Source organism: Humulus lupulus, chromosome 3 (genome assembly GCF_963169125.1).
Source record: "Humulus lupulus chromosome 3, drHumLupu1.1, whole genome shotgun sequence".
Taxonomy (NCBI): Eukaryota; Viridiplantae; Streptophyta; class Magnoliopsida; order Rosales; family Cannabaceae; genus Humulus; species Humulus lupulus.
In genome coordinates, this window is record NC_084795.1 from 248,187,603 (window position 1) to 248,259,691 (window position 72,089).

Below are 72,089 nucleotides of genomic sequence, written 5' to 3' on the forward strand. Positions count from 1 at the left end.
GTACATGTCCAGCCAGTCTTCAAGAACCCTTAAACCTAGACCACTCTGATACCAAGTTGTAACACCCTGGATAACCAAGACTGTTACACTGTGTGTTTATAAAGGTGCAAGACTTGCTAATCAAGTTATTTAGCTAAAAATGTGATACTAAGACCATAATCGAACTAGGGTTAAAATATTTTGGTCATAAAAGATAAATTTCATTTAAATAAGCGTTTGATACACGAGATCCCAAAAATAGGGTTAAATAACAATTTACAAAATTTTCATAGGTTACGTACAACCACAAGCCACTCTAATGGAAAAATAGGCATTTTAGGGTCTCATGTCCCTGTATCATCCCTCGGCCATGGCGACCGAGCAGCCGACTATGTACATTCCGCCCCTAGAGCTCTCCAATTCAGGGTTGGTCTAGCTTACCCTTGCCTTTACCTGCACCACGTAGCACCTGTGAGCCAAGATCCAACAAGAAAACCATATGACAGAGCATAACCAATAATAGTAATCAAACAATTCACAAATCATTAATCAGATACTCAGCAGATCACAACGTTCACATAATCAGTGATATCAATTAACAAACCCACAATCTATCATTCAGGTAATCAATATGTCATAATCATCAGATTAACAAGAGTAAATATATCACACAACATCCAGGGTCGGTGCCCTTAGGCCGCACCCTCTGTTTATCCCACTGACTCCGACTCACATAGGCCGAGCTCAGTGTTACATAGTTAACCTCAGCTACCAGTGGCCGAGCTGCGTCCTATGTGCAAATATCAATTCCAGCACTCTTAGGCTGTTTATTTCATGCTCACATGGCATAATACAATCATACAACATTGCATACAAGTATAGGGAACCCTTAGTCCCAACATAGCCACACAAACGGGCGCAGTTTTCTTACCTTTGATTCCGAGCTGAGAAGATGAATTGGTTCTGAGCACAATCCCTAGCCTCGAGCCTCGATGACAAACCTAGTCACAAGGGTCATTGATATCTATCAACTTCCAAACAGAAATAAAATACCTAGGGAACAAAACTAGCCTCTAGGACCTCAATTTCTACTAAATCGGGTAGTAGAAATTGTCCCGAGCCCCTAGGTTCGAACCCCCAAGCCCTAACAATACATAGAACACTTCTAAGCTCAAAACTCCTAGGAGGGTCGTGACTTAGCTCAGCAAGTCGCGACTTGCCCCAAGTCAGAGAGCAACCTCCCAAGCCAAAGGGAGGCGGGTCGTGACTTGGCCAAGCAAGTCGCGACGCGCCCCCAAGTCAGAGAGCTCCCACAACCAGAAGGGCCACGTGCATCGCGGTGCCCCCTGTGAACCCAGAGAAAACCTGGGTTTTTCTCCTTCTTCTCCCAATTATGAACACCTAAATTCTACCCAGAATTTTCCCTCGAAACCTCCCTAAATTCAACACCATACAACAACAAACTCAGAATTAAACTAAACATTAAAATCACCCAACAATTCAGCAGTTATACTTCAATTACCCACTCAATTTAACCAGAATACAGCACTCCAAACTCAGGTCTAATTCTTCTGAAACCCCATACTAACTCAGTCCAAGTTCTTACACAAATTAAACTACAATCTCAGCAAACTAACAGACTGTAATGCCCCAAAATCCCTAATGAGGTTTAATGGTTGGATTAGTAAGTCAGGAGGGCCATAATTGATTTATTATGCCATTACATGATTATATGCATGTTTATGTGAATTATATTATTATATGATGATAAATGCATGCATGTGGGTCCACATTTCATTATAAGGGCATTTTGGTAATTTGGCCCGTTGAGGGCATATTTGTATATTTTCATGCATGTTGATAATTATCGATGAGGCCACATTATAATTTGGATTTGTTCGAGCCATTCGGCATGAGACGATCTTTGAATGCAAATTAGCGGTTTGGTCATAACAGGGTTAATTTCGAGGCTCGGGGTAAGTCTCGGGGTAATTTGATGATTAGTACATTACCAGGAATTAAAGGGTAATGGGATATGATTTATTAGCATTTGAGAATATTGGGAATAACGGGAATTGGAGGATGTTAATTATAATTAACGAGATAGGCAGGAAATGATGGTTTTGTTGGGGTTTTATGCCCTAATTAAAACCCAAATTCTTTGTAATCTCATTTTATTATCAATAAAAGAATAGAAATCATTTTTTGACTTGGTCAATCACTTTGCTCACATGTTTTATTTTCATGATTATTTGTTTAATATAAACTTCTATTAAATCCCGAGCATATAGCTAATCTTATTTATAGTGACGTAATAACAATGGAATATAAATATGATTATATGTTCAAAATAAGTTAGTCCTAAGATTAGTCAGTGCACCGGATTTACACTGACTTGCCAATCTACGATATGACCTACTTACACAGTACAGTGTTATGTTCTTTCCAGAACATTAGCAAAGTAGATAAGATCGGATGTATTTGTTACATCGGACAGGACCGATATTGACAGTTGATAAGATAAGTAAACATACCGTTATTATCTATTCTAGTCATATCATATAGTTGACAATAGGTCAATTCAATCTCAATTCTGAGTGGTTAGTATTCCAACTGATTGTATTATTTGAGTTCTTTGACTTGTTCGTTATCAGCTTACCCTACGGACTAGCCCATACTTACATCTTGGGAACTCGGTAGTATAATTGAGTGGGAGGGTTAATCATAGATATGAACATCTATAGCTTCTGATGAAGAAGTGAAACGATGGTTTCCTTTTAGTTTGGTTCAAGGTGTTAAATGATAGAGATCTCATTTCAATAATTAAATTAGTTTACTGAAATATCATTTACAAGGAACTAAGTGTTTTAAGGATAAAATACAATGAGGGGTAAAACGGTATTTTAGTCCTGTCTCATTGTAGACCGTCTATAGAGGATTGAGTGACAATTATGGTTGTAACAATGGATAATTAATAGCGTATCTATATTTGTTATAGAGCGTTCTATGAATTCAAGAGTGCAATTCCGAGTCTATAGTGGAGTCACGAGGAATTAATAAGTTAGTAAATTTATTTGTTAGATTATGATAACTTATTGGAGCTTGATTTCATAGGCCCATGGTCCCCATTGTACCTTGGATAAAATCATCTAGATAGTCTCAATTAATTGATTTAATTATCAATTAGAATTATCAAAGTTGACCAGGTCAATTTTGGATAGTTTCACAGAGTTGTGTAATTTTGAGAAGAAAAGAGAATTTATAGCAGATTTATTAATTAAGATAAATTGGTATCTAAATTAATAAATAAATTTAAATCAAGGTTCAAATTATAAATAATTAATTTGATAAGGGATTTAAATAATTATATAATTAATTAAATCAATAGAAAATAGTACAGGCATTGATTTTAAGTCCAATGGGCTTATAATCAAATGGGAAATTTCACGGGCCTATATCCCATGATAATTTTGACCTAGGACTTCAAAATGGCTATTATTTTATTTATTTTTTAATTAAATTAAATGGCCTAATTGTGTCTATAAAAGGAGTGCTTAGAGAGAAGTCAAAAAAGAAGTTTGACAAGTCACAAGTCAGATTTTCTGATAGTTTTAGATTCTCTCTAAACACAAGTCCTTTTCTAAGCCACTTTGTTATTTTCTCTTCTTCTCTCTATATCTATCTCATGTGTTGAGAATTTCTCACACTAGTCTAGGTGGTTCTAAGGATACATTGGAAGATTATGAAGAAAATAGAAGATCGGTTCAGTTTCTTGATAATACTCTGCGACAGAGAGGATACAAGAGTTAGAGAAACTGAAGGAATGACTCTTAATTCCGCTGCGTATACTGTAAGTATTATATTATTTGTTTCTCTTTGAATTCAATTTTAGAAACATGTTTTAGGCTATATTGTATTAATTTGTTTAATATTAGATATACATGAAAATAAATAAAGATCATGTATAAGCTTAATCCAACAACTGGCCTCAGAGCCTTTGGTAATCTTTATTTTCATGCATGAACATGTTTAAAATTGGATTATTTGATATGTTTGAATAATTGGATGGTTTTCATGTTTTTATGAAGCATATTGATTTTATGTGAATTTTAGCAATTTTTAGGTTATTTTGTTGTGTTTTCTATGCTATTAATTTTTATATATGCTTTATTTTGTGTAAAACATGGTAAAAGTTAATGAGAAAATGGTTTTGGTTTGAAAAATTGCTCAAAAAAAAAAGTTTGGAAAAAATTTGGCCTGGCTGCCCATGCGCGTGCGCACGCACCCACGCCACTCGCGCGCGCACCCGCGCGCGCACACCAGCCACCAGCGTGAACAGTACCACAGGTACTAGTCATTTTTTTTTTTCAAAAATATTTTTTTTAAATTAAAATTGGTAGAAATAAATTATTTATAATCAAAACCAAAAATATCTTTTTTGTTTTATCATTTAATTTTTTTTTAAAATAAGATATTTTTGTTAGTTGAGATTTAAATAATTAGATATTTTCTACAAACATTCAAATTCAAATTTAAAAATGACTAACAACTTAATTTTAAATCTTTTAATATATTAAAATATTAGAATTAAGATATCACATATTTAAGATATTTTCATTTAAATTCTTAATTTTTTTATTAAATCTTTATTTGAAAATATAAATATCTTTTTATTCTATAGTTTTTAATATTTAAATTATTTGAAATTTGAATATTGTTAGTTAGATATTTTTATGGATATTTGAATTTGTTTAACTATTTTGAGATATTTTAGGATTGTTATAACTATTTTATTTTATTTTTTAATTGTTAAAATATTAGCTAATAGTTATAACAACACAAGATATTTTGGAAAATAGTTAAGATATTGTTTTTAAAATTTAAAATTGGTTAAATTTTGAAAAATATCATTTTTTTTCAGCCAATTAATAATATATATTTTTTTAATGGGATTTAAATTAACTTTGGTTAATTGTTGATTAATCTTATTTAAATTAAATTAATATTTTTTTATCAAATTAACCTAAAACCAAGTTGATTATTGATAAATGAAATTTAAATTAACTATTGTTAATTGTTGATAAATTTCATTTAAATTGACTTATTTTTTGTAAAAATTTAATTAATTTGAATTTTTTTTGATAAATTCTAGATAATTAATTGTGGTATTTTTGCAAATGAAATAAATTGTAGTATTTTTGCATAAATTCATAGAATTGCTCATATAGTAACATGATTAGGCCCATCCAATTATAACATGTCTGTCGGCACTATATGTGGTATTTTTGCAATTGGGCTTAGATGCATATAGTGGCCCATATGTTTGTTAGATATATGGTATTTTGCCAAATAAAATATTCATAAAAATGATAGGTTTTATTTGGGCCCATTAGAAAATGTAAAGTTTAAATTCCTCTCTTGTGAGTGATTCCACTTGTGAAGGCCCATTTGCTTTGCATGACTATAGTGGGCCTAATCAATTAATAACAATTAATAAAACGAAGGTTTAAATTCCTGTCTTTTGGACCTTGTATGGAAGATAGGGGGCCTTTGTAGTGGGAACGACATACTGGACCCAGCCCTCCTCCATACAAGCCCAATTGTTAAGGCCCATTTACCTGAGTTGGACTTAATTGTATAGGTTCATTATATTAGTTAAACCTAAATATTGATTAGCAACAAATTAATTCTAAATTAATTGAATTTGTTTCAATGTGACACTTTAGAATTAATAAGAAATTATAGGACTTTGGTTTTAAAAATTTTAATGTGTTTAATTTTTTTTGGAAAACCATAGTCATTCTAAAAATAAATAATAAAAATACTAATTTTAATTTTATAATGAGCTTATTTTAAGAATTTTATTCGATCTCCACCGTTGGTTTAACATAGTCAATAGCTTAATGGGGCCTAGAGGTGCTTTGATTCGTCCCCCTACGGAAGGTGTTCATTAGTTATTTTGACAAGGTTAGATTTCGAAAGATAGATAATTATAGGTCAAATTCTACTAGACTCACCCCTACGGTGACTACTAGGACTAAATCTATGATTATTGAAACCGTGGGTCTAGCTCATAAAATAAGAGATTTTGTTTTCTTATTTTGATCGAATAGTAGGTTGTTAATAGTGGTGTCCATTATTAAATGAGTTTACAACTCTATTTAACTAGTGGTATTTTTTACTCTCGCTAACCGGGACAAGGATATCATAGATTAGTTAAAAACCTAAAGAAATAGAGATATGATTGTTTTTGGTATTTTTTCTCATATCTTACATATTTTTGGTATATGTTGTGCTATTTCCTTAAATTTGTTGAATAGAAGTTTTATTGAGAAAATGTGATTGATTTCTATTTTATTGATAATTTGTAGTTTTAAGCTAAGTAGTGTCTGTGTCTATTGCCATCCTTTCTCAACTTTCGATGGAGAAACTCACTAAAAAAAAAACTTCCTTAATTGGAAGCAGAACATCAACATTGTGTTGATAGGTGACAACTCTGAATTCGTCATGATTGAGGAATCCCCAGAACGAGCATCGTGTCCGCATATTAGTGATGGCACCGTCAATGCTCGTGATGGTACCATAAATTCTTGGATAGCACCGTCTCTGCACGTTCATGCTCAACTCAACTATGGTCTGACGCAGCTCATGAACGAGCTTCAGATTATTGAACCTGTCATGGGTGGACCTAGTAAAGGAGGTGAAAATAAGACTACTGATGTTGCTGCACATCTAGCTAAGGCTGAAGCTAACCAAGCTTCGTCTTCAAAAGCTGGAAACAAGAGGAAAGGTTGGCAAAACAACAACCCCAAGGCTGCAAAGGTGAGTGCACAACCAAGTGCACAGACGCCTAAAGGGAAAAACAAGAAAAATAAGAAAGGTAAAGATAAGTGCTTTCACTGCAAAGAGAAGGGGCATTGGAAATGAGATTGCCCTAAGTTTCTAGCAGGGAAAAACAAAGATAATGATTATAGTTCATTTATCTTGGAAACATGTGTTTTAGAGAATGATAAATTCGTTTGGATTAATGATTCTGGAACTACTAACCATGTTTGTAACTCTTTATAGCTTCTTGAATAGTGGGAGGAAGTGAACGAAGGCGGCTTAAAGCTTAGAGTTGGGAACGGAGCGTTCGTTAAGGTCCAAGATAGAGGAATAGCTCGTCTGAAGTTCGGAAATAAATACTTTATTTTAAAAGTTGTATTTTTTATTCCGGATTTTAGTAGAAATTTAATTTCAGTTTCCATGTTGCAATTAGAACGATTTGTTATGACTTTCACAAGTTTTAATATATCTATTTCTTTCAATGGATCACAATTGTGTATTGCATGTTTGGAAAACGGGATTTATATTCTGCGACCTAACGAACCCCTCGCTCTTAATAATGATTTATTCAAAGTAGTTAAACCTAGGACCAATAAACGTCAAAAGACCGATAACAATAAAATGACGTATTTATGGCACTTGAGACTAGGTCACATTGGCTATGATAGGATTCAAAGACTTACAAAGGACGGACCTTTGAGGGAACTCACCTTAGGTGAATTACCTGTCCGTGAATCTTGTCTGGAAGGCAAACTAACCAAGCGTCCATTCTCTGCAAAGGGTGATAGGGCCAAAGAACCACTTGGTCTTGTGCATTCAGATGTTTGTGGACCTTTGAATATACAAGCTAGGGGTGGTTTTAAGTATTTCATCACTTTCATTGACGATTACTCTAGATACTCTTGTCTTTACCTAATGCATAGGAAATCAGAAACATTTTCAAAGTTTCAGGAATTCCTAGCAATGGCTCAGAACCAATTAGGTAAAAGGTTAAAGATCTTGCGATCTGATAGGGGTGGAGAATATTTGGATATGCAGTTCCAAGATCATTTAACTGAACTTGGGATTTTATCACAACTTACTGCCCCAGGTACTCCGCAACAAAATGGTGTAGCGGAACGCCGAAACAGAACTTTATTGGAAATGGTTAGATGCATGCTTAGTTACTCAACTCTACCAACTTCGTTCTGGGGACATGCAATTGAAACCGCAAATGACATTCTCAATGTCGTGCCGTCAAAATCAATCCCCAAAACACCTTTATAACGCTGGAATGGTCGTGAACCTAGTTTACGCCATTATAGAATCTGGGGGTGTCGCGCTCACGTCCTGAGGAAAAAGGAGGGAAAGCTAGAACCGCAAACTGAAGTTTGCATGTTTGTTGGCTATCCTAAAGGTACTCGGGGTGGACTTTTCTATAGTCATTCAGAAAAGAAAGTGTTTACTTCTACAAATGCTACTTTTATGGAAAATGGTTATGTCAAAAACTTTAAACCTCGCAGCAAAGTAGTTTTAGAGGAGATGGTTAAAGAATTGACTACAACCAATGTTCCATCGTCATCAACGCAAGTTGATGATGAAATTCCCACTCTTCATGTATAACCGACGCAAGTCGATTTAAATGAAGAAAGTACCACTGTTCCTGAGCAAACAGTCACGAAGCCTCGTTGTAGTGGGAGGGTTTCTAGGAACCCAGTTTGCTATGGTTTGGATGGTGAAACCAATATGGTTGTTGGTGACACTAGTGATGATGATCCGTTGTCTTTCAAACAGGCAATGGCAAGCCCTGAAAAGGAACTATGGCTCGAAGCCATGAAACAGGAAATGGAGTCCATGTACTCAAATTCCGTCTGGGATCTTGTGGAAGCACCTAGTGACTTTAGGGCCATTGGGTGCAAGTGGATCTACAAGAAGAAATGAGGTGTTGATGGAAATATCGAGACTTATAAAGCTCGATTAGTGGCAAAGGGTTATACCCAAAGAAAAGGCGTGGACTATGAGGAAACTTTTAGTCCGGTAGCCATGCTCAAATCCATTCGCATCCTCTTATCCATAGCAGCCGCTCTCGACTATGAGATTTGTCAAATGGACGTCAAGACAGCTTTTCTTAATGGAAAGCTTGACAAGGTCATTTATATGGATCAGCCAGAAGGATTTAAAGTATCTGGACATGAAGGAAAAGTTTGTAAGTTAAATAGGTCCATCTATGGACTTAAGCAAGCCTCTCGTTCCTGGAATCTTAGGTTTGATGAAATAATCAAAACCTATGGCTTTGAACAAAATATTGATGAGCCCTGTGTTTACCAACTGAAGGCAAATCAAATAGTGGTATTCTTGGTTCTTTATGTAGATGATATCTTACTCATTGGAAACAATGTTAAGAAATTATCAGATGTGAAGAACTGGCTAAGCACTCAATTCCAGATGAAGGATTTGGGTGAAGCAAGTTATGTTCTAGGTATCCAGATCATCAGGGATAGAAAGAACAAATTTTTAGCTCTATCTCAAGCAGCTTACATTGATAAAGTGCTTGAACGTTTCTCAATGACAAATTCCAAGAAAGGACGTCTACCGTCCCGCCATGGAATTCATCTTTCAAAGAAGCAGTCTCCCCAGACTCCTGGAGAGGAAGATGCAATGAGAAAAGTTCCTTACGCATCTGCAGTTGGAAGTCTGATGTATGCCATGTTGTGTACTAGACCAGACATCTGCTATGCAGTGGGAGTAGTGAGCAGGTATCAGTCAAACCCAGGACCGGAACATTGGATAGCAGTTAAGCATATCCTGAAGTATTTGAGACGGACTAGGGATTATATGTTAGTCTACAAGGGTGGTGTTCTGAACCCTGTAGGCTACACTGATTCAGATTTTCAGACTGATGTCGATGACAGAAAGTCTACTTCTGGAATGGTGTTTACTCTTGGGGGTGGAGCTGTGATTTGGAGAAGCGTAAAGCAGTCTGCAATCTCAGATTCCACCATGGAGGCTGAGTACATAGCCGCGTCAGAAGCAGCTAAGGAAATAGTCTGGCTAAAGAAGTTCTATTCGGATCTTGGTGCTATTCCAGATATGGATAAATCGCTTGTGTTGTTTTGTGACAATACAGGAGCGATAGCCAACTCAAAAGAACCTCGAAGTCACAAGAGGAGTAAGCATATAGAAAGGAAGTATCACATTATTCGAGAATATGTGGCCAGGGAGATGTGAAGGTTATGAAGATTGCAACTGAAGACAATCTTGCGGATCCGTTTACAAAGACACTACCAGAAGCTACATTTGATAAGCATATCAAGGAGATGGGATTAGTAGAATTAAGGCATTAGTTTCAATTAGTGCAAGTGGGAGTTTGTTGGGGTTTTATGCCCTAATTAAAACCCAAATTCTTTGTAATCTCATTTTATTATCAATAAAAGAAAAGAAATCATTTTTTGACTTGGTCAATCACTTTGCTCACATGTGTTTATTTTCATGATTATTTGTTTAATATAAACTTCTATTAAATCCCGAGCATATAGCTAATCTTATTTATAGTGACGTAATCACAGTGGAATATAAATATGATTATATGTTCAAAATAAGTTAGTCCTAAGATTAGTCAGTGCACCGGATTTACACTGACTTGCCAATCTACGATATGATCTACTTACACATTACAGTGTTATGTTCTTTCCAGAACATTAGCAAAGTAGATAAGATCGGATGTATTTGTTACATCGGACAGGACCGATATTGACAGTTGATAAGATAAGTAAACATACCGTTATTATCTATTCTAGTCATATCATATAGTTGACCATAGGTCAATTCAATCTCAATTCTGAGTGGTTAGTATTCCAACTGATTGTATTATTTGAGTTCTTTGACTTGTTCGTTACCAGCTTACCCTACGGACTAGCCCATACTTACATCTTGGGAACTCGGTAGTATAATTGAGTGGGAGGGTTAATCATAGATATGAACATCTATAGCTTCTGATGAAGAAGTGAAACGATGGTTTCCTTTTAGTTTGGTTCAATGTGTTAAATGATAGAGATCTCATTTCAGTAATTAAATTAGTTTACTGAAATATCATTTACAAGGAACTAAGTGTTTTAAGGATAAAATACAATGAGGGGTAAAACGGTATTTTAGTCCTGTCTCATTGTAGACCGTCTATAGAGGATTGAGTGACAATTATGGTTGTAACAATGGATAATTAATAGTATATCTATATTTGTTATAGATCGTTCTATGAATTTAAGAGTGCAATTCCGAGTCTATAGTGGAGTCTTGAGGAATTAATAAGTTAGTAAATTTATTTGTTAGATTTATGATAACTTATTGGAGCTTGATTTCATAGGCCCATGGTCCCCATTGTACCTTGGATAAAATCATCTAGATAGTCTCAATTAATTGATTTAATTATCAATTAGAATTATCAAAGTTGACCAAGTCAATTTTGGATAGTTTCACAGAGTTGTGTAATTTTGAGAAGAAAAGAGAATTTATAGTAGATTTATTAATTAAGATAAATTGGTATCTAAATTAATAAATAAATTTAAATCAAGGTTCAAATTATAAATAATTAATTTGATAAAGAATTTAAATAATTATTTAATTAATTAAATCAATAGAAAATAATACAGGCCTTGATTTTAAGTCCGATGGGCTTATAATCAAATGGGAAATTTCATGGGCCTATATCCCATGATAATTTTGACCTAGGACTTCAAAATGGCTATTATTTTATTGATTTTTTAATTAAATTAAATGGCCTAATTGAGTCTATAAAAGGAGTGCTTAGAGAGAAGTCAAAAAAGAAGTTTGACAAGTCACAAGTCAGATTTTCTGATAGTTTTAGATTCTCTCTAAACACAAGTCCTTTTCTAAGCCACTTTGTTATTTTCTCTTCTTCTCTCTATATCTATCTCATGTGTTGAGAATTGCCCACACTAGTCTAGGTGGTTCTAAGGATACATTGGAAGATTGTGAAGAAAATAGAAGATCGGTTCAGTTTCTTGATAATACTCTGCGACAGAGAGGATACAAGAGTTAGAGAAACTGAAGGAAGGACTCTTAATTCCGCTGCGTATACTGTAAGTATTATATTATTTTTTTCTCTTTGAATTCAATTTTAGAAACATGTTTTAGGCTATATTGTATTAATTTGTTTAATATTAGATATACATGAAAATAAATAAAGATCGTGTATAAGCTTTTTCGAACAGGTTTTACCCTTGCTAGCCTTAAGAGGGAATTTAATGACCTAGGGGCATTTTGGTCATTTGACCAAGGGATATGTTTAAATCAAGTGGATGGATGTACAATAAATAAGCACCAAAAAAGACAGTGTCCTTCTCCTCTCTCACGATCATCTTTCTCCTCTCTTCTTCCTTTGAATTTTTAAGGCTTAGTTTGAGGATTCAAGCTAGGAAATTAGAGCTTGAGGTTCTAGGCTTATGTTTAGCCATTGAAAAGGATTCAATCTTGAGTTAAGGTAAGAATTTAGCCTTGTTTTCTAGTTTTTGCACTGTTTTAAAGTCAGTTTTTAAGCTTAAGGTTTTGATTATAGAAGTGGGAATTTGATGAGGTTCTAAATGGTTTAAAGCTTGGGTTTTGTGGTTAAACTAGTGGATATGATGTGTTGATGCTCAATTTTGATTTTGGGTTGGTTTATTGGAGGTTTGGTGAAGGTTTTTGGCTGGTTTTAATGGAGAAAATGGCAGGGGTACTGGGTTCGTGGGGTCAAGTCGCAACTCACTAGGCCAAGTCGCAACTTGGATCCAAGTCAGAGGCTCCCTTGGCTTAGTGGGGGAGGCGCGCCGCGACCCAGCATGGGTCAAGTCGCAGCTCGCCCCTAGCACTTCTTGGTGGTGCTCTCTGTTTGAGGGCAAGTCGCGACCCACTAAGCCAAGTTGTGACTCGTTTGAACTAAGAAGGGTTTTTCAAGGGTTTTAAGCTTGGGATTTTAATTCTTAAGGCTCGGGATCGAATTTACTAACCGTGTTAGTAGGATTCGAGGTCCCGGGAGCGAGGTTTTAGATTATAAACCTTTTATTATTGATTTTATTGATGGAATCCCATATTTGGTTATGAATAGGTGGCCGCTAAGGGACCTAAGGATCTATCATTCTCAAGGGTCATTCTTTTATTATTTCACGCTCGAACCAGAGGTAAGAAAACTGCACCCAGCATGTGACATGCATGGTTTTTGATGTAGCATGTTGAATGCCCTATTTGTATATCTGGAATGCATATTAAATGCTTAGCAGGTTGCTTATCTGTGTATGGCACTGACCTATGAGTCAGAATCGGCAATGGTGTCAATATTGACTGTGAAGCTGTGACTCACTAGTCAAGTTTGGCGGTAGTACTGAACACTGGTCGTATGATATTGGCTTATGATTCAAGAACAATATTAGCATGTTTAATGCAAGCTGAAAAGATTAGATCTAATCGACATAAGCATGAAATGCTTGACCGACCTTAAGTTCAATGAAAACAAAAGTGCTTGTCTAGTCTAAAGGCTAGTTACTTAGAGTCGGGGCCAGAAGGCCCAGGTGACTGCATCATCACACGGCTATGGGTATAGAGCCCAAGTTCATGACTTACTCATCAATCACTTATCTAATTCAAGCTCGTGACTCCATAGTCACTCATCTGGTTTAAGTTCGTGACTTACTCATCAGTCACTTATTTAATTAGGGCTACACGCCCCAGCATGATTATTAGAATCTCGATACCATCTAATTAGGGCTACACGGCCCAGCATGATTATTAGAATCTCAATATTATCTTATTAAGGCTACAAGCCCAGTATGATTACCATAATCATCAATTGATATTGTATACATGCAGTAATAAGTTTTATTGCTGAGCCTTGGCTCACGGGTGCTATGTGGTGCAGGTAAAGGGAAAGAAAAACTCACCCAGCCTTGAGTGGAGAGCTTAGGTGGCGATGTGTACATATGCGGCCGCTTGACCACCACGGCCAAAATGTTTCTCAGAGGAACTAAGGGTTAACCCTATATTTTGCCGCTTAGGTCGGCGGGTTGTAATTTTTACACTGTAATGACAATTGTTTATTGTAAATAACTTGAAAACACTATTATGGGCCCATGTACAATTTTATGCTTTAAATAAAATATATCATTTCCTTTTGATCGAGATTTTTCACTTTAGCCTATTAATAACACCTAGAAGCACGTTTATAACCAAATGACTCGTTTAAAGAGTTAAGCACGGTTTAAAGTTCACAGTAATGGTCTTGGAGTAACCAGGGCGTTACACAGACCAACACTAACCTAAATTATAGCTCAATTTCCTAGCTGAATTTCCTTAACCTTCTGTCTAAATCCCCCAAGCTTCAAGCCTCATCAACAACCAAGAAAATAAACACCAAGGGTGAGAGGGAGAAGGGAAATCGTGAGGGGATGGGAGAGAGAGAGCTGAGACCTTTTTTTTCTCTTTTCCTTTCTTAATTCTTCTATACTCTTCTGCCCTAACATAAAGGCTGAACATATCCTTAAACTTAGGAAATACCATATTGCCCTCCCAGACAAAATAACTCTTTAACTTAATCTAGGGGTATAAAAGTCATTTGTTTCCAATTCCCACTAATTCCTCAAGTGTTCCTAATATTTACCACTTAAATCCCATCATCAAATTATTCACCAATTATTTACCCAATGTCTAATAATCTCCAATATACCCCCTAAGTTCCCGAAAATACCCCAAGGCTCCCCCAAGCCGGGTATAAATCCTCGCCATGACTATTTCGCCAAACCGCTCACTAGGACCGTCTTGAGCCATATGCTGCAAATATATCCACATAATAATGTAGTATCAACAATTTATCATATATAATCACATTCATGCCCTCAACGGGCCAAAATTATAAATATGCCCATATAATCTAAACAGGACCCACATGCATATTAATACTCATAAACATGCATTTCATATATCCATATAATCATATAAGCATGCTTATCACATAATCATGCATTAAATCATTTAAATCGCACATAAACCAATTATGTCATCCCGGCATACTAATCAAAGTCCTTAAACTTTATTAGTGATTTTGGGTCGTTACAGATATAGTGGTGGTGGTATCGCCATAGTAGAGAGAGGAATGGGGAGTGTGAGAGAGAAAGAGAAAAGTTAATGAAAGGGGCATTATAGTAAAAAAAAAAAAAAATTTAAACCTATTTTCAAGATGCCACATAATTTTATCATAGTTTTGAATTAGTGTGTGTTATCATGCATAAAACATCAAATTTCCCAATGAATATGAGTAAGATCGATCATGTGTATTATGTGGGAGTTAGCCCCTAGCAAAATTTGCACACTCACACTAAATTTGCTAGTGAAGCGACACTATTTTGATAGCATGCATGTCCATAAGTCGTAGTAGCTTAATTTTCATATATTTTGAAGATTCATATATTTTCACTCAAATGTCTACTTCCGATTATTATTTTTTAAAATCTTTGTATTTTTTCGAGATCTACGAGATTAGACCATGTAAAATCTTTAAATTTGTATGTAAAACACACAATTTTGACGAGTCCTTCAATGGTGGTGTTAAAAGGGGTAGGTGCTTCGATCCAAAAGATGGTATGGGTAGAGATCCAAAGGAGAAATGATAGAGAGAAACTATTTTTGAGTGAAAAAAAGAGCTTCAATGGCGAGATAGTGGTGGTGGTGTCGCCATAGTAGAGAGAGGAATGGAGAGTGTGAGAGAGAATTAGAAAAGTTAATGAAAAGGGCATTATAGTAAAAAAAAAAAATTTAAAAACTATTTTCAGGATGATACATTGTTTTATCATAGTTTTGAATTAGTGTGTGTTATTGTGCATAAAAGATGAAATTTCCCAATGAATATGAGTAAGACTAATCATGTGTATTATGTAGGAGTTAGCCCCTTGCAAGATTTGCACACTCACACTAAATTTGCTAGTGAAACGACGTCATTTTGATAGCATGCATGTCCATAAGTCGTAGCAGCTTAATTCGAAGATTTTAAAAAAAAGGGAAAAAGAAAGCACACGCTCGGTGGGACTCGAACCCACAATCGTTTGATTAGAAGTCAAACGCCTTATCCATTAGGCCACGAGCGCTTAGCATGTTATTTGTGCTGCAAGTATTTTCATATACAATAGTGTGTTCGGGTTCTTTATTATGCCTCGTGTTCAAGTTCTCCATGGAAGAAAACTAAAAGCTCGCCATGAGTGTCTCACGCAGACTCCACTCCTTGTATTCCAAGCTCTATCGTTTCGGCTTCTCAAGCTTGTTTCGAGTTGATCCGCTTTCAAGCCTAGCTAGATCATCTAAGTCTAAGAAACTCCGGGAGACCAACGTGAAAAAACAATCGGAAAGCAGTACCATTGCGCCGCTCTTCAATGAGATTACTGAGATTTTAAGCGCCGAGACCTTCATTGCGGATCGGAACTCATCTGGGTTTTTCAAGTCCGGTGAAAACCATGGGAGGGATGATGTAGTTAGTGGAAAGAGCTGGCCTTGCGCTCCAAATGTTTGTGGAAATGGTGAGGAGAGTTTATTGCAAGAAAAGGATGATACATTGATTTTGGGAGATACCCAGTTGGGTGTAATTGATGTTAGTCCGGTTGTTCATGAGGTTACACATATTATTCGTGCCGAAAATGGTTTGGTTTCAATGGAAGATCGGTTAGAAAAGTTGGGTTTTGAGTTAAATCCGGAGATTGTTGAGAAAGTGTTGAAAAGGTGCTTCAAAGTGCCACATTTAGCTCTGAGGTTCTTTAACTGGATGAAGCTTAAAGATGGTTTTGATCATACTCGTGAAACTTACAATACCATGCTGTATATAGCTGGGGAAGCTAAAGAGTTTGAACTGATGGAGACATTAGTGGCGGAAATGGGGAAGGCTTCTTGTCATATGGATCTCAAGACTTGGACTATTCTTATCTCACATTACGGGAAGGCCAAGATGATTGGTAAAGCATTGTTGGTTTATAATAAAATAATAAAAATAGGTCACGAACCAGATGAGGTGGTTTGCAAGATGATGATACGATCACTTTGTGCTGCTGGAAAGGCAGATGTTGCAATAGAATTTTACAAGGAAATTGCTAAGAAGGAAATAGAACTGGACGTGGGCTTGTATAAGATGCTTTTGAGTTGCTTGGCAAGGTCAGGAGATACTGCTGGTGTTTATTTAGTTGCAGAAGACATGATGAAAATTTCCCAGATTCCAGATCAAATTGTTTATGGCTGTGTTCTTAAGAGTTTCTGCTTATCAGGGAGGATAAGAGATGCTTTGGAATATATAAGAGACCTCAAAGATAAAGACGTCGCATTTTGCCGTGAATACTTTGAGACTTTAGTTAAAGGATTGTGTAAGGCTAATAGGATTGGAGACGCTTTGGAAATTCTTGAAATTATGAAAATAAAACAATTTGTTGATGAAAAGGTTTATGGAGTTATTGTTAATGGATACTTAAGAGTTAATGATATTTCTAAAGCTCTTGATGTATTCCAAAGCATGAAAGAATTGGGGTATTGTCCGACAACTTCCACCTACACAGAGTTGATGCAACACCTCTTCAGATTGAATCAGTATGAGGAGGGTTGCAGGTTGTATGATGAGATGCTGAATATAGGACTACTGCCTGATAGTGTAGCAATAACAGCAATGGTTGCAGGTCATGTTCGTGAGAATCATATTTCTGAAGCATGGAAAGTTTTCAGGAGCATGGAAGACAAAGGAATCAGTCCCACTTGGAAATCATACTCAATATTTATCAAGGAGCTGTGTAGAATTTCTAGCACAGATGAAATTCTTAAGGTTTTGAACAAAATGCAAGCTTCTGAGATAGTCATTGGGGATGAAATATTCCATTGTGTAATATCTCATATGGAGAAAAAGGGAGAGACAAATAATATTGAGAAAGTAAAACAGATTCAGAGAACCTGTAAACTTGATGCTGGAGGCAAGAAATCTACCCACGGTGCATCTGTGGAATGGGAAGCCAATATGGATTTGATTCACGAGTCAGAGCCAAAGATGACAGATTCGTATCGATTGGAGCCACTTTTAAAAGTTTATAATGAGAGGGATTTGGAGAAAATTTGTAGAATTTTGTCACTGTCATTAGATTGGTGCTTAATTCAAGAAACTTTGGAGACGTGCACTGTAAAATTCACGCCAGAACTTGTTGTGGAGGTGTTGAGGAATTGTAACACGAATGGTTATGCTGCATTTCAGTTCTTCTCATGGGTAGGGAAGCAAGCAGACTACAACCACACTGCAGAAACTTACAACATGGCCATCAAACTTGCAGGACGTGGGAAAGATTTTAAGCACATGAAGACCCTTTTCTATGAGATGAGAAGAAAAAGTTATGCAATAACACCAGATACATGGACAATCATGATCATGCTATATGGTCGAATAGGCTTAACTGAGATTGCTTTGAACACTTTTGCAGAGATGAAAGCCAGCAATTGTAACCCAACGGCCAATACCTACAAATACTTGATCATATCTCTTTGTGGAAGGAAAGGTAGGAAGGTAACTGAAGCCATACAAATATTTCACGCGATGATTCGCGATGGGCACATCCCAGACAAGGAATTGGTTGAAAGTTATTTTGCTTGTTTGTGTGAAGTTGACAAACTTTTGGAAGCTAGGAAATGTGCGGACTCTCTTCACAAAGCTGGTTTCACGGTTGCCCTCAGTTACTCCTTGTACATCAGGGCTCTTTGCCGAGCTGGAAGGATAGAAGAAGCTTTGGCCATGGTGGATGAGATGGGAACAGAGAGAGCTACACTAGGTCAGTTTACTTATGGAAGTGTCTTTCATGGACTATTGAGGAAGGGTCGAGTTGAAGAAGCACTCGAAAAGATGGATTCGATGAAGCTAGCTGGTGTAAATCCGACCGTTCATGTTTACACGTCCTTGATCGTTCATTTCTTGAAAGAGAAACTGATAGAAAAAGCTTTGGAAACTCTTGGAAAGATGAGAGAAGAGGGTTGTGAACCAACTATTGTTACTTATTCAGCATTCATTCGAGGATATGTCACCATGGGGAATGTTTGTGAGGCTTGGAATGTGTTCTATCTTTTGAAACTTAAAGGACCTTCGCCTGACTTCAAAACATATTCAATGTTCATCGATTGTCTTTGTAAAGTGGGAAAATCTGAAGAAGCTCTAAAGCTTTTAGATGAAATGTTGAGTAGTGGGATTATTCCTAGTACTGTTAATTTTAGAACAATTTTTTATGGTCTGAACAGGGAAGGAAAGCAGAGTTTGGCGCAGACTGTTGTGCAACAAAAGCAAGCTTTAATAAGAAAACGTAAATTAATAACATAATTTTATTTTTGTTCTTGTTAAATGTTTATGACATCAATTTTTGTAATATATATTTACTTTGTAATTTTGTATGCGCATCAGTTTATCAAATATACTGTTACCCCCACCCCAAAAAAGAAGAAGAAGAAGAAGAATCTAAAGTTAAACCATCATTCGTAATGTGTAGCTAGAGGTAAATTGCAACACATGCAGCTTTGAACTTCCAGAATAATAAAATTATTGTTTTTTTTTCTTTTTAATAATCAAGTTTTATTCTTACAAGCTTTGATATATGATAAATGATCATAATGATAATTTTGTTATTTTTTGTTTTAAAAAAAGAAAAAAAAATCTCTGCCTTTGTAAGAGGAACATAAATTACAGTGTACGACAATGAACATGCAATTGGCTAGGCTAGAATTCCTGTTCTTTCTTTCTTTTGGAACCTCAGATGGATCATATGATTTGAAATCTACCTGAAACAAAAAGACCATATCAGATCAAAGAGAAATACAGCTTATATTTATCATAACAGGAACGAAAAGAATGTTCAGAAGCTGCCATCACCACATTGAATCAAATATGAAATTAATGCCTTGGTAAGCAGCAAAATGATCAACCATCCTAGACACCTATTTGAACAAATCAATGACACCTTCCAAATTTTTTTCCAAAAGAGGAATGGATAATTTTGCAATCATGAAAAGTAAACTAGAATTAATGAGGAGAAAACGGGACAAAAAATAAACTTACATAGTGATCAACTGGTGAATCTGGCATTATCGGCATGAGAAACAACAAAGCTGACTGATGAAAAAATGAGCACTAGGCCAGCAAGAGTCTGAAAATGATTTGGTAATTTCTTGGTTAGAAATATGTGAACTTAAGATTCGTCTCCATAGAAACAAGAAGGTGAGACTTAAATTGTACTTACAAGTATTGATAGAGTAAGACAAAAAAGCAGCAAAACCACTATTCCTAAACTTATGCGTTCAATACTTGGTGATAAAGATCAGTCAGAAGAACATTATCCAGAGTAGTGTAGTGCAACAATGTAAACCAAAGATTAGTCAACAGTAAACAATATCTGAGTACCTTAATTTAAAGCCTTCTCACGATTTCTTCAATAACACGCTCATAATATCTCATTCTCCGTATAGTGTTCACAGCTTCTCCAAAGTTCCGATTATGATATGCATTTGCAAACAAGATGGATAAGTGTTTTAGCTTCTCTTGCATCTGGACAAGCAAAAACTCGTTAAAGAAATGACAAGGGAAAATGATTTCACAAATGTAGTGAAGTTACATATTTTGGCCAATGAAACGGTTTTAAAAATAATATGCAGGGATTTCTACTTCTAAACTTGACCAAACAGATTGGTAGAAAAAGGCTTAGTTATATATTTGTACACATATATGTGTAGGTAAATAGAAATAAATAAATATATATATGTGTCTGTGCATATATACAGCCTGCGAATCATTCACTTAATATAAATGAGACACTACTTCCCAATTACTCAATGCCTAGTAACTGAAAGTAGTCATATTCAAATTTAAAAAAAGTAATAAGATGCACTTTAGAGAGTGCCCCGGAATCTAGCATATGAGAAATTAATTATATACTCAAACAAAAACATTCTACTCCTTCCTGCTACTTTCAGAGCGGCAAGAATTCTAGAAGGAAGGACCACTGTACCTCAGATCGAATTTTATTTAAAGCCTGAGAGTCAGCCGCCTCCTCAACAGATTCCCTGATTTCCATTATCTGCATTTATATCGGTAAAGTTCTGGTAAATAAGAGTACATCAAAATTTTCATCCATACTATAATCTTAGTAAATACCAAACATAGAAAAGCCCGATTCCACAATAGTACATAAATAACAATTTTTTTTCACAAGCTTCTCCTTTCCTTTATTGTCTTACACTAAACACAATGCTGGACGAGAGCACTACTGGAAGGAACAACAGCTTCACTTTGTTTTGTAGATGTATTTCTTAAAATAAAATTCAAATACGAATTAAATTCCATTACATTGAGCAAACATGCCATCCCAACTTACCTCAGCAAGCAAATCAAGTTCTGAAATAGTTTCTTCTTCATCAACATTTACACCTTCAAGCTTTAGCTGTCACAAAAGTAGCCAACTTTAGTTTCATGAACTTGTATATGTGTTGGTTCACAAAAACAGAGCAAATGAGGCAAACAAACACACTATAAAGGTCCTTCTAAATGTAAATCACGAGATCTCCTCCAACCCCTCAATTTGGTTTTTTATTAGAAGCTTTTACACAAGAAAAAGAGGACACGAAAGTACATATTTTCATATAAACTCGTATGGCCTAATAAAACGCATAAAAATTGGAAAGACAGAACACTTACTACATAGATTGCCCTTGACAAAGGCTTGCTTAGAGTGCGGTATGCATCAATCACCCGAGCAGACTGGTCAGCAGCATATTCTTTTTCTTTCTAACAAAATACCAGAAAGCTCAACGCAAAGCAATATTTGTCAAATTAACAGTCTCAAAGTGTATCATTATAGAAGACAGACCTCAGATTTAGAATGCACTAAATCAGGGTGCAATTGTTTTTGCCAGTCTTTGTACTTCCTCTCCAAATTGTGATCTTCAATATCATACTTTTTCTCCCTAATCACCAAAAATAACCAAAACTCGAAAATGATTACAGAAACTTATAACTATATAGTATCTAATGAAAGTGACTAAATTTATTAGCATTAATCTCTACTCATTGATCAACCTAATATAAAAGTTTGAGCTTGAAAAAATTATATAATCCTTGCAATCTTCTTCTTCCTTTATATATATATATATATATATATTATTCAGAAACCAAACAAGAAATAGCTAAGAAAATTTCCAAAAAAAAAAACTTACTGCTTACTACGAAACTAAATCCCAATCCAACTTCAAAACATTCATTCAAAAAAGCTGATTGACTTACAATCCATATATTTGAAAGTAATCCACCGAGTGATCCATGGGTTGAATGCACCGACAAGACTGACACACAAGAAACGGCGCCGCTTCAGCCTTGGCATTACAGTTCCAGCATTTAGCATGGACATCCGGGACCGATTGGGAAGAAATAAATATTTTCCCGGAAATTCTGCGCCCAAGAAAATCGAGTCCAGGACTAGGGAAGAGCCTGTGATTCTCCAAAAAAGTGGGCGGTGAGGGTGGGCAGAAGGAAGATGAAGATGGACATTTGGCTGCCAGGTATAATTGGAAATTAGGGTTGGGAGAAAGGGTTCGCCGGAGAACGGCTGTGGAGGAGAGTAGGTTCCGCAGATTCTGTCTCGTCATCGCCGGAAATCTATGGTTTTGTTTTCCGTAAACTTCCCGTAACTATAATAACGCTAGAGAAACCGTTGGTATAAACGACTAGTCCTTTTTTTCTTTTCTGTTTTGTTTTAAGGCAAATTATTCAATCCCTCACTATGATTTGTGATTTGAGGGATTTCATACCTCATATATGAGAAAATGAAATGAAATGACCTACTGGTTCATTTGACATTGATTGCGGATCATTGTAGCTCCCATTACCCAACCAGTTTTCATAATAAAATAAATATATATACATTGTAAAAGTAAAAATCTCTAACATTTTTTTAGCGAATCAATTGAAAAACAGCAAGATATTGGTGAAATATTTTAGTACACGTATCATTATTTTTTTTATTTTTTTCTATTTGCTAATTTAGCTAGACAATCTGGTAAATGAATATGAGATCTTTTATTAACTTCTCAAAATTGGATTAAGACACTTTAATTTTATTAAAAATTAATATAAATATATCTTTTTTATTAACTTATGCTCTTTTTTTTTTTTTATCTTTTTCATATTCTAAAAAATAAATATAAATAAAATAATTTAAATATTTAGACATAAAAATTAAAACAAAAAATATATGAATTAAAGTAAAAGTTTTAAAAAAAAAATTATATATAATTGTTTTTTAAAATTATGAAAATAAGATAAAACAAAATGATTGAAATTAAAACAAAAAAAGAAATTAAAAATTAAAGAATATAAAAAAATTGAGAAAAATGTTAACAATAAATAAAAAATAATAATTCTTTTTAATAAATGAGTTGCCGATATATATTATTAGGCTGTAAATATTATCCGAATATTTTCTCTTTTTCTAAAATAATATGAGTGTACTTGTGTTTAAAGGGGTTGTATTAATTTAGGGGAAGATTGTTACAAGACCAGATATTGAAAGATAGTCTTTTTTTAAATAAAGTATTATTGTTAATTAGGTAGATAAAACTTGTTTTATGTAATACATGAATGTAGTTGAAATTAGAGCTATAAATGTGGGTTGGCCCGGTCCGACACAACCCACATTTTTCGTGCCTTCAAAAAAAGTGGGACGGGACAGGCCAGCCCGCATTTGAATATACAAGCTCAGCTGGGCCCAGATCGTGCCAGCCCACTTTTCTAAAGTAGGTTAGCCCATTTTTTAAAATGGGCTATTTTCGTGCCCTAAAAACAGGCCTTAAGCCTGCCAAAATATGGACCCAATTTGGGCTCAATTCAAGCCCAAATTATTTCAAACATTTTTTTCCCTGTTTTACTTTTACATATATTATGTATATTTACTTAATTATTACAACAAAAATTCCCAATTTAAAAATAAAAATAAAATAAGCATTACCTCTTTTATGTATGTCTAAAGTAAGAGACACAACTCTTTTAGAGATCTCAAAATCATCAATGACAAAAGTGACAACATTATATATGTTCTTGGCATTATGCTCATGATGCATTAATTTAAATCCAGTGATTCTTTTCTCTGATCTCCAGTCTGAATCAATGTAATAAGAAGTAACACATACATAATCTTGTTTAGAACGAGCAATCCAAATATCAGATGTGCAAGCAACATAATCATTCAAAGTACTAAATTCATCAATCAAATGTGCACGCATAGCTATAACCTTTTATGAAATCATTTATAGTGGTTGTTCTAGACACCGACTTAAAATGTGGACAAAATGCTTTTTGAATGAACTCTTCAAACCACACACTTTCTCCAATTTAGTTGGTGAATCCGCTTGTGCTATGTATCTAGCCAGACACTCCCTAGCAACAAGATAATCATAACTCCAAGAATGTAGAGTCCAAGAACTTTACTTAGCTAGTTAGATAGCAGTAGTAATAGTAATAGCTAGTAGTAGTTGTAGTATGTTTATTACTGTGGATTTTGGTTCAAGCCGGGACTTAGTTGGACACTCGTAGCAACACTTGTAGATTTTATAAGTTTAACCTATAGTTTAAGAATATTAATTATAACTTAAGGTTTGATTAATATGACTGATTATGAAGATGATATTTATTATACCATAAGGTTTAGATAGACCCAATAAGATATTAACACTTGTCATGTGAATTATGCGCCGTATCCAGTACAACACATGGAGCTAGTTTATGAGCGGTTCCGTAAGCAACACGCTTCGAACTTTGAAGGGACTATAGACCCCTTCGAGGCAGAAGAGTGGCTAAGAAATGTGGAGCCAATCTTGACACACATGAACCTCAGCAACGCGGACTGCATATCCTGCGTTTCTTCTTTGCTCATGAAGGATGCCAAGATATGGTGGGACCTCGTCCGGCAAACGCATGATGTTGCCACTATGACTTGGACCCATTTTGTGGAGCTATTCCATAAGAAGTACTATAATTTGGCTGTACTCGCCTCAAGAGTTGAGGAGTTCGCTGGTTTGAAGCAAGGGAGTTTATCAGTGGCGGAATATGCTCGGCAGTTCGATCGATTGGCTAAGTTCGCACCGAAAATGGTTCCAACTGACTATCTGAGGGTGTCTAAGTTCGTTAGAGGAGTTCGACTGAAGATCGAGCTAGGGGTTAAGTTAGCAAGCCCAGGAAATACTACTTATGACGACGTTCTAGAGACGGCAATAGAAGTAGAAAGGTTGCAGGCTAACGTTAGTAAAGAAGAAGCTAGTAAGCCTGAGCCTAGACAACAGGGTCAATCTCAGACAAGTTGGAACAACAACCACAACAACAACAATCAATCCAGCAACAACAACAACAACAACGGTCAGAAAAGAAGGCATCCTGACAATAAGCAATCCGACAACGATAAAAGGGCACAGACAAATAATGGAGGTAGTAGGCCGAGTTATGTAGAATACCCGCCATGTGCTAAGTGCCAAAGGAAACATCCTGAGGAATGTCGGGCAAACACCAAGGGATGTTACAACTGTGGTCAAGAGGGACACCAAAAGAAAGAACGTCCTCAGCTCAAGTCAGAGGGGAAAAAGGAAGATAAGATGGTTCCTGCCAGGGTTTTTGCCCTAACCCAAGGAGAGGCTGATGCTAGCAATAAGGTGGTCACAGGTCAGGTTTCTATCCTCAATAATATATGTTCTGTATTATTTGATTCGGGAGCCACTCATTCATATATCTCGTTAGGAATGATAGAAAAACTAGACAAACCTTGTGAAAGATTTAGAACTAGGTTTGTAACCGAGTTGCCTTCGGGCAAAGTAATTCTATCATCACGGATAGTACGAGGCGTACCAATCAAGATTGAGGATGTAGAACTAGAAGGAGACCTGATAGAACTGGAGATCAAGGACTTCGATGTGATACTAGGCATGGACTGGCTAGCGCGGCATGGCGAAACCATCGACTGCAAACGCAAGAAGGTGATGTTCGAGACTCTTGACGGCCATAAATTATGCTTCATGGGACAGGTTTCCGGACTACGTACACCACTAATATCATCTCTCAAAGCTCAAAGGATGATAGAAAAAGGGTGTCAAGTATTCTTAGCCAGCATCACAGATGCAGTAAAGGAAACACCGCTTAAGGTTGGAGACGTCCACATTGTAAGAGAATTCCCAGAAGTATTTCCCGATGATATACCAGGATTGCCGCCGACTCGGGAAATTGACTTCAAAATAGAATTAGTACCGGGCACCGAACCTATCTCCAAGGCACCATACCGGATGGCACCTACAGAACTCAAGGAGTTAAAGATGCAGCTACAAGAACTCCTAGACTTGGGCTTCATTAGACCGAGCCATTCGCCATGGGGAGCACCAATTCTATTTGTGAAGAAGAAGGACGGAAGCATGCGGATGTGCATAGACTACCGTGAGCTGAATAAAGTAACAATTAAGAATAAGTACCCGCTACCCCGGATTGACGACTTGTTTGATCAACTCCGAGGTACGACCGTATTTTCAAATATTGATTTACGGTCCGGGTACCATCAACTCAAGGTGCGGGGAGAAGATATTCCTAAGACAGCTGTTAGAACTCGTTATGGGCATTACGAGTTCTTAGTTATGTCTTTTGGTCTTACCAACGCACCAGCCGCGTTTATGGACTTGATGAATAGGGTCTTCAAGGACTACTTAGATAAATTCGTCGTAGAGTTCATCGACGACATCTTAGTATACTCCAAGGATGAAGTCGAGCACGAGGAACATTTGAGGTTGATTTTGTCACGACTAAAGGAGCATCAACTCTACACCAAGTTCAAGAAATGCGAGTTTTGGCTTTCGCAAGTGGCGTTCCTCGGGCACATTATATCTAAGGACGGAGTTGTAGTAGACCCATCAAAGGTAGAGGTCGTGAAGGATTAGCCAAGACCAAAGAACGCATCCGAAGTAAGGAGCTTTCTGGGATTAGCAGGTTATTATAGGAGGTTCATAGAGGGCTTTTCTAAGATAGCCACTCCGCTCACCAACCTGACCCGGAAACAACAAAGATTCAACTGGACTGATAAATCTGAAGAAAGCTTTCAGTTGCTTAAGGACAAGCTGTGCTCAGCACCAGTACTCTGTGTTAAGACACCCAACGATAAGTTCGTAGTCTAATGCGATGCGTCGAAGCAAGGGTTGGGTTACGTGCTGATGCAGAATGACAAGGTGATAGCCTACGCCTCAAGGCAGCTGAAGGAGTACGAGCAATGCTATCCAACGCACGATATGGAGTTGGCAGCGGTGGTCTTTGCGTTGAAAATCTGGCGCCATTATCTTTACGGAGAACAGTGCGAGATTTATATGGACCAAAAAAGTTTAAAGTACTTCTTTACTCAGAAGGAGCTCAACATGAGGTAGCGCAGGTGGTTAGAGCTAGTGAAGGATTACGACTGCGAAATCCGATACCACCTGGGAAAGGCAAACGTAGTTGCCGATGCGCTAAGTAGGAAGAGCTATGGAAGTTTAGCAGCACTAGCAGGAATAGGAAAGCCGCTTCAGCAGGAGCTGATCAGTGCCAGAATAGAAATAGTTGTCGGTAAGCTGGCTAATTTGTCTATCAAGTCAAATCTGCTAGAAGATATACGGATTAGGCAAGGGCATGACGACACACTAGCAGCACATATGGATACAATCAGAGAAGGCAAGGCCACAAATTTCTCAATATCAGGTCAAGGGTTATTGAGATATAAGGATCGGGTATGCGTGCCAAGTGATCAAAGGATTAAGATGATGATTCTAGAAGAAGCACACAGTACCCCGTACTCAGTTCACCCAGGATCGACCAAGATGACTCACGACATCAAGGCAATCTATTGGTGGCCAGAGATGAAGAAGGACATAGCGAAATTTGTGTCTAAGTGTCTAGTATGCCAGCAAGTGAAAGCAGAACATCAGCGGCCTGCAGGCTTATTGCAACCGCTTAACGTACCAGAATGGAAGTGGGACAATATAGCTATGGACTTCGTGACAGGTTTGCCACGAAAAAACAGGCAGCATGATTCAGCTTGGGTAGTAATAGATAGACTAACCAAGTCGGCTCATTTCCTGTCTGTTAAGACTTCATACACGGCGGACCAATACATAGACATCTATGTCCAAGAGATAGTACGGTTGCATGGAATCCCCAAGACAATAGTGTCTGATAGAGGATCGGTGTTTACATCGATATTTTGGGGAAATTTACAGCAAGCCATGGGTACTAAGTTAAGTCTTAGTACAACTTTTCATCCTCAGACAGACGGTCAATCCGAGCGTACGATTCAAATTTTAGAGGATATGCTATGCGCTTGTGTACTTGATTTCGGAGGATCATGGAATAAGTACTTGCCGCTGATAGAGTTCTCCTACAACAATAGCTACCAGTCAACGATCGGCATGGCACCTTATGAGTTGCTTTATGGAAGAAGATGCCGATCACCGTTACATTGGGACAAGGTAGAAGAAAAGCTGTTAGGAAAGATCAAGAAGCAGTGGTGCTGATTAGACAGCGCATGCTTGCTGCTCAAAGCCGTCAGAAAAGCTATGCGAATGCCAAGCGACGCGATGTGGAATTCAAAGTCGGAGATCAAGTCTTCCTGAAGATATCTCCTATGAAAGGTGTGAAGCGGTTTAGGAAGAAAGGCAAGCTTAGTCCCCGATTTATAGGTCCTTTTGAGATATTGGACAAAGTGGGAGCAGTTGCATATAGACTAGCCCTACCGCCAGCCCTAGCAGATAGTCACAACGTGTTCCACATCTCAATGCCACACAAGTATGCATCAGACCCATCTCACGTCCTCAAGTACGATACGATAGCACTCCAGAAAGACTTGAGTTACGAGGAACAACCGGTAAGCATCCTAGATAGAGGGATGAAGCAGTTACGGTCCAAGAGTATTCCAATAGTCAAAGTCCTATGGAGTAATAGTTCTGAACAGGAGGCAACGTGGGAGTTGGAGGAGGACATGCAAGGCCGGTATCCGGAATTATTTGGCAAGTAAATTTTGAGGATGAAATTCTTTTTAGTATGGGAGAATTGTAGAGTCCAAGAACTTTAATTTGCTAGTTAGATAGTAGTAGTAATAGTAATAGCTAGTAGTAGTTGTAGTATGTTCATTACTGTGGATTTTGGTTCAAACCGGGACTTAGTTGGACACTCGTAGCAACACTTGTAGATTTTATAAGTTTAACCTATAGTTTAAGAATATTAATTATAACCTAAGGTTTGATTAATATGACTAATTATGAAGATGATATTTATTATACCATAAGGTTTAGATATACCCAATAAGATATTAACACTTGTCATGTGTATGTTTAAGGAGAAATTAAAGTATTTTTTAGGAATAGTTTATTAAGAGTAATATTTGAAAATCCCAGAGTCTGCCAGTAGCTTTGAAATCGTTAAAGGACTTAGTCAAGGTTGTTTACCCAATTCAAATTAGGATGAAAAAGTGTAATTACGCGTATAATATTTCAACGTATGTCGATATATCGCAGCTCTAGGGGGCGATATATCGCCATACAGGGATACGAAAAACACGTAACTTCGCACGACCATTTCAATGAGCCTCGGGAATATGAGCCCAGGCGATATATCGCCTATGGTAGGCAATATATCGGCTCTACGGCTGCATTTTCAAATGATTTTGAAACCAAGCTCATTTTATTCCATAAACCTCTTGATAAGCCAAAATATTTTTGACCGAGTCTTCAGCCTTTGCTAAACGATTATTCAAATGTTTTTCAATTAAAAAGCCATTATTTTATTCAAGCTAAATGAAGATCTTTTCATTCTTAAACTCTATAAATAGGACCTAGTACCCAGTCACTTCTTCATTAATCAAGCTGAGTTCAGAGTCTACAAGCTGCTAGGTTTACTTTGGAGTGTTAAACACTTGGGTTGGGGTTATAAGCTTATTAAACACTCGGGAAGTAAGGTTCATAGTGTGTATTTCGGTTTCAAGGTGTAGTTCGGTCATAGCAATTTCAAAGGTATTCCTATTCTAGTTCCTTTCAGTATTGTTTCATTAATTTTTATAGTTTTTCTCTACTCAAATCCTAACTCAGTATTCTTTATTCTTGGTTAGGCATCTAAGTTCTTTGAACTTGAGGTTCTTGTTGGTAAGTATCTTCCCGATGGTTTAGTTCATTCTTTTCATCTTTTTTCTTTTAGAATACTCACCTTTCTATTAATGGTTTTTAGGAGTGTTCCAAAATCCCGACCTTGTTCTCATCATCCCGGTATTTTGGTAAGGAAAATAGGATAGTTCTTATGTGATATGTGCTATGTTTATATAAAAGTGTTATGATTATGCTATAGTATGACTTTATGTGTTATGATATATGTATGTTTGGGGCTTATAGTTGTTATATAGCAAACCCTATCACTTTTATGTTTTGGGGCTTATAGTTGCTATATAGCAAACCCCAACACTTTTATGTTTTTGGGGCTTATAGTTGCTTAACTAGCAAACCTCATTGTAGTATGAGGCTTATAGTTGCTTAGTTAGCAAACCCCAATAGTCACCATGTACATGGGTTAGAATTATGATATGTGATATAGTATATGATATATGTTCATAGTTTATGTGTATGATTATGTTTCATGCTTGTAGTAGATTTTCCTTGCTGGGCATTAGGCTCATTCCTTTATGTTTTATATGTGCAGGAAAATAGTTATGGCGGCGAGAAGGTTCTTGGCAGCTTGGGAATGTGTATTGAGGGAGAATGGAAATCGGTGGACTGCGCAAACAATTCGAGGATGAAGTTATTTAAGTCTTTTAAAATTATGCTTTATATGTATTTTTTGCATTTTGTTTTGTAACAAATTTTAAGATTTAAGTTATGTTCTATTTTATTTTCAAACAATGGGATCCCATACCCTAACCACATTTTTTTTATGTATTTAACCTTTGCTTTACTGTTTACAATAAAGTTATGGTTATTTCATATGTATGTTTTCCTTAAGATTAGTGTTTATAGTTATTAATGGTCCAAAGTCTAGAAAAGTTGGGTCGTTACAAAGAACGAACACAAGTACCATCTTTTTGAACAAAAGTTGACTCGGAGTAATATCTGTGACTCTCGCCTACCGGGACACATGGATTCATGGCTAGTTAAAGTACCTAAGAAATAGAAGATAAGTGTTTTAGTATTTTGCTTATCTCAAAACATTTTGTATGTTATGCTATTTCTAAAAATTTAATGAATAAATGTTTGTCAAGCAATGGATTAATTTTTACTTAGTTGATAATCGTAGCTCTAGGCTTCCCACCCCATACTCTCTCTATTCTCTAAGAGGTTACTCTAAATGTTTGTCCAACATTGAGTTCGTAATAATAAAAAATATTCCTCTTTTTCCTATGCAACGATCACCAAATCCTTCAAAGAGGATTGTTGATGATGGATCGAGCAAAGGAAAGAAGGCTAATACTACTAAACATGCTCAAGGACAAGCTGCCTTAAGCTTATTCTTCGAAGAGCAAATGAGGAAAAATTCAAACAAAAAGAACAAGAAGACCACTGGCAAGTCACCAAATGATGCAAAGCATCTTGGAGCAAGCCCGATTATAAGTACACTAAAGGGGAATGTTTCCAACTGCAAGGAGACTGAGAATTGGGACAAGATTTCCCGGTACTCAAGGCATATGGAATCCAAGATAATAAAATATTTGTCTTGGATGCATGTGATTTTAGAGGGCGATTCTTCGGTTTTAGATCGTTGAATCAGGATCTACTAACATTCATGTAGTTTTTTACAACTTTTTAGTATTGGGAAATCCCTGAAGGATGAAAAGCTAAAGCTTGGAATCCAACAAGGGTTGTTTGTATCAGACAATGCAAAATGATAAGCTTGAGTGAATTTTGAAAATAAATATATTGTATTAAGACAATGTTTATTTTATTCTGATTTTCAATAGAAATTTTAATTTCAGTTTTCCTTATTACATCAACAAAAATTTGTAATTACTTTCACAAGTAATAAAATCATAGTTCTATAAATTGATGTGAATTGTGGGGTGGGTGTATGGAAAATGAGCTATACCTATTGCAACCAAACGAGCCATATGTACTAAATAATGAGTTCTTTAAGATAGCTAAACCTAGGACCGTTAAACGAAAAAAATGTCAATAACATTAGAAATGACATACCTTTGGCATCTTTGCTTTGGTCATATTTGATATGATAGGATTCAAAGACTAACAAAGACTGGGCCTTTGAGGGAACTCACCTAGGGTGACCTACCTGTCTATGAATCTAGTCTTGAGGGAAAAATGACAAAGTGTCCATTCTCTGTGATAAGAGAAAGGGCCAAAGAACCACTAGGGCTAGTATATTCAAATGTCTGGGGACAAATGAATGTTCAAGCAAGGAGTGGTTATGAGTATTTTGTCACCTTCATTGAAGATTTCTCTAGAGACTCATGTAAGTACCTAAAGCATAGGAAATCTGAGAATTTGTTAAGAAGTTCAAATAATTCATTAATCTAGATTTAAAACCAAATTAGGTAAAACGTTAAAGATTTTGTTTTCTGATTGGGGTGGAGGATATTTGGATATTCAGAACCAAGATCATTTAATTGAACTTGGAGAATTGTCCAAAGAAACTTCCCCAAGGACTCCGCAACATAACGGTGTTGCTTAACAACGTGAATCACGCGTTATGAAAATGTGTGTTCTGTGATAAGCTATTCATCTCTACCGACTTCTTACCCAAATATTTTTATGGAGACATACTACCTAGACTGCATGTGACATTTTTTAAATGTTGTGTCGTCTCAAAGTTGTCTCCAAGACACCACTAAAATTATGGAATGGTCGTAAACTTACTTGTAGCGTCTTAAATTTGCTAATAAGGCTGAGTGCCTTGATTAGCGTGCGTGAGAGGGAAATAATTAATTTAATTATGTTATTATGTGGATTAAATGAATATGTTATTAGAAATGCATGTTTAGGTGAATTAAATATGCATGTGGGCCCATTTTGGTTATTAGGGACATATTTGTAATTTTGGCCCGTTGAGGGCATAAATGTGAATTATATGTGTGTTATGCTTGAGACCACAAGATTGTGGAGATTTATTTGTGATGTGTGATCCAAGACAGTCCTAGGGAGTGGAATAGCGAAATAGTCACAATAGGGTCGAATACCCGGCTCGAGGTTGGCCTAGGGGTATTTTGGGATTATAGTACGTGGTTGAGATCACTGGGTAACAGGTAATGATTTAGCGATTGTTTGGGTATGTTGGGATTAAATGGGGATTTATAGGAATACTCGAGGAAGTAGCGGGATGTGGCAAATGGCGGGATTGCCCTTGGAGGCATTAAATGGCTAAGGGTAGACTTCAAGGCATTTTAGACATTTTGGAAGTTGTGGATAGACTTGGTTTTGGCTAAGAACACTAGAACTAACCAAAAAATAGAAGAAACACAACTCTCTTCCTCGCTAACACTTCTCTCTCTCTCGGCACTCTCTCTCTCCCTCTCTAAGCTTGGAAGCCTTAGTGGATTTTGAGGAGTTTGGCTAAGGAATTGAAGAACTGGAGGTTCGAAGTGCTTGGGGATTAGCTCAGGTCGAAATTTCAGTGAGGTAAGGGTTTCAATTTGATCTTTTTTCTATTGAATTCTGATGTGACCCAAAGGCTTGCATGAGTTTTGAACTCTAGACTGGTTTGGGGTTTTGATGAGCTTATGGGATAATTTTGAGGTGTTTACACTAATTAGGTTGCTTCAATACAAATTTTAGATTTAATTATGGGTATAGGGGTTGAATAGGGTGTGAATTAGTAAATTTGGCTGAGGAAACGTAGTGAAAATATGCAGATTTTTTTTGGTTTTGGGCTTGAGCTGCGGCCCTGTTCTTTAGGCACCACGACCCGTGTGTGCGAAGAGGCCTGGGAAGCCTCTGATTTTGCCCAGGCACTGCAGCGCAGGCGGGGCGCGTCGCGGCCCGTGTTCCCAGATGAGAGAGCCAAAGCTCTCTGACTTGCAACGGGTTGCGGCTCAAATTAGAGAAAATGACCAAAATAGGGTTTTAAGCTTGGGAACCCAAGTCTTAGGGCTCAGGAAGGATTCTACTACTCGGTTTAGTAGAATTCGAGGTCCCGAAGGCTAGTATTTTAATCCAAATTTTTTAATTGCATTGTGACTAGGTTTTTGTGTCAAGGCTCGGGTTTAGGGGATCATGCTTGGGATCGCATGAATCAATCAGCTCGGGACACAGATAAGAAATTTTTTTGTGCCCGTAGAGTAGGGCATGGCCCGATTGTTTGTGTTGAATGCTTTATGTGAATGTTTATGACTTGTTGTGCAATGTTTGTATGACTGTGAATGAACAGCGAAGGCTGGGAACGACAAAGGTCGGGAACAGTGATGGCCAAGAACGGTGATGACCAAGAACGGCGAAGGCTGAGAACGACGAAGGCCGAGAACGGCAAAGGCCGGGAACGGAGAAGGCATGCTGAATGCAGACTGCTAGGGTGAGATCCTCTAAGGGTGTTTTATTCACCCGCTCGGTAAAGACCATGAACCCAGTGCCTGGTAAAGCACATGGGTCAACATAGACCACTATATGTTTAATCGATTATTTGCTTAAGTTGTTTATTATTGGATTGAATTGTGATATGCTTTATGTTCAGTTTTCTTGCTGGGCTTCAACTCAAGGGTGCTTTATGGTAAAGGTAAGGGCAAGGGAAAGTCAACCAACCATGGGTTGGAGAGCGTGGAGCGACGTGTACATGTTCGGCCTACGTGGCTGCCACGACCGAGGTTGTTTTGCGAGATATGTTGTAAATATCTGGATTTGTCGCTTAGGTCGACAATATTTAAAGTCTTGAATTGTAATACATTTTTGAAACATTGTTTTGGGATCCCAATGTTCAACTTTTTATGAACTTAAATGAATATCCAAATCTCTATAACTAACGTTCGTCAAATGAGCCTTTATTTCAATTTAATTATACTTTTCAACCTAAAACCTCGATTAGAGAGCTAATGGGACATTTATAAATCACATGGTAACGACTCTAAGGTAGTGTAGCGTCCCAAATTTTGCTAATAAGGCTTAGGGCCTTGATTAGCGTGCTTGGAGGGCAATAATTGATTTAATTATGTTAATAAATGAATTTGATGATTATGTGATTAGAAATGCATGTTTAGGTGAATTAAATATGCATGTGGGCCCCATTTGGCTATTAGGGGCATAATTATAATTTTTAGCCCGTTGAGGGCATAAATGCAATATTTGTGTATATCGTGATTGATACCACGAGTGAGTGGTGATATATTTGTGATGCACGATCCGAGACGGTCCTAGGGAGCAGTTTAGCTAGAAAGTCACAACGGGGTCAAATACCCGGCTCGGGAGGAGCCTAGGGGTATTTTGGGAACGTAATACGTGTTCGGGATTTATCGAGTAATGGATAATAATTTAGCAATTATTTGGAAATGTCGGGATTAAACGGGGATTTATAGGAACACTCAAGGAATTAGCGGGATTTGGCAATTGACGAAATTGACCTTAGTGATTAGATTGACTTAAGGGGCAATTTGGTCTTTTGGTAAAGGATATACATGGTTTAGAGCAAGTTGAGTATTCTTGAGAAATCACTAGAACTAAGGAGAAGGAAACAGAAACTCTCAGCTAGCCTCTTTGTTTTCTCTCTCTCGGCTCCCTCTATCTTCTTGGGTGCTTGAAAGCTTGAAGGTTCTATTGGAGATTCAGACTAAGGGATTGGAGGATTGAAGGCTTGAAGTGTATAGGAATTGCTCAGGCCGAATATGTAACAGAGGTAAGATTTCATACTGAATTCTCTATGAATTTCGCTGTAACTTCTGGCTATGGTGGCCTAGGTTCAAGGGTGATTGAATTTAGGTGTTTATGAGACTTTCTGTTGGATTTCTAGATCTTGAAACTAGTTGTGTTGTTTAGATATGAATCCTAGGCAGAATTCTAGGATTAAGGCTCGGAATTGGTGAGTTTCAGGGAAGTTAGCTCGTAAAATTGCATGGGATTTCTGGGTTTTCGGGCTCGAGTCGCGACCCTATTCATCAGGCATCGTGGCCCGCTTGAGTTTATAGGCTAAGGGACTTCAGAAAATTTCCTAGGCATCGTGTAAGGTTTAGGCGTCGTAACCCGTGTCTCTCAGCAGAGAGGCATTTTGCCTCTGACTTGGGGTGCACCGCGACCCTTAAGAAGGGTTGGGTCGCGGCCCAAATGCAGAATTTTGGCTGTTTGAAGGTTTTTAGCTCGGGAACTCAAACGTTAAGGCTCGGGAAGGGTTCTACTACCCAGTTTGGTAGAATCCAAGGTCCCGGAGGCTAGATTTATGTCTTGAAGCTATTTATTGGATTAGAGCTTGATGGATGGCTATTATAAATATGTTGTGACTAGGTTTTATACGAGGCTGGTGTTAGAGGACTGCGGTCCTCAAATAGCTTGGGACACAAGTAAGAAAATTGTTGTATCCGTAGAGCAGGGCGTGGCCCTATTATTTGTATTGCAGGGCATGGCCCTATCTGATTGAATTGTAGGGCGTAGCCCTATTGTTTATGTTTAGTATGTGTGTGAATATTTGTTGATATTATGCTATGTAGTGAATATTTGTGAATGAACGGCGAAGGCCGAGAACGGTAAGAAGCCAAGTACGGCAAGGTGCCAGGACTGGGAATGGTGTTGAGCATGTAGAGTGCAAAGCCGAGTACGGCAAGGGGCCGGGAACGGCGTTGAGCACGCGAAGTGCAGGCCGTTAGGGCGAGACCCTCCTAGGATGCTGGAGTCATCCTCTCGATGAAGACCGCGAACCCAGGGCCTGGTAAAGCGCCTGGGACGGCGTGGCCGCTATGTGTTTAGCCTGTTGGCTGCTTTGTTATATGATGTTGATAGATATGCATATGTTAATTGTTTTGTGTTGAGTTTTCTTGTTTGGATTCGACTCACGAGTGCTATATGTGTAGGTAAGGGCAAAGGAAAGGTCGACCAACCATGAGTATGGAGAGCGTGGAGCGACGGTTACATGTTCGGCCTACCTGGCTGCCACGGCCAGGGTTATTTTGGGAAAATGTACTATAACAGTTGTTTTGTCGCCTAAGTCGACCATAAATGTATTTTGAGATGTAAAGTATTTTCTCAATGGTATTTTGGGATCCTAAATGTTTAACTCTTTATGTTTTTAATAAATAACCAAATGTTTTATATTCAATTTCTTTAAATGAATTTTGTCTCAGTTTAGTTACATTTTGACCTAAAACCTCGATTAGCGAGCTAATGGAACATTTTTAACTCACTTAGTATCGGCTCTAAGGAAGTAGGGTGTTACACTGGTTTACGTCATTATGGAATTTTGGGGTGTCTTGCTCGTCTCGTGAAGAAAAAGGTAGGAAAGCTAGAACATCCAACTGATGTTTGCTTGTTTGTTGGCTATCCTAAAGGTACTCAGGGTTGTTTTATAGTCCAGTAGATAAGAAAGTGTTTGGCTCTACAAACACTACTTTTCTGGATAACAACTGCATAATGAATTTCAAGCCTTGTAGCAAAATAGTATTAGATGAAAAATCATAAACTATTGTTCCATCCTCACCGACGCAAGTTGATGAAAACAAGGTAGATTTAGAAACCACTAATCCAAGTCAGAAAGTTACGGTGCCTCATCATAGTGGGAGGGTTTCTCATAACTCAGTACCTATGAGATGGATAATGAAAGCCACAAGCTGGGTGGGCACGCAAGTAACAATGATCTGTTGGCCTTTAAACAAGCAATGGGTATGTCTGAAAGGGATCTTTGGCTCGAAGTCAAGTACCAAGTGTTGTCCCTCAAAATTCAAGAGATGACGTGGCAAATGAGAAAGTGGTACGTGGCATCACAAGTCATGGAAAAATCGACAAAGCATTGAAAAAGATTGATGAACAAAGATGGATAGGTCTAGGACCTATAGGGAAGTCGACCAAGCCTAAACCCCCTTGGGGTGGTTGGCCTGGCCCTAGCCCCCTAGGGGTGGTCGGCCTAGCCCTAACTCCTAGGGGTGGTCGACCTAGCATGACCTAAAAGCCACATGGGGTGGTCGTCCTAAACTCCCAAATACACTTCGTTGGATAAAGTTCACGCTCGTTCAAGCTGAAATCAACAGGCCTAGCACCCAAGCTCTAAAGGGTCATCGGGTCTAGCACCTAGGTCTCATAGACCAACCAAGACTTCGCATTTTCCCGAAGGTTTCAATCTTGCATGGTCAACCACGATCCAAAGAAACGACGAGAAGACCTATGATCTCATAATCATGGGAAGGTGGACACGTATCTCCACTTCCAATGATCGTGTACAAAACCACGATCCCCAGTCTTGTTGATCATGTAACAACTCCTGGGTACTATAAATAAAGGACCCAAGGCTTCATTTGATAGAAAGAGGGATTTGAGAGGCTTTTGGATCGATCATTTTGATTAACTTCTGGGAAAATCTGTGACGAGTGAACTCTTCAGTTCATCTTTGTAATTGTCAATTGAGTGAACTAAATACTAAGTGGATTAGGTTATTGCTGTTTATCAGAATAGGGCTGAACCACTATAAATTTATGTGTGTTTTGTTTATATATTTGTATTATGTCGTATATTTACATTTATATCATTCAAAATGTGTCGTATATCGTACATACGACCGTTGGGCAATTTCACAGGTCAACACCAAGAAATTGAGTCTAAGTACTCTAAATTTGTCTGAGATCTTATAGATGCACCATTGGACTTTAGTGTTATATTATTTTATAATATAATGTTTTAGATTAAATAAATGTGACAAAGAGTGTCACATATTGTAACATATAATAGAGAGGTACAATATTTAGATATATGTGAATATCCAAATATGTAACATATTTGGTGTTACAAATTCAGTTACAAATTTGTAACTTCCAAATATTGCCCATTGTTGTGTAGACTTGTTGTTACACAATATTTAGATGAATTTCTTAAAGTCATATGTGAAATGGCTGTTAGAGATATGATTTTAACCCCAATAATGTGCTTTGGAGGTTACAAAATCATTTGGGAGTGGATTGGGACCGTTTGGAAAAACAACACATTTTCATGTGCTGAAATTGGCCAGTGGCCGTGGCCAGGAATGTTGGTGGCCGCGGCCTAGGGAACAGAGACCAGTGGTCGCGGCCACTGATACTCCTGGCCACGGCCACAAGTGCTGACTGACCATTTTTTTTCTTCAGTTTTTTCCAATTTTTTTTTCAGTTTTTTCCAAACTTTTTGAACAGCTCCAAAAACCCAAATAACTCCCAAATCTCATTTTTAATTCCATAAACATCAAATTAATCATTGGTAACAGCCATGGGGTTGGTGGAATTTAAAATTCAAAGGGTGTCTCTAAACTCTATAAATAGGAGCCTATTGCTCACTTGTAAGACACAACTTTTCTATCTACTAGAGCACTTGGCTAGAAAACACCTAAAAGACTTTATTATTCCATAAAGCAATTTCCAAAATATGTGAGAGATCCCTTAGTGCTTGAGTTAGGGGGAAATAAGCTTTTGGACAAAGGTTTAAAACCTTGTTCAAGTTGGTGATCCCCAACACTCTTCACTTTGGTAGTGTGAGTGAGAGTTGTTTGTTTCTTGTTCTTTTCTTTTATTCTATTGCTTTTCATCTTCATATTCTTCTTCTCTATTTATTTGTATTTCTTATTTAGAGTTGTAATCTTTTCTTTTCTTTTTGTTACAAATACTTTTGCTTTATTTGTATCTTTTTGTGTAGAGTTGTATTCCTCCATTCTCTTCTTCTAATTCTTCTATTGTTTATTTGTATTTTCAGTCATAGAGTTGTAACACTATTTAATCAATATTATTTATTTGTATTATTTTGTCTAGAGTTGTAATATTTCTTACCAATTTCCATTGAAATAACATATATTTTCCTAACATTCAAAAGCTCATCACTTGTTTGTTTCAATGGAAGATGAGACTATCAAGATTATGAATCAAGACCTAGTGAGGTTGGATAGGTTTGATGGGTCCAATTTCACTAGATGGAAAGACAAGGTGAGATTTCCCTTAACCACTCTCAAGATCGCCTACATTCTAGAGTCCACCCTAGAACCTCTACCAACGCCATCCGACAAGGACACTCCCAAGGGAGTGGAGAAAAGAAGGAAGAGGGAGGAGGACAATCTCCTTTGTAGGGGTCATATCCTTAACTCCCTTTCTGATAGGTTTTATGACCTCTACACCAAGACCAAATTAGCAAAGGAAATATGGGATGCACTTGAGACAAAATTCAAGGTGGAAGAGGAAGGTACCAAAAAGTTTTTGATATCTCAATATATTGATTTCTCAATATATTGATTTCAAGTTTTTTTGGTAATAAACATATTCTTCCTCAAATACATGAATTGCAAATAATTGTTAACAAATTGAAAGTTTTGAAGATTGAGCTTCCCGAGACCTTTCAAGTTGGTGTTATAATTGCTAAATTACCACCAACTTGGAGGAGCTATAAAAAAATAATCCTTCATAAAAATGAGGATTATTCTTTGGAGGAAATCCAAAAGCATATTCGAATCGAGGAGGAATCGATATGTAGAGATAAACTTGTGGAAGGGTCTAATGAAGAGATTTCCAAAGCAAATGCGGTGTCACAACCAAAACATCCCAAAAACAAAGGGAAAGGCAAGAAGAGTAATGAGACGTCCTTGGGTCCAAGAACCAACCCAAAAAAGTTTAAAGGTGAGAAAGGTCCTTGCTTTGTGTGTGGGAAAAATGGTCACTATGCTAGAGAGTGTAGGCATAGAAAAGACCAACAAGGACCTAAGGTAAATGCAACTCAAGAGGAGAATATAGTTGCTACCCTTAGTGAGGTGAATGCGGTCCAAGGCAAGGTGAAAGGGTGGTGGTATAATATATGTGCCACCGTCCATGTCACCTATGACAAATCATTGTTCAAGACCTTTGAAGAGTCAAAGGGCAACCATGAGATGCAAATGGGCAATGAGGGAAAATCCAAGGTACTTGACAAAGGTACCATTGAAGTCTTTTTCACCTCCAGCAAGAAAGTAATATTAGTGAATGTATTTTATCTTCCCGAAATGAGTAGAAACTTGGTAAGTGGTGATTTTCTTGGCAAGCCCGGCATTAAGCCGTTTTTGAGTCTGGTAAACTTATTCTCACCAAATCCAATGTATTTTTGGGAAATGGATACTCTTTGAGGGTATGGTTAAGTTGTGCACCAATGATGTAACTTTCAATATTATCAATAAAAATGCTGATTCCGCCTACATAGTTGAGTATGATTCTTTATTTTTATAGAATCTTAGACCATCTCACATAGGTTTTTCAACCATGAAAAGAGTAGTAAAATGTGGTATGATTGCATGCAATATTAAAAACTATGGTAAAAGTGAAGCATGTGTTAAGGCAAAAATGATTAAGAAACAATTTCCTAGTGTAGAAAGATCATCTAATTTACTAGATTTAATCCATAGTGATATTTGTGAATTAAATGGTGTTTTAACTAAAGGTGGTAAAATGTATTTTCTTACTTTTATAGATGATTTTAGTATATATACCTATGTGTTTCTTTTAAAGCATAAAGATGAAACTTTTGATGCTTTTAAAGTATATAAATTAGAAGTTGAAAATCAACTCAATAAAAAGATAAAGGTGCTAAGAAGTGATAGTGGAGGAGAGTACTTCTCTAATGAATTCAATACATTTTGTGAAGAAAATAGTATAATTCATGAGTGCACCGCACCTTATACACCACAACACAATGGTGTTGCCGAAAGGAAAAATAGAACTTATCTAGAGATGATAAATTTTATGTTGGTGTTTTTTAAGTTGAACTTCAACTTATGGGGTGAAGCGTAGTTAACCACTTATCACACTCTTAATCGAATACCGATGAAGAAAAATGAGATATCTCCATATGAGTTATGGAAAGGAAGAAAACCCAACATAGGGTCTTCAAAGTGTAGGGGTGTCTGGCATATTGCAAGAAAAACGAACCTAATAGAACAAAGTTAAGTTCAAGAGTCATAAAGTGTGCTTTTGTTGGTTATGCAAACAATAGTAAAGCTTATAGGCTATTAGACTTAGAGTCAAATGTTGTGATTGAATCTAGAGAAGTTGAATTCTTCGAGAACATGTTATGTGACAACAATTCTCAAGCTTCAACATCTCTAAAGGAGAATTTGTTATATGAGAACAATTCTCAAGCTTCTACATCCAAAAATGATTCTCAAGAGGAGAACTCTCAAAGGAATGTAAAGCAACCCATTGAACTTAGAAGAAGTCAAAGGCTTAGAAAGGATAAAAGTCTAGTATTGGATGAGATAGATTCTCAACGAATTTCTTTCTACATGGTAGAAGGAAATAGAAAAGAAGTCATTAGGAAAATTCCTAGTGTACTTCTTGTTGAGGATGGTCCTAAGACTTATAGAGAAGCCATACAATCAAGAGATGGTGCATTTTGTAAAGAAGCCATCAATGATGAGATGAATTCCATTCTTTCCAACAACACTTGGGAATTGGTAGACCTCCCACTGGGGTCTAAGCCAATTGGGTGTAAGTGGGTATTTAGGAGAAAATACCACACTCACGACACTATCCAAACCTTTAAATCTAGATTAGTAGCTAAAGGGTTTAGGCAAAAAGAGGGTATCGATTACTTCGATACCTATGCACGTGTTGCAAGAACAACTTATATAAGAATTTTGTTCGCTTTGGCTTCTATACAAAACTTGTATGTTCATCAAATGGATGTCAAAACGACATTTCTTAATGGTGACCTCAATGAGAGGTCTATATGGAACAACCCAAAGGGTTTGTCCTACCAAGATATGAACATAACGTATGTAGACTTGTAAAATCCTTATATGGATTGAAATAAGCTCCTAAGCAATGGCATGAGAAATTCGATCAAGTCATCATGCCTAATGGGTTTAGGCATAACAATGGAGACAAGTGTTTGTATTTCAAAACTTGTAAGGGATATGTGATTATTGTTTGCTTATATGTGGATGACATGCTTATTCTAAGTGATAGCATGAAAGGGATAGAAGAAACAAAGAGGTTTCTATCATCAACCTTCAAGATGAAAGATCTTGGAGAAGTTGACACTATAACGACCCAAATTCCCTAATGTGGCTTAGAGCCTGGATTAGGGGGACGGGAGGGCCATAATTGATTTATTATGCAACTAAATGATTATGTGAATTATATTATTATATGATGATAAATGCATGCATGTGGGTCCACAATTCATTTTAAGGGTATTTTGATAATTTGGCTCGTTGAGGGCATATGTGTATATTTTCATGCATGTTGGTGATTTATGGATGAGGCAACATTATTATGTGGATATGTTCGAGCTTTTCGGCATGAGATGATCTTAGAATGTAAGTTCACGGTTTAGTCATAATGGGGTTATTTACTGGGCTCAGGGTAATTTGATGCTTAGTACATTACTGGGAATTAAAGGGTAATGTGATATGATTTAATTATTATTTGAGAATATTGGGAATAACGGTAATTGGAGGACATTAATTATAATTAACGGGATAGGCGGGAAATGACGATTTTTCCCTTGGTGGCTGTTAAGGAAATAATTCGGCATGGGGGGCATTTTGGTCTTTTGACCAAGGGATATATTCAAATTAGGATGGTTGTAGAAGAATTAGAAAGCCAAAAACAGAGCCTTCCTTCCTCTCCCACGATCATCTCTCCCTCTTTCCTTTCCTTTGAATTTTTGAAGCTTAATTTGAGGGTTCAAGCTAGGAGATCAAAGCTTGAGGTTATAGGCTTATGTTCTGCCATTGAAGGGAATGCAAACTTGTGATTTAGGTCAGAATTCAGCCATGAATTTTCTGGTTTTTGCTCTATTTTGAAGTTTGTTTTGAGCTAGAACTTTTGATTATAGAAATGGTTATTTGATGAGTCTTTTGGGAAATTTTGATTGGGTTTTGATGTCTAAGACATGTAGAACTAGTTTTTGGGTTCATTTGTGGGTTTGGTTGAGGTTTGGGGTCAGTTTTTGAGGTTTGAAACTCAGAGAACACGAAGAGAAAAACTTAGAGTTTGGGAACTCTGGTTCTAGTGCTACTGCGCCCAGTTTAGGGTGCTACAGTGCTGGTCAGGGTTGGCAGCTCTGCTTGTAGCGCCACAGCGCCTAGAAGGCAGCGCTGTAGCGTTGCCCTATTTTTCCAGGGCCTGATTTTGGGTACTTTTTAGGGTTTTGGCCTGAGGGCTTAGGGGACGATTGCACCCTGTTTGGTGGAATTGGAGGTCTTGAGAGCGTAGGATTGGTCCTGAGATTAGGTTTTGGAATTCAACTTTTGAGACACCGTTTATGATTGTAACTAGGTGACCGCTAAGTGCCTAAGGACAGGATCATTCTCAAGGGTCGTTTTTAACCTACTTTACGATCGAACTAGAGGTAAGAAAACTGCACCCAGTATGTGACATGCATGGTTATTGATGAGGCATGTTGAGTGCTCTATATGTGGACATTGATTGCATATTAAATGCTTAGCAATCTTGCTTACTTGTGAATGGTACTGACTTATTAGTCAAAATCGGCAATGGTGTCAGTATTGACTGTGAAGCTATGACTTATTAGTCAAGTTCGGCAGTGGTAATGAGCACTGGTCATATGGAATTGACCTATGGGTCAAGATGGTATTAGCATGTCTATCGCAAGCCGAAAAGATTAGATTTAATCGACATAAGCATTATCAACATAAGCTTGAAATGCTTGACCGACCTTAAGTTCGATGAAAACAAAAGCGCTTGTCTAGTCTAAAGGCTAGTTACTTAGAGCCAGAGCCAAAAGGCTAAGGTGACCAACACGTCACATGGCTTGGGAGCGGATCCCCAGAGATGGACTTATTAGCCATCTATTTAAGGAGTAGAACCTTAGAGGTGGACTTACTAGTCATCTATATAGGGAACAGATCCTTAGAGGTTGCTTTATTAGTCACCTACACAGTGTGTGACTCAATAGTCACTTATCTTATTAGGGCTACAAGCCCCAACATGATTACCATAATCATTATTGATGTTCACTTATCTGATTGGGCTGCAAGCCCCAAAATGATTACTATAATAATTTATTGATATTGTATACATGCAGTAATAAGTTTTCTTGCTGATCCTTGGCTCACGGGTACTATGTGGTGCAGGTAAAGGGAAAGAAAAGCTCACCCAACTTTGAGTGGAGAGCTTAGGTGGTGATGTGTACATATGTGACTGCTTGACCACCACAGCCAAGGCGTTTCTTAGAGGAACTAGGGGTTAACCCTATTTTTGCCGCTTAGGTCGGTGGGTTGTAAGTTTTACACTGTAATGACTATTTTGGATTGTAAATAACTTGTAAATGTTTCTATGGGCCCATGTATAGTTTTATGTTTTAAATAAAATATATCCATTCCTTTTGATCAAGATTTTTTACCTTAGCCTATTAATAACACCTAGATGCACGTTTATAACCTAACGACTCATTTAACGAGTTAAGCACTGTTTAAAGTCCACAGTAACGGTCTTGGGGTAACCAGGGTATTGCATACACCATACTTGGTATCAAAGTGAAGAAGTATAGTGGGGGTTTTGCGTTAGGGCAAGGCCACTATGTTGAGAAAGTATTGAACAAATTTAACCATCACAAGGTTAAAGATGCTAATACTCCATTCGATCATAGTGTAAAACTAGAAAAGAATGAAGGAAGAGTGGTAGTTCAATTGGAGTATGCTAGTGCTATAGGGAGTCTTATGTACTCTGCCCAATGTACTAGACCTGATATAGCATTTGCGGTAAGTAAACTTAGTAGGTTTACAAGTAATCAAAGTGTGGATCACTGAAAGGCTATTAGGAGAGTCCTAGGTTATCTGAAGAAAACCAAAGGACTAAGCCTTCACTACTCCAAATTTCCTTCAATCTTAGAAGGATATACAGATGCAAGCTGGATATCCAATCTTGGGGACAACCTGTCCACAACTGGTTGGGTATTTACACTTGGTGGGGGTGCAATTTCTTGGGGTTCCAAGAAACAAACCTGTATATCTCATTCCACTATGGAAGCAGAGTTTATAGCTCTAGCTGCTACCGGCAAAGAGAGCGAATGGTTAAGGGATTTATTGATAGAGATACCCCTAATCAAAGAAAATGTATCCAGTATATCGATATATTGTGATAGCCAAGCAACATTGGCTAGAGCATACAGCAGAGTGTACAATGGGAAGTCTAGACACATTAGTCAAAGACATGGATATGTAAGAGAATTGATTCAAAGATGAGTCATCTCAATATCCTATGTGAGAACAAGTGAAAACCTAACAGATCTTTTCACTAAGCCACTAACGAGAGATTTAGTGGCTACATCATCTCTAGGGATATGACCCAAACTCCCTAAGAGTTTCACGATTGATGGTAACCTATCAACACTAGTTATTGAACTAGTGTTAGGTTCAATAAGTAACAACAAGTCAGTCAAGTGAATATTAGTTATACTCAAAACAAGTCCCATCTAAGAAGTTGAATACTTGTGAGTTACCAAATTGAGGGTTAAAACTGAGAGGTTTTTTAATAGAATTCAATCTTGTGAAGACAATTTTTTTTTGTAACAAAATACTGTAAGAGTTCTACCTATATGGACCTAGGGGTGGTGCCACCTTTTATGAGACTTGGAAGTATTCTCAAGAACATCCATGAATGGAAAGTGCACATGGTCATTAACGGTGCAAAGCAAGACATAGAGGCCTCAAGTGACATGGCAAAGGTGTGTGTGTTATCACCGATTTGTTATCATGGAAAGATGGTTCAATGCCTAGTGCAACCAAATTTTCAACAAATTTTGTGATAATTACACTATAGTAAAGTTCAAGTTGAAAAACACTTCATTTTATGCACCAATGCAATGACTCCTATAAGAGAGAGTTATTATTTAATCAACTGGGGGATATGTTATATTTTAAAATATAATGTTGATTGATTAAATAAGTGTCACAATAGATAATTATTTAATCTAGTGGAGGAATGTTATATTATTTTATAATATAATATTTTAGATTAAATAAATGTAATAAAGAGTGTCACATATTGTAACATATAATAGAAAGTTACAATATTTAGATATATGTGAATATCCAAACATGTAACATATTTGGTGTTACAAATTCAGTTACAAATTTGTAACTTCCAAATATTGTCCATTATTGTGTAGATTTGTTGTAACACAATATTGAGATGAATTTCTTAAAGCCATATGTGAAATGGCTGTTAGAGATATGATTTTAACTCAAATAATGTGTCTTGGTGATTACAAAATCATTTGGGAGTGGATTGGAACCGTTTGGAAAAACAACACATTTTCATGTGCTGAAATTGGCCAGTGGCCGCGGCCAGGAATGTTGGTGGCCGCGACCACAGGTGCTGACTGACCATTTTTTTTTTCATTTTTTCCAACCTTTTTGAACGGCTCCAAAAACCCAAATAACTCCCAAATCTCATTTTTAATTCCATAAACATCCAATTAATCATTGGTAACAGCCATGGGGGTTAGTGGAATTTGAAATTCAAAGGACGTCTCTAAACTCTATAAATAGGAGCATATTGCTCACTTGTAAGACACAACTTTCCTATCCACTAAAGCACTTGGCTAGAAAATACCTAGGGGTGTTTGGTATGGGGTAAAGTAAATGTGGGAATGAGATCTAAATCCCTTCCTATGTTTGGTTCAAATTTTAAGGGGGTAAAGTTAATAATTTGTGTGAGCCCCACATGTATTTTAAGGGTAAAGTGCACCCTTTTGTACACAAGAGTTTAATATTACCTCCACCCTAAGTCCCTCTACACTTTCCAAGGCAACTCAACTACTCAAAACAAACACTCCCCTAGAGGCTTGATTATTCCAGAAAGCAATTTCCAAAATCTGTGAGAGATCCCTTAGTACTTGAGTTACGGGAAAATAAGCTTTTGGACAAAGGCTTAAAACCTTGTTCAAGTTGGTGATCTCCAACACTCTTCACTTTGGTAGTGTGAGTGAGAGTTATTTGTTCTTTGTTTCTTGTTCTTTTCATTTATTATATTGCTTTTCATCTTCATATTCTTCTTCTCTATTTATTTGTATTTCTTGTTTAGAGTTATAATATTTTCTTTTCTTTTTGTTACAAACATTTTGCTTTATTTGTATCTTTTTGTTTAGAGTTGTATTCCTCAATTCTCTTCTTCTAATTCTTCTATTGTTTATTTGTATTTTCAGTCATAGAATTGTAACACTATTTAATCAATATTATTTATTTGTATTATTTTGTCTAGAGTTGTAATATTTCTTACCGATTTCCATTGAAATAACATATATTTTCCTAACATTTAGGTCCGTGGAGTGCAAGTGGATCTATAAGAAGAAGAGAGGAGCTGATGGAAAGGTCAAGACATTCAGGACTCGACTTGTGGCAGAGAGAAAAAATTGACTTAGAGAAAACTTTTTCTTCGGTAGCCATGTTACAATTCATTTAGTATACTTCTATCCATAGCCACTACTCTTGATTAAGAGATAAGGCAAATGGACATCAAATGAGTATTTTTTTAATGGTTATCTCGATAAGACCATTAACATGGATCAATCAAAAAGATTTAAAGTACATGGACAAGAAAGTCGACAAGTTGTGTAGGCGTGATGTGAAGGTGATGAAGATGGCATTGGAAGACAATCTTTCGTATCCCTTTAAAAAGATATAAGAAGAGAGCATAATTGTGAAACATGTAGAATGAATGGTTTTGAGAAACATGTCCCATTTGTTTTAAAATGGCAAGTGGAAGTTTGTTGGGTTTTATGCTCTTATAAAACTATGTCGGACATGTAATGCGATTTTATATTGTTAATAAAATAAGTAGAAATCATTTAGTATGACAACCGTGTTTCTTGCTTGTTTTATTACATGATTATTGGAATAATACAAACATTTATAAAATCTTGAACATATAAATTATTACAATTATAGTGACTAGGTCATAGTGGATTATGATTGTAATTATATGTTCAAAAGAACGAGTCTTAAGATTAGATCACTGCATTGGATTTTCACTGATTTGGTAATCTACAATATGATCTACTTATACATTTGGGGTGTGATGTCTTATTCAAGGCATTGATCAAGTAGATAAGATCAGATGTATATGGGTACATTGAACTAGGATCGATATTGATTATTGATAGATAAATAAGTTTCGTTGTTATCGAATCTAATCAATGTCACAACGTTGACCACATGTGATAACTCTACAAAATAGAGTTAATTTACCACTTTTTATTTGCTAATTGTTGCTTAATTCTTGAGTTTTTAATTGATTTATTAAGTTTTTAAGTAATTTTGAATTTATTAGTCTTATTTTGATTTTATATATTTTTGTGTGTTTTTATAGTTATTTTGTTGTAATATATTGTAGTTTAATTATTTGAATTATTGTTGTGTTTAGTGGTAAAAAAATATTATTGAACTTAAATGTGAAATATAAATTAAGTTATAATTAATATTTTCAAAGAATTAAATTGATTTATTTTATAGTTGAAAATATTTTATAATGATTTATTTTATATTTATTTTGTAGGAAAATTTATGACACTTTTGCTCTTGAAAAGAAAGAAAAATAAAGAAAATGTGGCATTTTTAAGGAAAAGAAAGAAAGGAAAATGGCATTTTTAAAAATGCCATGGATCAAGTTGCAAAGGCCCAAACGCCAGGCCCACATCCTCCAATCACAGCCACACGCCTGAAGCTTCCTTCACCTCCTGCCTCGTTCAACAGCTCTCTTAGCCGCCTGCCTCTTTCATTTAGTTGATGCCATCAACTCAGCAACTCTTCCAGCCGAAGAGCTCTTCGGTAGCCCATCATTCGGCCCAATCCAACAAACCACGTGGGCCTGTCCTCCTGCCAGCACCCTATCACAGCCGGCCCACCTCCAACCAGCCTGCGCCAGCTGCACTCCAGCACCCAACGCCAGCCCCATTTCGGCAGTACCAGCAGCTTGCGAGCCAACAAACCCCAAACCATCATTTTATTTATCTTGAGCCCATAAATTGTCCAAAGTACCATTGTCCCCTATTGTCAAAAATGCCAACATTTTTACCTCACTTTTTACATATTTTACCCCAAAACATCATTATTACACCCTATATTTTACCCTATTTGCCAATTATAATTAATTAAATTAATTTAATCAATTTAATTCATTTAAATTGATTATTTTAATTCCCATTTTTTGGCTATAAATAAGGGAGTTTGGTGTCCATTTTTTAGGGGGAGGTTACCATACCAAAAACTCTACACATTTCAAAACCTCTCCATTCTCTTCATCTTCTTCTTCTTTTTTGTTATTTTTCTATGTACTTTTAGAGGAACAATTTGGGGGTTCATCCTCCAAATTTTCCTATTTATGTTTGTAATTTTTAGTTTGTATTTGCTATTCTAGTTATGTGTTTCTAATCTTTTTAAGATTATTAAGGTGATGATGAAACAATTTGTAACTAGATAGTATTTATTTTGTATGTTGATTTCCCATTTTGTGCAACAAAGTTTATGGAATTTTCTTCTTCAAATATCTTCTTTCATCTTAAATATCATATTTACATCTTAAATAGCATGGATGTATTTTGGATTGTTAGCACATATTTACACTTTGGTCTTCATTAGTGCAAAATCATAATATTCTTTGTGTAAGATGTGTCATTAAATTGTACACATCCATGCTTAGAACAAAAATATTATGTTTTGCCTTATAAATAATGTTCATTGATTTATTTGTTATTTCATTAGATTGATTTACACTAAATGCTTTGAAATTATAATTTTGAAAAGTGAAGAAAAATATTATCTTTTTAGAAGTAATTTGTGCTTAAAATTATAAATCTCTTTAGAAAATGATAGTTTGATTTATTTCAACTATCACTAAAACTTGGGAATCAATGTACTTTTAAATATTATTGAACTTATATTTTGTGGATTCTAATCATTAATAATCTTATTTTACCATCTTGATTTCTAATATTAATTTATTTTTATGTATTGTCTTAAATTTCTTTATTATTGTCTCTTATTAGATTTTATTGTTACAAACTCTCATCAATCTTTGGAACTAGGTTAGAATTTATTAATTTTGGTTTAAAATAGTTATCTTTTTTTATTTTAGACAACTCCTTTGAGTTCGATCTCGTGCTTACGCGAACACTATATTCCATATACGATTCGTGCGCTTGCGAGTTATAAATATTTAAAACATACTCGTTTTGGGTCCATCAACATGTCAAGTTGATCTTAATTCCAAGTGATAATATTCTGCTAATTATATTATTTAAATCTTTTGGCTTGTTCGTTACCAGCTTACCCTACGGTCTAGCCCATACTTACATCTTGGAGATTTAATAGTATAATTGAGTGAGAGTATTAATCATAGATATGAAATCTATAGCTTCTATATGAGAGGTGAAAATATGACTTCTATAATAGCTTAGTCTAAAAGGGTAAATGATTGAGCACGGATATCTGTGATTAAGTTCACAGATTTATCATTTACAAGGGACTTAGTGGAGTTAAGGATAAAATACAAATGAGGGGTATAATGGTAATTTGCACCTGGCTCATTAGTAAGTCATCGATAGATAATTGACTGACTGTAATGGTTATAACCATGGATAGCGTATTTGTGGTTTGGTAAAATACAACTTGTTTATCCAAAAAACATATGTGGATGACGTGGCAAGAATTTTCAACACGTGGCTGACACGTGGCAGAGATGCTGCTTGCCTATCGACCAGAGATACTTCCATATGTGGGGTTCAAGTTTTATATACGACCAGCCTGGTCATATACTCTGTTTATTTATGTATAAATTTGTATAGTTGTAATGATAGCCGAGAATATCTCTTCATTATAACCTGAATATCCGTTTATTAAGGAAAGATATGATTAATTGACTCATGTAACCCTCCTTGAGCCTATAAATGTATAAGAAATAGCTCAAGGGGAGATCTTTTTTCTGAATCCTCTTTTCTGATCTGAGAAAAAGATAATTGTATTGCTATTATCCATCGTCTGTATTGCTTCTCCTTCTAAGGTTTGTGAAACTCAAGAACCCTAGTTCTTTGATCACACCTTTGAAACTTAACATTAATAATAGTATCAAGTGGACGTAGGTCATTACCAATCTTTGGGGCCGAACCACTATAATTCTTGGTGTTCTTTACTTTCCATTAGATTGTATTTTCAAGCATTGTGCTATTTTCTTGTCGTATATTTGACTCCGTGTCAGTTGGCCAAAACGAGGGTCAACATTCTGGTGCTTTCATTGAGAGCTTGTGAAAGAATCTAATGGAAAAAACACCCAAGAAGACCGGACAAGCCGCTGGCGCTGCATCATCCCAGCCTCCTCCCCCAAATGTGGCTGAGGATGAACCGCATTTGGAGTTTGATGAGGAGGAGTTAGATTCTGAGACCCTGAAGGCAACGCTGGGGGTGCTGCAGGATGAGTTGGCCAATCTGAGGGCCAATCAAGAGAATGCTGCAGAGATAATGGCGTCACAGCAAAGGGAAATAGAACGCCAGCGTCAAGAGCTGAACGAGAGGCACGCTGAGATGGATCATCAACAGAGGGATGCGATGGCCGCCCTTGAAGCAGCCATCCAGCTGGCTAGGAATCAGGCTACGCCAGCCTCCCAGCCAGATCAGCCACCAAATGGGCCACCTCAAAGGGGTCCCAATCCTAGTCCTCCACTCTAGCCAGTAATCCCTCAAAGGCCGGAGCAGCCACCTATGGCTCAGGATGATGTCCGACATAGGGATCCTGAGCAGCAGCCTCCGTCTCAGGCTGGTCGAGGCAATCCCCCGCACCCGAGGCAGAATAGGGCCGGGAAACCGCCCCGCAGCCCTAGACGCCTAGGGGATGAAGAGCCACATCCACCGAGCAGGGGACAACGTCCTTCTGCCAACAGGAGGAACTCCGAGATAGGCTCTGCGGTCAGGGGCCCCCCACAACATAACAATGCACGGGGACCCACTGACCAGCGCAGGCCTCCCCCTAACACTCGGGAAATGCCAGCCAAGGAGGAAACAGAGTGAATAGTCGGTCGCACCATAGTCAGCCACGATTCAAAGATGGCCACGGCTACAATGAACCCGACTCCGGCAGAGGAAATGATAGTCGAAGGAACGAAGAAAGAGGTGGAGGCAGGAGTCCCCCACCTAGAGAAGACCGACCAGCAGGTCATAACGCTGGGGGGCAGCCCAGGCAGAATAACGTCTTTAGTCGGCTGGGAGCCAGCGAACAGTGGCAAAGAGATGATGATCTGAGGGACATGTTTAACGGCCGTCGAGAAAGGCACGATGAGTACATTCCACCGACACCAGAGGCCCTAGCAATCTCAGAAGTTGTTCAAGCTCAGATTGATGCCCTGAACCAGGTGGTGCAGCAGCTGGTTGGGGGGCGAACATCCCACATTGAGTACGATCGGAGGAGAGGCACCCCCTTCGTACAGAGGATTGATGTGGCTGAAACCCCCAGTAAGTTCAAGATGCCAACACTGCCAAATTTCGACGAGTATGGAGACATGGTATCTCACATTAATAAGTTTGAGATACAAATGGATATACAAAAGGTGTCAGAAGATGCCCGCCGCCGCATCTTCCCGGCAACACTGTCTGACATTACCCAGGAGTGGTTCTTTAAGTTCCCTCCTGCTAGTATAGTATCATGGGAAATGTTCGTAAAGGAGTTTCACGGACAGTTCTATGCGGGTCGTGTGCACCCCACTGAGGTGAACCAACTGGTCGAGATATGCCAGATTGAGGGAGAACCCTTGAAGGAATATGTTCAACGCTTCATGCGAGCTGCAGCTGGAGCCAAGACTATGGGCGATGAAGGTAAGATGATGGCCCTAACTGCTGGGGTTAGACGTCATTCACCCCTCTAGAGCAGCCTCAGAAATAATGGGGTGAGGAGCACCCAAGAGTTCTTAGATCAAGCTGATCGGTACATCAAGCTCAAGGATGCGATTGCCAACAAAGGGAAATTGCCAACAAAAGACAAGGGGCCCAAGGAAGAACCCGCCAAAGCTGCCAATGGGTCTGAAAAACCCAATGGCAACGGCAAAGGCAATGGGAATGGCAATGGTAGAAATGGTGGGAAGCGGGCGAACAACGAACCCTTGACCTCAGAGAGTAAGTGCCCCAAAGGTAATCGGTATGAACCGAGATTCACCAACTACACTGCCCTTGTTGAAAGCCGAGCTGAGGTCTACCAAGCGACCAGCTCAAGCGTGCCCTACAAACGACCCGCACCTATAAGAAAAGATATCTCCAAGAGAGATGCAACAAAGTTCTGTCATTTTCACAACGATTATGGGCACGACACCAACGAGTGTAACCAACTGAAGGACGAAATTGAGTTCCTGATAAGGCAGGGATATTTAAGAAGATTTGTACGAGCCGCGGGAGGTTCTCAGCGAGAGGCTCAAGGTGGCAACAAGTCGGCACCTGCATGCCAACGCTCGCCACCTTTACAGCCAGCTCATGTGGCAGGTACCCTACTCACCATTTGCGGGGGCCCACATCTTACAGGAGATAGTGGGAAAGCGAGGGAACGATATGCTCGAACCCTGCGCCATGACCAGGACATCGAGATGATGAGTGTTGAGGATCGAGCACCAAAAAAGGTTCGAACAAAGGAGGAACTGATCACCTTCTCTGACGATGACGCCCAGCACATGCGATTCCCACACTTTGATCTGTTGGTCGTGGACGTACAGATCGCAAACATGATGGTGAAAAGGGTGTTGGTCGATACAGGAAGTTTGGTCAACATCCTATACGAGTCTTCGCTGGAAAGGATGAAGTTGTCCGTGAAAGACCTGGAGCCATGCAACCAAACCATTTATGGTTTTTCTGGAGAAGGACTCGCCCCAACATGGTCGATTAGACTCCCAGTCACAGCAGGCATTGCACCTGCTAATAGGACATTACTCACTACTTTTATAGTAGTTGATTGTCCTTCGGCGTACAACGCTGTGATAGGGAGGCCAATTTTGGTCGACCTACGAGCCGTCACCTCTATATGGCACCTCGCTATGAAATTCCCAACGGACGCAGGGATAGGATGCGTGTTGGGAAACCAGAGGGAAGCGAGGGAGTGCTACAACGCCTCAATCACCAAGGCGAATAAGGGTGTATCGAGGATGCCACCGGAAAGGAGTTGCAAATGGCGACTGATGTTCAGGCCCACTCGGGTGATAATCTCACCAAATAGGGCGTTGCCCAAAGTGAGGATAGGGACTTAGATCCTCGCTTTGGGGATTTTTAAGAAGAAGTGGGACACATCGAGGACCTTGAAGAGGTCCAACTCGATAAGGAAAATCCGACCAGAGTTGTGAAAGTCGGTAAAAACTTAGAGACAACAACAAAACAAGCACTGGTGGAGTTCTGAAGGGAGAACCAAGAGATCTTTGCCTGGTTGCACAAAGACATGATTGGGATAGATCTTGCAGTCATCAGCCATGTCCTGAACATCGACAAGAGCTTCCCACCAGTGCAACAAAAAAGAAGGCTGCTCGACAAAGATAAATCAAAGGCCTTGAAAGAGGAAGTCGAGAAGCTGAAGGAGAATGGGTTCATCAGGGTGGCATTTTATCCATCATGGGTCTCTAATCCCGTACTAGTGCCCAAGCCGAATGGCAAGTGGCATACGTGCGTGGATTTTATAGACCTAAATAAAGCCTGCCCCAAAGATTGTTTCCCACTCCCAAGGATCGACCAGCTGGTCGATGCCACTGCAGGGCATGAGATCCTCTCATTCATGGATGCGTACTCCGGGTATAATAAAATTAGTATGCATCCCCCTGATGAGGATCACACTAGCTTTCAGACTGATATAGGGCTCTACTGTTACAAGGTGATGCCCTTCAATTTGAAAAACGCTAGTGCGACTTACCAGAGACTCGTCAACCACATGTTCAAGGAGTTGATTGGCACAAACATGGAGGTTTATGTCGACGACATGCTGGTAAAGTCAAAGAAAGCAGAAGGGCATGTAAGGGATTTGCAGGAATGCTTCAACATCTTGAATAAATAACGGATGAAGTTAAATCCCCTTAAATGCTCCTTCGGAGTAGGATCAGGGAAGTTCTTGTGATTTATAGTCAACTCAAGAGGAATCGAAGCCAATCCCGAGAAAATAAAAGCCCTGATCGAGATGAAATCACCAGTAAAGATTAAAGATGTTCAAAGCCTGACCGGGAGGATTGGTGCTCTCAGTAGATTCATTTCGAAATCGACAGATAAGTGTGTTCCGTTTTTCAATCTACTAAGAGGCAATAAGAAATTTGAATGGACAGATGAGTGCGAATAGGCCTTTCAAACACTAAAAATACATATGGCGCAACTACCCATCCTGTCAAAGCCGATCGATAAAGAAACTATGTTCATCTGCCTGGCAATCACAGAATACGCTGCTAGTGCTGTTTTAGTAAGAGAAGAAGAAGGTGTACAGAAGGTTGTATACTACGTAAGCAAAAGGCTAATTGGAGCAGAACAGCGGTACTCGCCCATCGAGAAACTAGCCTATTGCCTGGTTTTGGCCTCGAGGAAGTTGCGGCCTTACTTCCAAGCTCATCCAATTACGGTATTGACCAACCAGCCTCTTCAGCAAGTCCTGCAAAAGCCAGAGGCTACAGGAAGATTACTAAAGTGGGCAGTCGAACTCGGGCAATTCGACATATCTTACTTACCGCGAGCATCAATAAAAGGACAAGCCTTGGCCGACTTCATCGCGAAGTTCACTGAACTTACGAGTGGCGAACAGACTGAAGAGCCCAGCGAACTTGAATGTCAAATCCAAGCTCCCATGTGGAAATTGTTCACAGACAGTTCATCCAACGAATCCCACGCAGGAGCAGGAGTGATATTGATAACGCCAGAAGGGCATCGATTTCTCTGTGCAATCAGATTTGACTTCACTGCTTCTAATAATGAGGCCGAATATGAAGCACTACTCGCTGGATTATGGTTAGCCAAGGATATGAACATAAAAGTGCTTGACATCTATAGTGATTCTCAGCTGGTGATGAATCAGGTCCTGGAAGAGTACCAGGCGCGAGGTTTGAAGATGGTTGCCTATCTGAACAAAACAAAGTATCTGTTAGCCCAATTCGATAGATACAGTCTCCAGCAGGTACCTCGCGATCAGAATTCCAACGCGGACACTTTGGCAAAATTGGCAAGTGCGAAGGATGCTGATACTCTGAACATAGTGCCAGTCGAACGACTATCGGTACCAAGCATCCAAGAGGCAAAAACCACTCTAGTAATCCAGATGGCGGATACGTGGATGGCACCATATGTAGAGTATCTGTCAAGCAGTGTGCTACTAGCAAACAGAAACAAAGCCAGGACCCTTCAGCGGCAAGCTGCTAGGTATATCCTGGTCGATGGAATCCTGTACTGAAGGGGATACTCAATTCCACTCCTCAGATGTATTACAAAGGAGAAAGCCAAAGAGTTGATGAAAGAGGTGCACGAAGGTTTTTGTGGGGACCACGCTGGGGGGAAAAGTTTGTCAAAAAAGATCCTAAGGCAAGGATATTTGTAATGCCCCGAATTCTCCGATGTATTTAACGGCGTGAACAGTAGGCCGGGAGGGCCGTACTTGTTTAATTATGTTATTAATTGATAAAATGCATGTATATGTTGATTATATTATGATATGATGTGAAATGCATGCATGTGAGTCCATATTTGTTATTACAGGGGTGTGATGGTAATTTGGCCCATTGAGGGTAAATTGATTATTTATTCGCATGTCGGTGATATAAATTGAGACCACATTATGATGTGGGTTTGTTCGAGCCTATTTGACATGAGACGATCAAGGAATGTTTAATGACGGTTTGGTCATAACGGGCTTAAGCTCGGGGCTCGGGGTGAGTCTCGGGGTGTTTTAATGATTAGAGTGTTACCGGGGATTAAAGGGTAACGGGATGTGAGTTATTGGTGTTTGAGGATGTTGAGATTAGCGGGAATTGGGAAGCGTTAATTATGATTAACGGTATAGGTGGAAAGTACCAAAATTGCCCTTGGGTTGGCTTAAGAGACTTTTAAAGACCTAGGGGTATTTTAGTCTTTTGGCTTGGATATATGTTAAGCTTGGAAGGCTGTGGATAAACAGAGTAAAAACAGAGTGTAAGCCTCTTCTCTTCCCGTACCTTCATCTTGCTTCTCCTTCCTTGTGAGTTTTGTGAATTTGTTGAAGGTTTGAGCTTAGGAGCTAAGCCTTGGTACTTTGGGAGAGTGTTCCATTGTGGAAGAACACCATAACTTGAACTTAAGGTAAGTTTTTAGCCCTTAGTTTCCATGTTTGCTCTGTTTTCGTTTTAGGATTTCAGCTTTAGAATTTGATGTGGAAAGTGAGGATTAAAGGGAGTTTTCATGTTGTTTTTGATTGGGGTTTGATGAGGGTGAGCTATGGGTGTTATTTGGGGGTTTAATTGTGTGTTTGGAAGAAGTTTAGAGAGGGTTTGTAGGGCTGGTTTGAGAGGAAAGAGCTCAGGGAAGAAAACTGGTTCGTGTGGCCGACTTAGCCATTCTGGGCTGAGCGCCGCGGCGTAGCAGGGGAGCGCCGCGGCCCTTGGCGTCTGGCAGGGGAGGTCCCTTCTGTCTGAGGGGCGCGCCGCGGCGCAGCAGGGAGGGCCGCGGCCCTTAGGTTCAATTTTGCCAAAAAGGTGTTTTTAGCATGGGGATTCAAACCTTAGGCCTCGGGATTGAACCTACTACCCGGTTGAGTAGTGTTTGAGGTCCCGGAGGTTAGGTTTTGGTTTAGGAACCTTTTATTATTCATTTTATTGATGGAATCCCATAATTTGGTTATGACCAGGTAACTGATAAAGGACCAAAAGGTCGATCGTTCTCAGGGTCACTCTTTTATTTGTTCTAGCTCGGACCAGAGGTAAGAAAACTGCACCCAAAGTGTGACATGCATGGATATTTGTGAAGCATGTTGATTGTATAAATATGGACATGGATTGAATACAGAATCGACAAAAGTGTTAGTATCAGCTGTGAGGCTGTGGCTTATTTGTCAGGCTCGGCAGTGTTACTAGACACAGGTCAGGAAGCGCTGATTTATTTGTCAGAGCGGCCTTAGCGTGAATCACGCAAGCCAACAGAGATTAGATCTAATCAATTACTAGCATTTAATGACTCAAGGAGCATTAATGCCTGACCGACCCTGAGGGTCGATGAACAAACAGAGCTTGGGGGCTAGTGGCTTACCTATCAGCCACTCTCCCGCTACAAAGCAGAGCTTGGAGGCTGGTGGCTTACCTAGCAGGCACTCTCCCGCTAGAAAAGAGAGCTTGGAGGCTAGTGGCTTACCTAGCAGCCACTCTCCCGCTAAAATCATGTGTTATTCATTTGTTTGAAAGCTTTATGCTCAGTGTGATTATAATGATAATCATTTGATAATGTTTATGAAAAGTATTATGTTTTCTTGCTGGGCTTTGGCTCATGGGTGCTATGTGGTGCAGGTAAAGGGAAAGAAAAGCTCACCTAGCCTTGAGTGGAGAGCTGATGTGGTGGTGTGTACATATGCGGCCGCTTGGCCACCACGGTCAAGGTGTTCTCAGAGGAACTAGGGGGTTTACCCTATTTTTGCCGCTTAGGTCGGCGGGATTGTAACTTTACAACAGTAGTGACCTTTTTGTACTGAGAACAGCTTGTAAACGTTTTGTTTAGCTCTGCAGAGCAGTTGTAATAAAATCTCCATTTCCTTTTTATTGGTTTTATACCTTAACCTGTTAATTACACTTAGAGCACGTTTTTGACCAAAGGACTCAGGTAATGAGTCAAATTTCTTGTCCACCGTTCACCGTAACTGTTCTGGGGTAGCCAGGGCGTTACAATATTTCTAGCCAACCATGAATGAAGACTCAATGGAGTTTGTGCGGAGGTGTGACAAGTGTCAGAGATTTTCCAAAATCCCACGAGCAGCCCCCAACGAGTTAAAGCAAATGCAGAGTCCATGGCCCTTCGCAGTTTGGGGAATAGATCTAATCAGATCTTTTCCTACAGGGAAGGGTGGTGTAAAGTATGCAGTGGTTTCCATCGATTACTTCACCAAATGGGCCGAGGATGGGCCACTCGCAACCATAACGACCAAGAAAGTGCTTGACTTCGTAGTCAAGAACATCGTTTGTCGATATGGATTGCCAAGAAAAATCGTCTCGGATAACGACACCCAATTAGACAGTGATCTATTCATGGACTTCTGCAAACGGCATGGTATTATCAAAAGCTTTTCTTCAGTCGCTCATCCCCAAGCGAATGGGCAGGTCGAAGCAATTAACAAAACCTTAAAGGATACCCTGAAGAAAAGACTTGAAGAAGCTAAGGGGGCATGGTCAGAGCAGTTGCCTGAAGTTCTTTGGTTGTATAGGACTTCCCACCGAATAGCAACAGGTCATACCCCATTTTCCTTAGCATACAGGGATGAAGCTATGTTGTCTGTTGAGTTGGATCCACCCTCGCATCGCAGATTAACATACGACCAAGACTCTAATAGCCAACTATTGATGGAGTCCCTAGACCTGGTTGAGGAAAAGTGTGAACAAGCCCAACTTCGAGTAGCTGTGTACCAGTAGAAGGTCGCCCGGTATTTCAACTCTAAAGTGCGAGAAAGAAAGTTCAATGTTGGAGATCTTGTACTCCGAAGAGTTTTTCTAAACACCCGCGACCAAGCTGCTGGAGTACTCGGACCTAATTGGGAAGGGCCATACCAGATTGATGAGGTCCTCACCCAGGCACTTATAAACTTGCACGCTTAAACGGAGATCTCGTTCCTCGCTATTGGAATGGAGAACACCTGCGCAAGTAATACCAATAAACAATTCTTCTTAAAGAATTGGTTTGTATTAATTTTACTTTTTACAAGTTTTGAAAAAGGGTTGGTCATTTTATGTGACTGATCGCTTATAAGTGTAAGATCTTATTGATCACTCGTACAGACATGTTTAGTCCATTTATTATGAGAAATAAAAGGGACTATGCGCAGCCAGACATTTCTAGCCAATTGTTATATTTATTACAAGTATTTGCTCATTATGTGTGTTGTTTTGCTGTATTATAATTCTAATCATATTGCTACGAGCAGTAATGTTCGAACAGGTTCTGGTCAAGGCAAGTGACCAAGGATCTAAAGCTCCTCGATCACTTGGGGGGCATATAAGGTACAAGTAAGCAAAGCATATCGTTAAAAGGTATGTAAACACATGATCAAAATAAGTGAAAGCATGCTAGGGTACTTAGAGTATTTTTCAAAATTTTGTTATTTTGTTAAATCAAACCAAAGTGCTATGCTAAGTTTGGTCATGCGAACAAATGTTATAATAAGATGCAAATATATTATAATATTAAAATGTATCCTTTTACACCGCGAGCAGTCGCTGCTTGGATGTAATTATTCAAATAAAAGTAAAGGCTGCCCATGCAGCAATAAAAAATCGATGTCTTTACACTACGACTCGTAGATCGAAGACTTGAAATAATAAAAGAAAGAGACTAAGGAGTTGAAGGATCTTAAGGGGCCGAAGGATCTTGAGGAGCCGGAGGATCTTGAGGAGGGCTCTGATCGACGACATTTGCAGCCTCATTGTCTACCCCATCCATGCTAGTTGCCAAGGAGATTTCGGGCAAGGCAGGTACCCTTGCCCTCTCCTCTTCCGCCAGTCGAGCCATGCAGCGGGCTATCTTGGCCTGACTTGTGCGCTCAGGAAGGTAGCTGAAGTCCGCCCCTTGGTTGTGTTTCCAGAAATCATAAAAACACTTACTTGTGGCGTTCTTGTACCTTTCTAAATTGGTGGCATTTGTTTTCTCAAGCTTCTCGATCTGGCCGTCCAAGGTTGTAGTCTCTTGTCTACTAGCAGCCAAATCCTCCTTGAGCTTTTTAGCCGCGCAGTAATAGACGCGGTTAGACTCCTTGAACTGGTCCCTCTGCTTGATGGCTTTGTCCAGAGAATTTTGCTTCTCCCTCAACTCCTCAGCCAGTTTATTCTTCTCCTTGAGCACCGCTGCAAGCTGTTCGACATATTTTGCTTCGGCAGCTTTAAGTTCATCAGTGTGCTGTTGCTCCAAAGATTTGGCCTGCTCGGTAACAACACCCGAGCGAAGACGGCCGGCAGTAAGGGTCAACATTGCATGCGGTCAAAGCAAAGGTTAGACTAACTGTAGAATATAGAAGGGCTGTCTCCACAGAAAAAGATGACTTACACTGGCAAATTAGTTCAAGGTGCAGTTTAAGACCTGGTCGACGTCCATCGCCTCTGTCGCGGCTATTGCCTCTCGGCAGCGGTTGTGCTTTACAATTTTTGCGACCCTGTCCTTGACCGATCTGAAGGTGCGACTAATTATGTCGCCCCCAGTCGAAGCAGGATCGGCCTGCTGAGTCTAGTTAGTTGGGGCTGCTGGAGATGGAGTCGACCAGGCTAGAGCAGGGGGAGTCTGCTGCTCGTGAGGAGAAGGTGGAGTTGCATTAGCTAAGGACCCATCCTCCGGGAGGCCTACATTGCGAGGCTTCTTAGCCTGAGGCGCTTTACTGCTTTCCCCAGGATGCCTCTTGCTTGTTTTCTTTTTGCTTGAGGGAGCTGCAGAAGCCTCAGGGGCGTTGTAAATGTCGAACACGTTCTCGGAGTCCATATCTGAAACATAAGCAAACATTCGAGCAGTGAGATAGTATAAACAATTAAATATGTCATGTCAAGAAAAGAAACGAAAAAAATTGTAAGTGAAATACCCGAGCTATTATTACTGGTTGCTATACTATAGACTCTACTAGTCTTATACTCACTCTCTGGCATGAAGAAGGATGAATCTAAATTTGGAGCGTACTTAAAATTTTCGTCCCCGTCAAATAAGTGACAAGGAAGTGGCAAGCTATCTAAGAGTGAGAGATCAGTATCGTTCTCGTTTGAAGATTCGTTGAGGGGCTCGAGGGGTTCGATAGCTTTCTTTTTCCCTTTTCCCTTTGGAACAGGGGGAGCAGTAGCGCGTGGGGTGTTGGAAGGTTCCCTGATTGTCACTCCGGTGGCCCTCCTCAGGAGAGGTTGTTCCACGTCCGGGTGCTACTCAGGAACTTCTCCACCAGTAGCACTCCCCGCTGTCGACTCCCTCATGTCCTGATGAGGGGCCAAAAGGCCAACCAGCCTAAGGTTAGCCTCTGTGACCAGATGCTTGACGCTTTTTTCTACGTCAGTCATGCTGGCCAAGAGGGCTGATCTCAACTCCATGTCTGGAGTTGGGTCTGGTCACAGCCATAGGCCTGAAAGGCATTAAAAGTCTAAGAAAAAGTGAAGGAAACACTAAATAAATATCAACAGCCAGTGGTACGAAGGTTTTACCTCCTTGCATGAAGGCCAAATTGTGCGCAACCATGTCGGTCGTGAGGAAGTACTCTTGGTAGTACCTCCCCACATTCGATATATGGGTGGTGTCAATCAGGAAGGTGCGCCCAATTTCTTGATGACAGAAATGAAAAAACCCCGTACCTTCTTGGTTGGGGTTAAACTTGAGGTCAAACAAGTAGTTAACCTCATGAAGAGTTGGCACAGGCCATTTTTTGTGGTTGTACATGATATAGAGTGCTACAAGCATTCTATATCCATTTGGAGTTATTTGAAAAGGGGAAACTCCGAAATAGTTGGCCACCCCTTGAAAGAATGAATGAAGAGGCAAGGTAGCCCCTGCCTCAATGTGGTACCTCGACCAGGCACTGAAGGCGCCTCCGGGCAGGTTCACCCGTTGATCTTGGTTGGGTCGGACTAAGGTCACCCCCGTGAGACCATACTTCCTGATGTAGTTGGCGATCATCCTTATTGTCACTCGGCTCTCGGGTACTAAATACCACTCAACATCTGGTTGAATGGCATGTCAAGGCTGAGCGTGTGTTTGGATATTGGGGTCAGGAATATTTTCAGCTCGACCACTGGTCGGGGGAATTTCAGCTCGAGGAGCAGGTTGATGTGAAGGATTGGGGGTTTTCTTTTTCTGGGCTTTGGTTTTAGCTCGAGCAATATTTTGAGTAATAACAGGTGGAGTGTTTGAAGTGACACGAGAAAATGTAATGTCAGGTATTAGAGACGATGGTTGCTCCTCTGTAACGACCCAAAATCACTAATATGGCTTAAGGGCCTTGATTAGTGTGCTGGGAATGCATAATTGACCCGTGAGTGAATTTATTGATTTAATGCATGATTATATGATAGGCATGCTTGTATGATTATATGAATGTAAATGTGGTTAAATGTTATATCTGTGAGAACCACATTATTATGTGGGTAGATTTGCAGAGTGCGACTTGAGGCGATCCTAGGAAGCTAGTTAACGGGGAAAAGTCACAACGGGGCTTAATATTTAACTTTGGATAAGTTAGGGGTATTTTAGGTATCGGGTAGTTATTTAGAGTATCGGGTTATGGAAATAAATATATGGAGATATATTTGAGGATAAAAAGCTTAGGCGGGAATATTGGGGAAAATTACCGTTTTGCCCTCGGGGACGTTTCCGGTACCCCGAGCCTCGGAATTGACTAAACCGGCCAGGATTAGATTAAGTTAATAAAAAAATAGGGGAATAAAACATAAACCAACCCATGCTCTCTCTCCTCTTCTCTTCTCTTTTCTCTCCCAAGAAAACTACAGAAAACCTAAGGGAATCAGCTGGGGAAAACTCTGTGTTTGAGCTGAATTCATGAAGGCTTAGCTTAGTTCAGACTAAGGGTCACTCAATCAAGATTAAGGTAAGAGTTGAATTGTGTTCTTGGATGTTAGAACTCTAAGCTTTTGGCTGAATATTAAGGTGATTATGATTTTGATGTTTAAGGGCTGAATTGAAGATAAGTGCTTGGGTTTTAGCTCAGAGATTGTCAAGGAAGTGGTTCAGCAAAAGAGGTAAGCTTTAACTCATAATTTAGAGGTTTAAATTTGAGTATTGCATGTCTGGTTTTGATGTTTTGAGTTGCTGGGTTTCAGAGAATCAAAATGGACTTTTAGTAGGTTTTTAGGCTGAATTTCTGTTGGATTATGTTGTTAGAGTCATGATAAAAGTTTTGTGAGTAGTAGGTTTTGAGTTAGGGTGCTTTGGATTGGTTTTGCATGGGGTTAGGATGCTAGAAATGGTGGATTTTATGGGCACAAAGGGGAGGGCCGCAGCTCTGTTCTAGAACGCTGCAGCCCTACAAAGCAAGAGAGCCAGGGAGGCTTGGCTAGGGGAGAGCGCTGCGGCGCGTGTCTGCTTGCTGAGGGCCTTGGGCTCTGTTTTAGGGGCGGGCTACAGCTAGGGTTCAAGGGTCGCATCCCTTAGGTGCATTCTTGATCATTTGGGGATTTTAAGCGCAAGAATCTAGCCTAGGGCGCTCGGGATTGATTCCACCACCGTGATTGGTAGAATTCGATGTCCCGGAAGCTAGTATTGTACCCGGAAACCTTTATTTAAATATTAATGGAATCCAATACCTTGGTTGTGACTAGGTGTTAAAGCTAGGGCTCGGGAACGGATCGTGCTCGAGGAGCGTCGCTCGTAATCAGTGAACGCAGAAACTAAAGGTAAGAAAACTGCACCCGGCTGTGTATTTGTAATGGGAATAAGGGCTCCCCAATATGTATGCTTGAAAGGATGGTATTATGCCATGTAAACAGTGAACCAACGGCCTAAGAGTGCCAAGGGTTACACTATCACATAGGGTGCGGCTTAGCCACTAGTAGCCGAGGACAGCTTATTATGCACTGAGCTTGGTTTAAGCGGGCCGGAGTCAGTAGGGTAAACAGAGGGTGCGGCCTAAGTTGTCGGCCCTAACTATTATGTGACCTAATTGTTAGTTGTGATTAGTTGCATTATTGGTTATGTATAAGTACTGAGTGGTTAATGTGGAGTATTAAGTGTTTGAACATGCTTAAAGAGTTGATTATCTGTTATTGTTGTTTGTGTTGCATATTATGTTTTCTTGCTGGGCCTTGGCTCACGGGTGCTACGTGGTGCAGGTAAAGGCAAGGGCAAGCTTGATCAGCCCTGACTTGGAGAGCTCTGCGAGCTGAATGTACATGACCAGCTGCTCAGCCGCCACGGTTGGGGTTTAGGCAGGGATGTGAGAACCAGAAATGTCTATTTTGCCTTAGTATGGCTGATGGTTGTCTGTATTTTGGAGATTCTGTAAACCAACTTTTAAACTCTGTTTCTTTTTGTGATCCCATGTATAAATCTGTTTGATTATATAAAGTGTAACTTTTGAGACCAAAACTTTTTTTTACCCTAGCTCATACATGTTTAGTTACACGTTTTTAAATTAACGACTTGATTAGCAAGTCCCGCACCTTTATAAGTACATAGTGTAGCGGTCTTGGCTATCCAGGGCGTTACATCCTCGTGCTCAAGCAATTCAGTCAATAAGTCGTCGTCATAGGTCTTTCTCCTCCCCACGGATCTTGCATGAAAGCTGGGAACAGAGAAAGGAGGAGATAAGACGCACATCTTAAAAACTTGTGTTGAAAGTTGGAATAACGTTGCTCGCGTATACGTCCAGCAGCATTCTAACAGAAACACTAAGTTCTATGCGAGCAGTTTGAAAAATAGATTGAAAAGCGGAAATAAAAAGTTTTTTGGAAAAAAAGCTTTTTCAACTCCAAAGGGGCGGGAAAACCTTAGTTTTTCAACTAGCCTAAAAATCAATTTTTTACTTCGATTTTACGCCCTAAACTCACGATCTTGACTATCAAACTGGCTCCTGACTCCTACAGAGCAAAACTACGCTACCATATCAAGCATCAATCGGTATACACACAATCCTCATGCATTTCTACCCAAAAACATGAAAAATTTCAGAACTCAAAACAGGCATGTAACAGTATGCATGGCATGTCAGAGAGCATGAAAGTTTAAGAAATTTACCTTGATGAAGATTGGAGGTTCTGAAATGAAGCAACTTTGGGCGTGCAAACAGAGGATCTTTAGAACAAGCGACAGATGATCTTCAAAGTTTCTGAGCTCTGGGTTGAAGTTCTTGAGGGTTCTTGGCAAGAAAATGGCAAGTAAAAAGTGAAAAGGTAAATTTGGGGATTATTTATAATGGCTGAAATATGATAAAAAGGGGTAATCATGAGTTACATTTTTTCAAGGCATGGGGGAGTGTAATAGCCGTCAGAAGGGTTACTTGGAAACTGGAAAGGCATGATTGGACGTGATTAGGTCACCTTTTTCGAGGAAGCATGAGTGACCCTGACAGATTTCGTGGGGTATACGAAAGGTTAGTTTCCTAAGTTTACTTATTGCTGGTCACAATAAATAAACTTAGGGGGAAAATATTTATCCAAAAAATAGTTGTGGATGACGTGGCAAGAATTTTCAACACGTGGCAGAGATGTTGCTCGCCTATCGACCAGAGATACTTCCATATGCGGGGTTCAAGTTTTATATACGACCAGCCTGGTCATATACTCCATTTATTTATGTATAAATTTGTATAGTTGTAATGATAGCCGAGAATATCTCTTCATTATAACCTGAATATCCGTTTATTAAGGAAAGATATAATTAATTTACTCATGTAACCCTCCTTGAGCCTATAAATGTACAAAAAATAGCTCAAGGGGAGATCTTTTTTCCGAATCCTTTTTTCTGATCTAAGAAAAAGAGAATTGTATTGCTATTATCCATCGTCTCTATTGCTTCTCCTTCTAAGGTTTGTGAAACTCAAGAACCCTAGTTCTTTGATCACACCTTTGAAACTCAACACTAATAATAGTATCAAGTGGACGTAGGTCATTACCAATCTTTGGGGCCAAACCACTATAATTCTTGGTGTTCTTTACTTTCCATTAGATTGTATTTTCAAGCATTGTGCTATTTTCCTGTCGTATATTTGACTCCGTGTCAATTGGCCAAAACGAGGGTCAACACAACTCAAAAGTCCAATTCCTAATCTATAGTGGAGTCAAGAGGAATTAATAAGTTGTGAGATCATTTATTGTAATAAATAAACTCATGGGAATTTATTGTAGCTTATATTCATGGATCCATGATCCCCATGTCATCTCTTATCAAATCAAGTTTAATAGCCTCAAATAATTGATTTAATTATCAATTAGAAATGTCAAATTGACTAGGTCAATTTAGTGATATTTACATGTAATAAGAATTTGGGAATAAAATAGAATCTTTGGGCAAATTTATTAATATTGATAAATTGGTGTCAATATAAATAAATAATATTAAATCAAGTTTCAAATTACAATTATTTAATTTGAATAAATATTTAATTAATTAATTGAAAGATACATAAATAAAAAGATTTTAAATTCAGGCCTAATTGGGATTTAAATTCAAAACAAAGAGATTGGGCCCAAGTCCATTTGTGGGAGCCCAAGGCTTTGATTTTTATATTTTTTTATTTTGATTAATTTAATTTAAATTTAAATAAAACCCATTAAGTTGCCTATGTGATGTCTAGGATTTTTATAAGTAAGTTAGTCTCCGTTGATTCATTGGGTAAGTAAAAATATAGACAATCTAGTCATTTCTTGACCGCTGATTATCTTGTTCTTCTCCCTCTAATTCTATCTTATGTGTTGAGAACTTGCTCACTCTTTGTTAGACTTGATTTAGATATAGACTTGGAAGCCTTTGTCATAATTTAAGCGGTTTAGATTCTTGGAAATACCTTGATACCACCAGGAATCAAATGTTAGCGAATCTAAATGAAAAAGTCATTGTTCCGCTACGTATTTGTAAGTTTCTACATCTTTGTGTTTGTTTATAATTTACAAATCTGATGTTCATATGTATGCCATGTTATTCTATGCTTTTATTATGTTTTTTTAAAAAAAATAATAAGGAGCATGCATCTATATTTAAATTCCAAGATCCTACAGAAACTACAAAAGAAGCTAAATTGGAGATCACTATACATTTTATTTTGGACCAGCTAGAGCATATGATGACTTAGGTGCCGAATGAAATCAAGAACTTTGAGACCATACTAGATAAAATGTCCAAAGAATGTGAAACAAATATTGTTGATGCAAGAGTTGTCAACTTGTTGAACAAATGGAAGAGATGTCAACTTGTTGAACAAATGGAAGAGAAACTATAGCTGGTATCTATACGAGATGAAAGATAAAAAGAAAAGTAAATATGATTTAGTGGTTTTAGAAACATATTTAGTGTAAGATGATTCATCATCTTAGATAATTGATTTAAGAGCCACTACCTTTGTTTTTCATATGCTTAATTGATGTGTTAAGCCTTTAGTATGTTAAATTAGGTGATATTTTTTTTTTTTTATATGTTGTACAATTGTTTTTCTAATTTTGGTTGAACTAAAGCTTTTTGATTTATTGTGCTTGATACCATGTTTAATTTTAGTATATGAAAAATACATATTTGTATGTATTATTATTTTTTTAGTTAATTAGAAATTTTGGTTGAATGATACGTTTTTAGTTGTTGTTATAATTTTATATTTATTTTTAGTTGATGTATCACTGTTAATGTATTTATGATATTTGGAGTAATTTTTATATTTGTCCAACATCAAATCTTTTTAGAAAAAATTATACATTATTCACTTTTTTAGTCACTTGCTTCTTATCTTAGAAAAATGTGTGAAAACATCAATTGTTTTATGAAAATTGTTTATCCATAAATCAGTTGCTGATGACGTGGCAAGGGTTTTTGACACATGGCAGACACGTTGCAGAGATACGGCTCGCCTATTGACCAGCATTATTTTTACACAAAGAGATCAAATTCTATATACGACCAGCCTGGTCGTATGTTCGCTTATTTATGTAAAGATCTGTACAGTTGTGAGGATATCCGAGAATATCTCTTCATTATGACCTGCAGATCCGATCATTAAGGATAGATATTATTTCCTAATTCATGTAACTCTTCCTGAGCCTATAAATATACAAGAGATAGCTCAAGGAAGGGGATCGATCTTTTTGCTTAGAGAATTACATTACTATTATCCATCATTGTATTGTTTTCTTCTTCTAAGGTCCGTGAAACTCAGGAATCCTCATTCTTTGATCACACCTTGGGAGTTCAATATTAATAATAGTATCAAGTGGACGTAGGTCATTACCAATTGCTGGGGCCGAACCACTATAAATCCCTGTGTTCTTTATCTTTCCATTAAATTATTTTCAAGCTCTATATCGTTTTCTTGACGTTTCCTAGACTCCGTGTCGTTGACCAAAATCAGGGTCAACATTCTGGTGCTTTCATTAAGAGCTTTGAATCTGAGAAAAACTAATGGCAAAGACTACCAAGAAAACTGGACAGGCTGCTGCCGCTCCATCCCAGCCTCCTCCACCAAACATGGCTGAAGATGAACCTCATTTGGAGTTCGATGAGGAGGAAGTAGACTCTGAGGCCCTGAAGACAACACTGTGGGTGTTGCAAGATGAACTGGCCGCTCTGAGGGCCAATCAAGAGAGTGTCGTCGAGGTAATGGCGTCACAACAGAGAGAGATAGAGCACCAGCGCCAAGAGCTGAGCGAGAGACAGGCGGAGATGGACCGTCGTCAGAGGGATTCCATGGCAGCCCTCGAAGCAGCCCTCCAATTGGCTAGGAATCAGGCTGCACCTGCCTCGCGGCCTGACCACCCCCCAAGTGGACCACCTCAAAGAGGTACCAATCCTAGCCCTCCGCTCCAACCGACAAGCCCTCAAAGGCCAGAGCAGCCACCAATGCCTCAGGATGATGTCCCACCTAGGGACCCTGAGACGCAGCCTCCATCCTAGGCTGGTCGAGGCAATCCCCCGCGTCCCAGGCAAAATAGGGTAGGGCAACAGCCCCGAAGCCCTAGACACCCAGGGGGTGAAGAGCCGCACCCACCGAGCAGGGGGCAACGTCCTTCTGCCAACAAAAGGAATTTAGAGACAAGCTCTGCGGTCAGGGGCCCTCCACGGCATGCCAATGCATGGAGACCCACTGACCAGCGCAGGCCTCCCCCTGGCGCTCAGGAAGTTCCGGCCCAAGGAGGCAATAAAGGAAACAGTCGATCCCACCATAGCCAGTCAAGGTTCAGAGATGGCCACGGCTACAATGAGGCCGACTCAGGCAGAGGGAATGCTGGTCGGAGAAACGAGGAGAGAGGTGGAGGCAGAAGCCCACCACCTAGAGAAGACCAATAAGCAGGACGTAACGCTGGGGGGCAGCCCAGACAAAACAATGTCTTTAGCCGGCTCAGAGCCAGCGAGCAACGGTGGAGAGATGACGACTTGAGGGATGTACTCAACGACTGCCGAGAAAGACACGATGAGTACATTCCCCCGGCACCGGAGGCCCCAGCAATTCCTGAAGCCGTTCAAGCTCAAATTGATGCCTTGAACTAGGTTGTACAGCAGCTGGTCGGGGGGCGGACATCGCATATCGAGTACGATCGGAGGAGAGGCACTCCTTTCATATAAAGAATTGTTGTGGCAGAAACCCCCAGTAAGTTCAAGATGCCAACTCTGCCAAACTTTGACGGGTACGGAGACCCGGTATCTCATGTAAACAAATTTGAGATACAAATGGACATTCAGAAAGTCTCTGAAGACGCTCGCTGTAGGATCTTCCCAGCGACACTTTCTGATGCTGCTCAGGAGTGGTTCTTTAAGTTCCCTCCTGCAAGTATAATATCCTGGGAAATGTTCGTGAAGTAGTTTTACGGACAGTTCTATGCGGGTCGTGTGCACCCCACTGAGGCAAACCAACTGGTCAAGATACGCCAGAAAGAAGGAGAGCCTTTGAATGAATATGTTCAGCGCTTCATGCGAGGCGCAGCAGGAGCCAAGACTGTGGGCGATGAAGGCAAGATGATGGCCCTAACCGCTGGGGTTAGGCGCCATTCTCCTCTCTGGAGTAGCCTCAGGAAGCACGGGGTTAATACTACCCAAGAGTTTTTAGATCGAGTTGATCGGTACATCATGCTCGAGGACGCGATTGCCAATGAAGGCAAGTCACCAGCAAAGGAAAAAGGGCCCAAGGAAGATCCCACCAAAGCTGCCAACGGGTCTAAGCCCAATGGCAACGGCAAAGGCAACAGGAATGGCAACGGTAAAAATGGTGGAAAGCGGGCGAATGGCGAACCCTCGACCTCCGAGAGTAAACACCCCAAAAATAATCGGTATGAACCAAAATTCACCAATTACACCGCCCTTGTCG

At 38.7% G+C, this 72,089-nt stretch overlaps 2 protein-coding genes and 1 non-coding gene across 5 annotated transcripts; 1 reads left to right on the forward strand and 2 right to left on the reverse strand.

Annotated features, from left to right (window-relative positions):
• Nucleotides 1–15,835: 15,835 nt before the first annotated feature.
• Nucleotides 15,836–15,908, reverse strand: TRNAR-UCU (transfer RNA arginine (anticodon UCU)). The gene has a single exon. It is a non-coding gene; the product is annotated as a tRNA-Arg (tRNA).
• A 106-nt stretch (nucleotides 15,909–16,014) lies between these two features.
• On the forward strand, nucleotides 16,015–19,205 carry LOC133823553 (putative pentatricopeptide repeat-containing protein At5g06400, mitochondrial). Its single transcript, XM_062256385.1, has one exon. It carries the CDS (start codon nucleotides 16,016–16,018, stop codon nucleotides 19,139–19,141), a length of 3,126 nt encoding a protein of 1,041 aa, XP_062112369.1. The 5' UTR covers nucleotide 16,015; the 3' UTR covers nucleotides 19,142–19,205.
• Nucleotides 19,206–19,334: 129 nt separating this feature from the next.
• On the reverse strand, nucleotides 19,335–22,688 carry LOC133823555 (iron-sulfur cluster co-chaperone protein HscB homolog). Of its 3 annotated transcripts, none has more exons than XM_062256388.1 (8): nucleotides 22,091–22,688; nucleotides 21,678–21,774; nucleotides 21,506–21,595; nucleotides 21,186–21,251; nucleotides 20,820–20,888; nucleotides 20,216–20,359; nucleotides 19,874–19,961; nucleotides 19,335–19,592 (listed from the first exon to the last, which is right to left on the reverse strand). In XM_062256388.1, the coding sequence occupies exons 1-6, from the start codon at nucleotides 22,450–22,452 to the stop codon at nucleotides 20,222–20,224; spliced, it is 822 nt and encodes a 273-aa protein (XP_062112372.1). In that variant the 5' UTR covers nucleotides 22,453–22,688; the 3' UTR covers nucleotides 19,335–19,592; nucleotides 19,874–19,961; nucleotides 20,216–20,221. The 3 variants fall into 3 exon arrangements, with proteins under 3 accessions (XP_062112372.1, XP_062112370.1, XP_062112371.1); XM_062256386.1 differs by having other exon boundaries at nucleotides 19,335–19,596; XM_062256387.1 differs by having other exon boundaries at nucleotides 19,870–19,961.
• Nucleotides 22,689–72,089: the final 49,401 nt, after the last annotated feature.

Coding starts and splice junctions, on each gene's coding strand:
- LOC133823553 (XM_062256385.1), top strand. CDS start 16,016: ATGAGTGTCTCACGCAGACTCCACTCCTTGTATTCCAAGCTCTATCGT.
- LOC133823555 (XM_062256388.1), bottom strand. CDS start 22,452: ATGACGAGACAGAATCTGCGGAACCTACTCTCCTCCACAGCCGTTCTC. Junction 21,596..21,677: donor TAGTGCATTCTAAATCTGAG/GTCTGTCTTCTA, acceptor GTATTTTGTTAG/AAAGAAAAAGAATATGCTGC. Junction 20,360..20,819: donor TAAATAAAATTCGATCTGAG/GTACAGTGGTCC, acceptor TTGCTTGTCCAG/ATGCAAGAGAAGCTAAAACA.